The sequence below is a fragment of the Phyllobates terribilis genome, unplaced genomic scaffold, assembly GCF_046119375.1.
Source record: "Phyllobates terribilis strain yellow unplaced genomic scaffold, ASM4611937v1 Scaffold_10__3_contigs__length_209671492, whole genome shotgun sequence".
Taxonomy (NCBI): Eukaryota; Metazoa; Chordata; class Amphibia; order Anura; family Dendrobatidae; genus Phyllobates; species Phyllobates terribilis.
In genome coordinates this window covers 194,467,439-194,539,527 of record NW_027362770.1, presented here as the reverse complement: position 1 = coordinate 194,539,527, position 72,089 = coordinate 194,467,439, and the positions used below count along the sequence as shown (strand labels likewise).

Sequence of the window (72,089 nt, the reverse complement as noted above, 5' to 3'; positions counted from 1 at the left end):
CACAGTCTGCTCCACCTGTAATGTGGGATATAAGACACCACAATCTGCTCCTCCTGTAATGTGGGATATAAGACACCACAGTCTGCTCCACCTGTACAGTGGGGATATAAGACACCACAGTCTGCTCCTCCTGTAATGTGGGATATAAGACACTACAGTCTGCTCCTCCTGTAATGTGGGATATAAGACACCACAGTCTGCTCCTCCTGTAATGTGGGATATAAGACACCACAGTCTGCTCCTCCTGTAATGTGGAATATAAGACACCACAGTCTGCTCCTCCTGTAATGTGGGATATAAGACACCACAGTCTGCTCCACCTGTAATGTGGGATATAAGACACCACAGTCTGCTCCTCCTGTAATGTGGGATATAAGACACCACAGTCTGCTCCTCCTGTAATGTGGAATATAAGACACCACAGTCTGCTCCTCCTGTAATGTGGGATATAAGACACCACAGTCTGCTCCACCTGTAATGTGGGATATAAGACACCACAGTCTGCTCCTCCTGTAATGTGGGATATAAGACACCACAGTCTGCTCCTCCTGTAATGTGGGATATAAGACACCACAGTCTGCTCCTCCTGTAATGTGGGATATAAGACACCACAGTCTGCTCCTCCTGTAATGTGGGATATAAGACACCACAGTCTGCTCCTCCTGTAATGTGGGATATAAGACACCACAGTCTGCTCCTCCTGTAATGTGGGGATATAAGACTCCACAGTCTGCTCCTCCTGTAATGTGGGATATAAGACACCACAGTCTGCTCCTCCTGTAATGTGGGATATAAGACACCACAGTCTGCTCCACCTGTAATGTGGGATATAAGACACTACAGTCTGCTCCACCTGTAATGTGGGATATAAGACACCACAGTCTGCTCCACCTGTAATGTGGGATATAAGACACCACAGTCTGCTCCTCCTGTAATGTGGGATATAAGACACCACAGTCTGCTCCACCTGTAATGTGGGATATAAGACACCACAGTCTGCTCCACCTGTAATGTGGGATATAAGACACCACAGTCTGCTCCACCTGTAATGTGGGATATAAGACACCACAGTCTGCTCCACCTGTAATGTGGGATATAAGACACCACAGTCTGCTCCTCCTGTAATGTGGGATATAAGACACCACAGTCTGCTCCACCTGTACTGTGGGATATAAGACACCACAGTCTGCTCCACCTGTACTGTGGGATATAAGACACCACAGTCTGCTCCACCTGTAATGTGGGATATAAGACACCACAGTCTGCTCCTCCTGTAATGTGGGATATAAGACACCACAGTCTGCTCCTCCTGTAATGTGGGACACCACAGTCTGCTCCACCTGTACTGTGGGATATAAGACACCACAGTCTGCTCCACCTGTAATGTGGGATATAAGACACCACAGTCTGCTCCACCTGTACTGTGGGATATAAGACACCACAGTCTGCTCCACCTGTAATGTGGGATATAAGACACCACAGTCTTCTCCACCTGTAATGTGGGATATAAGACACCACAGTCTGCTCCACCTGTAATGTGGGATATAAGACACCACAGTCTGCTCCACCTGTAATGTGGGACACCACAGTCTGCTTCACCTGTAATGTGGGACACCACAGTCTGCTTCACCTGTAATGTGGGACACCACAGTCTGCTTCACCTGTAATGTGGGACACCACAGTCTGCTTCACCTGTAATGTGGGACACCACAGTCTGCTTCACCTGTAATGTGGGACACCACAGTCTGCTCCTCCTGTACTGTGGGGATATAAGACACCACAGTCTGCTCCACCTGTAATGTGGGGATAGAAGACACCACAGTCTGCTCCTCCTGTAATGTGGGGATAGAAGACACCACAGTCTGCTCCACCTGTAATGTGGGATAGAAGACACCACAGGCTGCTCCACCTGTAATGTGGGATATAAGACACCACAGTCTGCTCCTCCTGTACTGTGGGGATATAAGACACCACAGTCTGCTCCACCTGTAATGTGGAATATAAGACACCACAGTCTGCTCCACCTGTAATGTGGAATATAAGACACCACAGTCTGCTCCACCTGTAATGTGGGATATAAGACACCACAGTCTGCTCCTCCTGTAATGTGGGATATAAGACACCACATTCTGCTCCTCCTGTAATGTGGGATATAAGACACCACAGTCTGCTCCTCCTGTAATGTGGGATATAAGACACCACAGTCTGCTCCACCTGTAATGTGGGATATAAGACACCACAGTCTGCTCCTCCTGTAATGTGGGATATAAGACACCACAGTCTGCTCCACCTGTACTGTGGGATATAAGACACCACAGTCTGCTCCACCTGTACTGTGGGATATAAGACACCACAGTCTGCTCCACCTGTAATGTGGGATATAAGACACCACAGTCTGCTCCACCTGTAATGTGGGATATAAGACACCACAGTCTGCTCCACCTGTAATGTGGGATATAAGACACCACAGTCTGCTCCTCCTGTAATGTGGGATATAAGACACCACAGTCTTCTCCACCTGTAATGTGGGATATAAGACACCACAGTCTGCTCCACCTGTAATGTGGGATATAAGACACCACAGTCTGCTCCACCTGTAATGTGGGACACCACAGTCTGCTTCACCTGTAATGTGGGACACCACAGTCTGCTTCACCTGTAATGTGGGACACCACAGTCTGCTTCACCTGTAATGTGGGACACCACAGTCTGCTTCACCTGTAATGTGGGACACCACAGTCTGCTCCTCCTGTACTGTGGGGATATAAGACACCACAGTCTGCTCCACCTGTAATGTGGGATATAAGACACCACAGTCTGCTCCACCTGTAATGTGGGGATAGAAGACACCACAGTCTGCTCCTCCTGTAATGTGGGGATAGAAGACACCACAGTCTGCTCCACCTGTAATGTGGGATAGAAGACACCACAGGCTGCTCCACCTGTAATGTGGGATATAAGACACCACAGTCTGCTCCTCCTGTACTGTGGGGATATAAGACACCACAGTCTGCTCCACCTGTAATGTGGGATATAAGACACCACAGTCTGCTCCACCTGTAATGTGGGATATAAGACACCAGTCTGCTCCTCCTGTAATGTGGGATATAAGACACCACAGTCTGCTCCTCCTGTAATGTGGGATATAAGACACCACAGTCTGCTCCTCCTGTAATGTGGGATATAAGACACCACAGTCTGCTCCTCCTGTAATGTGGGATATAAGACACCACAGTCTGCTCCACCTGTAATGTGGGATATAAGACACCACAGTCTGCTCCTCCTGTAATGTGGGATATAAGACACCACAGTCTGCTCCTCCTGTAATGTGGAATATAATACACCACAGTCTGCTCCTCCTGTAATGTGGGATATAAGACACCACAGTCTGCTCCTCCTGTAATGTGGAATATAATACACCACAGTCTGCTCCACCTGTAATGTGGGATATAAAACACCACAGTCTGCTCCACCTGTAATGTGGGATATAAAACACCACAGTCTGCTCCTCCTGTAATGTGGGATATAAGACACCACAGTCTGCTCCCCCTGTAATGTGGAATATAAGACACCACAGTCTGCTCCCCCTGTAATGTGGGATATAAAACACCACAGTCTGCTCCTCCTGTAATGTGGGATATAAGACACCACAGTCTGCTCCTCCTGTAATGTGGGATATAAGACACCACAGTCTGCTCCCCCTATAATGTGGGATATAAGACACCACAGTCTGCTCCTCCTGTAATGTGGGATATAAGACACCACAGTCTGCTCCACCTGTACAGTGGGGATATAAGACACCACAGTCTGCTCCTCCTGTAATGTGGGATATAAGACACCACAGTCTGCTCCTCTTGTAATGTGGGATATAAGACACCACAGTCTGCTCCACCTGTACAGTGGGGATATAAGACACCACAGTCTGCTCCACCTGTACAGTGGGGATATAAGACACTACAGTCTGCTCCTCCTGTAATGTGGGATATAAGACACCACAGTCTGCTCCTCCTGTAATGTGGGATATAAGACACCACAGTCTGCTCCACCTGTAATGTGGGATATAAGACACCACAGTCTGCTCCTCCTGTAATGTGGGATATAAGACACCACAGTCTGCTCCACCTGTAATGTGAGATATAAGACACCACAGTCTGCTCCACCTGTAATGTGGGATATAATACACCACAGTCTGCTCCTCCTGTAATGTGGGATATAAGACACCACAGTCTGCTCCTCCTGTAATGTGGGATATAAGACACCACAGTCTGCTCCTCCTGTAATGTGGGATATAAGACACCACAGTCTGCTCCTCCTGTAATGTGGAATATAAGACACCACAGTCTGCTCCCCCTGTAATGTGGGATATAAGACACCACAGTCTGCTCCTCCTGTAATGTGGGATATAAGACACCACAGTCTGCTCCACCTGTAATGTGGGATATGACACCACAGTCTGCTCCTCCTGTAATGTGGGATATAAGACACCACAGTCTTCTCCTCCTGTAATGTGGGATATAAGACACCACAGTCTGCTCCTCCTGTAATGTGGGATATAAGACACCACAGTCTTCTCCTCCTGTAATGTGGGATATAAGACACCACAGTCTGCTCCTCCTGTAATGTGGGATATAAGACACCACAGTCTGCTCCTCCTGTAATGTGGGGATATAAGACACCACAGTCTGCTCCTCCTGTAATGTGGGATATAAGACACCACAGTCTGCTCCTCCTGTAATGTGGGGATATAAGACACCACAGTCTGCTCCTCCTGTAATGTGGGATATAAGACACCACAGTCTGCTCCTCCTGTAATGTGGGGATATAAGACACCACAGTCTGCTCCTCCTGTAATGTGGGATATAAGACACCACAGTCTGCTCCCCCTGTAATGTGGGATATAAGACACCACAGTCTGCTCCTCCTGTAATGTGGGGATATAAGACACCACAGTCTGCTCCCCCTGTAATGTGGGATATAAGACACCACAGTCTGCTCCTCCTGTAATATGGGATATAAGACACCACAGTCTGCTCCCCCTGTAATGTGGGATATAAGACACCACAGTCTGCTCCACCTGTACTGTGGGATATAAGACACCACAGTCTGCTCCACCTGTAATGTGGGATATAAGACACCACAGTCTGCTCCCCCTATAATGTGGGATATAAGACACCACAGTCTGCTCCTCCTGTAATGTGGGATATAAGACACTACAGTCTGCTCCACCTGTACTGTGGGATATAAGACTCCACAGTCTGCTCCTCCTGTAATGTGGGATATAAGACACCACAGTCTGCTCCACCTGTACTGTGGGATATAAGACTCCACAGTCTGCTCCCCCTGTAATGTGGGATATAAGACACCACAGTCTGCTCCTCCTGTAATGTGGGATATAAGACACCACAGTCTGCTCCTCCTGTAATGTGGGATATAAGACACCACAGTCTGCTCCTCCTGTAATGTGGGATATAAGACACCACAGTCTGCTCCACCTGTAATGTGGGATATAAGACACCACAGTCTGCTCCTCCTGTAATGTGGGATATAAGACACCACAGTCTGCTCCACCTGTACAGTGGGGATATAAGACACCACAGTCTGCTCCTCCTGTAATGTGGGATATAAGACACTACAGTCTGCTCCTCCTGTAATGTGGGATATAAGACACCACAGTCTGCTCCTCCTGTAATGTGGGATATAAGACACCACAGTCTGCTCCACCTGTAATGTGGGATATAAGACACCACAGTCTGCTCCTCCTGTAATGTGGGATATAAGACACCACAGTCTGCTCCTCCTGTAATGTGGGATATAAGACACCACAGTCTGCTCCTCCTGTAATGTGGAATATAAGACACCACAGTCTGCTCCACCTGTAATGTGGGATATAAGACACCACAGTCTGCTCCTCCTGTAATGTGGGATATAAGACACCACAGTCTGCTCCTCCTGTAATGTGGGATATAAGACACCACAGTCTGCTCCTCCTGTAATGTGGGATATAAGACACCACAGTCTGCTCCTCCTGTAATGTGGGATATAAGACACCACAGTCTGCTCCACCTGTAATGTGGGATATAAGACACCACAGTCTGCTCCTCCTGTAATGTGGGATATAAGACACCACAGTCTGCTCCACCTGTACAGTGGGGATATAAGACACCACAGTCTGCTCCTCCTGTAATGTGGGATATAAGACACTACAGTCTGCTCCTCCTGTAATGTGGGATATAAGACACCACAGTCTGCTCCTCCTGTAATGTGGGATATAAGACACCACAGTCTGCTCCACCTGTAATGTGGGATATAAGACACCACAGTCTGCTCCTCCTGTAATGTGGGATATAAGACACCACAGTCTGCTCCTCCTGTAATGTGGGATATAAGACACCACAGTCTGCTCCTCCTGTAATGTGGGATATAAGACACCACAGTCTGCTCCACCTGTAATGTGGGATATAAGACACCACAGTCTGCTCCTCCTGTAATGTGGGATATAAGACACCACAGTCTGCTCCTCCTGTAATGTGGAATATAAGACACCACAGTCTGCTCCTCCTGTAATGTGGGATATAAGACACCACAGTCTGCTCCACCTGTAATGTGGGATATAAGACACCACAGTCTGCTCCTCCTGTAATGTGGGATATAAGACACCACAGTCTGCTCCTCCTGTAATGTGGGATATAAGACACCACAGTCTGCTCCTCCTGTAATGTGGAATATAAGACACCACAGTCTGCTCCTCCTGTAATGTGGGATATAAGACACCACAGTCTGCTCCTCCTGTAATGTGGAATATAAGACACCACAGTCTGCTCCCCCTGTAATGTGGAATATAAGACACCACAGTCTGCTCCTCCTGTAATGTGGGGATATAAGACACCACAGTCTGCTCCTCCTGTAATGTGGAATATAAGACACCACAGTCTGCTCCTCCTGTAATGTGGGATATAAGACACCACAGTCTGCTCCCCCTGTAATGTGGGATATAAGACACCACAGTCTGCTCCCCCTGTAATGTGGAATATAAGACACCACAGTCTGCTCCTCCTGTAATGTGGGATATAAGACACCACAGTCTGCTCCCCCTGTAATGTGGAATATAAGACACCACAGTCTGCTCCTCCTGTAATGTGGGGATATAAGACACCACAGTCTGCTCCTCCTGTAATGTGGAATATAAGACACCACAGTCTGCTCCTCCTGTAATGTGGGATATAAGACACCACAGTCTGCTCCACCTGTAATGTGGGATATAAGACACTACAGTCTGCTCCTCCTGTAATGTGGGATATAAGACACTACAGTCTGCTCCTCCTGTAATGTGGGATATAAGACACCACAGTCTGCTCCTCCTGTAATGTGGGATATAAGACACCACAGTCTGCTCCTCCTGTAATGTGGGATATAAGACACCACAGTCTGCTCCACCTGTAATGTGGGATATAAGACACCACAGTCTGCTCCTCCTGTAATGTGGGATATAATACACCACAGTCTGCTCCTCCTGTAATGTGGGATATAAGACACCACAGTCTGCTCCTCCTGTAATGTGGGATATAAGACACCACAGTCTGCTCCTCCTGTAATGTGGGATATAAGACACCACAGTCTGCTCCTCCTGTAATGTGGGATATAAGACACCACAGTCTGCTCCTCCTGTAATGTGGGATATAAGACACCACAGTCTGCTCCTCCTGTAATGTGGGATATAAGACACCACAGTCTGCTCCACCTGTAATGTGGGATATAAGACACTACAGTCTGCTCCACCTGTAATGTGGGATATAAGACACCACAGTCTGCTCCACCTGTAATGTGGGATATAAGACACCACAGTCTGCTCCTCCTGTAATGTGGGATATAAGACACCACAGTCTGCTCCACCTGTAATGTGGGATATAAGACACCACAGTCTGCTCCACCTGTAATGTGGGATATAAGACACCACAGTCTGCTCCACCTGTAATGTGGGATATAAGACACCACAGTCTGCTCCACCTGTAATGTGGGATATAAGACACCACAGTCTGCTCCTCCTGTAATGTGGGATATAAGACACCACAGTCTGCTCCTCCTGTAATGTGGGATATAAGACACCACAGTCTGCTCCACCTGTAATGTGGGATATAAGACACCACAGTCTTCTCCACCTGTAATGTGGGATATAAGACACCACAGTCTGCTCCACCTGTAATGTGGGATATAAGACACCACAGTCTGCTCCACCTGTAATGTGGGACACCACAGTCTGCTTCACCTGTAATGTGGGACACCACAGTCTGCTTCACCTGTAATGTGGGACACCACAGTCTGCTTCACCTGTAATGTGGGACACCACAGTCTGCTTCACCTGTAATGTGGGACACCACAGTCTGCTTCACCTGTAATGTGGGACACCACAGTCTGCTCCTCCTGTACTGTGGGGATATAAGACACCACAGTCTGCTCCACCTGTAATGTGGGATATAAGACACCACAGTCTGCTCCACCTGTAATGTGGGGATAGAAGACACCACAGTCTGCTCCTCCTGTAATGTGGGGATAGAAGACACCACAGTCTGCTCCACCTGTAATGTGGGATATAAGACACCACAGGCTGCTCCACCTGTAATGTGGGATATAAGACACCACAGTCTGCTCCTCCTGTACTGTGGGGATATAAGACACCACAGTCTGCTCCACCTGTAATGTGGGATATAAGACACCACAGTCTGCTCCACCTGTAATGTGGGGATAGAAGACACCACAGTCAGCTCCTCCTGTAATGTGGGATATAAGACACCACAGTCTGCTCCTCCTGTAATGTGGGATATAAGACACCACAGTCTGCTCCTCCTGTAATGTGGGATATAATACACCACAGTCTGCTCCACCTGTAATGTGGGATATAAGACACTACAGTCTGCTCCTCCTGTAATGTGGGGATAGAAGACACCACAGTCAGCTCCTCCTGTAATGTGGGATATAAGACACCACAGTCTGCTCCTCCTGTAATGTGGGATATAAGACACCACAGTCTGCTCCTCCTGTAATGTGGGATATAAGACACCACAGTCTGCTCCTCCTGTAATGTGGGATATAATACACCACAGTCTGCTCCTCCTGTAATGTGAGATATAAGACACCACAGTCTGCTCCACCTGTAATGTGGGATATAAGACACCACAGTCTGCTCCTCCTGTAATGTGGGATATAAGACACCACAGTCTGCTCCTCCTGTAATGTGGGATATAAGACACCACAGTCTGCTCCTCCTGTAATGTGGGATATAATACACCACAGTCTGCTCCTCCTGTAATGTGGGATATAAGACACCACAGTCTGCTCCACCTGTAATGTGGGATATAAGACACCACAGTCTGCTCCACCTGTAATGTGGGATATAAGACACCACAGTCTGCTCCTCCTGTAATGTGGGATATAATACACCACAGTCTGCTCCTCCTGTAATGTGGGATATAAGACACCACAGTCTGCTCCACCTGTAATGTGGGATATAAGACACCACAGTCTGCTCCTCCTGTAATGTGGGATATAAGACACCACAGTCTGCTCCTCCTGTAATGTGGGATATAAGACACCACAGTCTGCTCCTCCTGTAATGTGGGATATAAGACACCACAGTCTGCTCCACCTGTAATGTGGGATATAAGACACCACAGTCTGCTCCACCTGTAATGTGGGATATAAGACACCACAGTCTGCTCCTCCTGTAATGTGGGATATAATACACCACAGTCTGCTCCTCCTGTAATGTGGGATATAAGACACCACAGTCTGCTCCCCCTGTAATGTGGGATATAAGACACCACAGTCTGCTCCACCTGTAATGTGGGATATAAGACACCACAGTCTGCTCCTCCTGTAATGTGGGATATAAGACACCACAGTCTGCTCCTCCTGTAATGTGGGATATAAGACACCACAGTCTGCTCCTCCTGTAATGTGGGATATAAGACACCACAGTCTGCTCCTCCTGTAATGTGGGATATAATACACCACAGTCTGCTCCTCCTGTAATGTGGGATATAAGACACCACAGTCTGCTCCTCCTGTAATGTGGGATATAATACACCACAGTCTGCTCCACCTGTAATGTGGGATATAAAACACCACAGTCTGCTCCACCTGTAATGTGGGATATAAAACACCACAGTCTACTCCACCTGTAATGTGGAATATAAGACACCACAGTCTGCTCCACCTGTAATGTGGAATATAAGACACCACAGTCTGCTCCACCTGTAATGTGGGATATAATACACCACAGTCTGCTCCTCCTGTAATGTGGGATATAAGACACCACAGTCTGCTCCACCTGTAATGTGGGATATAAGACACCACAGTCTGCTCCTCCTGTAATGTGGGATATAAGACACCACAGTCTGCTCCCCCTGTAATGTGGGATATAAGACACCACAGTCTGCTCCTCCTGTAATGTGGGATATAAGACACCACAGTCTGCTCCACCTGTACAGTGGGGATATAAGACACCACAGTCTGCTCCTCCTGTAATGTGGGATATAAGACACCACAGTCTGCTCCTCCTGTAATGTGGGATATAAGACACCACAGTCTGCTCCACCTGTACAGTGGGGATATAAGACACCACAGTCTGCTCCACCTGTACAGTGGGGATATAAGACACTACAGTCTGCTCCTCCTGTAATGTGGGATATAAGACACCACAGTCTGCTCCTCCTGTAATGTGGGATATAAGACACCACAGTCTGCTCCTCCTGTAATGTGGGATATAAGACACCACAGTCTGCTCCTCCTGTAATGTGGGATATAAGACACCACAGTCTGCTCCACCTGTACAGTGGGGATATAAGACACCACAGTCTGCTCCTCCTGTAATGTGGGATATAAGACACCACAGTCTGCTCCACCTGTAATGTGGGATATAAGACACCACAGTCTGCTCCTCCTGTAATGTGGGATATAAGACACCACAGTCTGCTCCACCTGTAATGTGAGATATAAGACACCACAGTCTGCTCCACCTGTAATGTGGGATATAAGACACCACAGTCTGCTCCTCCTGTAATGTGGGATATAATACACCACAGTCTGCTCCACCTGTAATGTGGGATATAAAACACCAGTCTACTCCACCTGTAATGTGGAATATAAGACACCACAGTCTGCTCCCCCTGTAATGTGGGATATAAGACACCACAGTCTGCTCCTCCTGTAATGTGGGATATAAGACACCACAGTCTGCTCCACCTGTAATGTGGGATATGACACCACAGTCTGCTCCTCCTGTAATGTGGGATATAAGACACCACAGTCTTCTCCTCCTGTAATGTGGGATATAAGACACCACAGTCTGCTCCTCCTGTAATGTGGGATATAAGACACCACAGTCTGCTCCTCCTGTAATGTGGGATATAAGACACCACAGTCTGCTCCACCTGTAATGTGGGATATAAGACACCACAGTCTGCTCCTCCTGTAATGTGGGGATATAAGACACCACAGTCTGCTCCTCCTGTAATGTGGAATATAAGACACCACAGTCTGCTCCTCCTGTAATGTGGGATATAAGACACCACAGTCTTCTCCTCCTGTAATGTGGGATATAAGACACCACAGTCTGCTCCTCCTGTAATGTGGGATATAAGACACCACAGTCTTCTCCTCCTGTAATGTGGGATATAAGACACCACCGTCTGCTCCTCCTGTAATGTGGGATATAAGACACCACAGTCTGCTCCTCCTGTAATGTGGGGATATAAGACACCACAGTCTGCTCCTCCTGTAATGTGGGGATATAAGACACCACAGTCTGCTCCTCCTGTAATGTGGGATATAAGACACACAGTCTGCTCCTCCTGTAATGTGGGGATATAAGACACCACAGTCTGCTCCTCCTGTAATGTGGGATATAAGACACCACAGTCTGCTCCCCCTGTAATGTGGGATATAAGACACCACAGTCTGCTCCTCCTGTAATGTGGGATATAAAACACCACAGTCTGCTCCTCCTGTAATGTGGGATATAAGACACCACAGTCTGCTCCCCCTGTAATGTGGGATATAAGACACCACAGTCTGCTCCTCCTGTAATGTGGGATATAAGACACCACAGTCTGCTCCACCTGTACTGTGGGATATAAGACTCCACAGTCTGCTCCCCCTGTAATGTGGGATATAAGACACCACAGTCTGCTCCTCCTGTAATGTGGGATATAAGACACCACAGTCTGCTCCTCCTGTAATGTGGGATATAAGACACCACAGTCTGCTCCTCCTGTAATGTGGGATATAAGACACCACAGTCTGCTCCACCTGTAATGTGGGATATAAGACACCACAGTCTGCTCCTCCTGTAATGTGGGATATAAGACACCACAGTCTGCTCCTCCTGTAATGTGGGATATAAGACACCACAGTCTGCTCCTCCTGTAATGTGGGATATAAGACACCACAGTCTGCTCCTCCTGTAATGTGGGACATAAGACACCACAGTCTGCTCCTCCTGTAATGTGGGATATAAGACACCACAGTCTGCTCCACCTGTAATGTGGGATATAAGACACCACAGTCTGCTCCACCTGTAATGTGGGATATAAGACACCACAGTCTGCTCCTCCTGTAATGTGGGATATAAGACACCACAGTCTGCTCCCCCTGTAATGTGGGATATAAGACACCACAGTCTGCTCCTCCTGTAATGTGGGATATAAGACACCACAGTCTGCTCCACCTGTACTGTGGGATATAAGACTCCACAGTCTGCTCCCCCTGTAATGTGGGATACAAGACACCACAGTCTGCTCCACCTGTAATGTGGGATATAAGACACCACAGTCTGCTCCTCCTGTAATGTGGGATATAATACACCACAGTCTGCTCCTCCTGTAATGTGGGATATAATACACCACAGTCTGCTCCTCCTGTAATGTGGGATATAAGACACCACAGTCTGCTCCACCTGTAATGTGGGATATAAGACACCACAGTCTGCTCCTCCTGTAATGTGGGATATAAGACACCACAGTCTGCTCCTCCTGTAATGTGGGATATAAGACACCACAGTCTGCTACACCTGTACAGTGGGGATATAAGACACCACAGTCTGCTCCACCTGTACAGTGGGGATATAAGACACTACAGTCTGCTCCTCCTGTAATGTGGGATATAAGACACCACAGTCTGCTCCTCCTGTAATGTGGGCTATAAGACACCACAGTCTGCTCCTCCTGTAATGTGGGATATAAGACACCACAGTCTTCTCCTCCTGTAATGTGGGATATAAGACACCACAGTCTGCTCCTCCTGTAATGTGGGATATAAGACACCACAGTCTGCTCCTCCTGTAATGTGGGATATAAGACACCACAGTCTGCTCCTCCTGTAATGTGGGGATATAAGACACCACAGTCTGCTCCTCCTGTAATGTGGGATATAAGACACCACAGTCTGCTCCTCCTGTAATGTGGGATATAAGACACCACAGTCTGCTCCTCCTGTAATGTGGGATATAAGACACCACAGTCTGCTCCTCCTGTAATGTGGGATATAAGACACCACAGTCTGCTCCTCCTGTAATGTGGGATATAATACACCACAGTCTGCTCCACCTGTACTGTGGGATATAAGACACTACAGTCTGCTCCTCCTGTAATGTGGGATATAAGACACCACAGTCTGCTCCTCCTGTAATGTGGGATATAAGACACCACAGTCTGCTCCTCCTGTAATGTGGGATATAAGACACCACAGTCTGCTCCACCTGTACTGTGGGATATAAGACACCACAGTCTGCTCCACCTGTAATGTGGGATATAAGACACCACAGTCTGCTCCTCCTGTAATGTGGGATATAAGACACCACAGTCTGCTCCACCTGTACTGTGGGATATAAGACACCACAGTCTGCTCCACCTGTAATGTGGGATATAAGACTCCACAGTCTGCTCCTCCTGTAATGTGGGATATAATACACCACAGTCTGCTCCACCTGTACTGTAGGATATAAGACACTACAGTCTGCTCCTCCTGTAATGTGGGATATAAGACACCACAGTCTGCTCCTCCTGTAATGTGGGATATAAGACACCACAGTCTGCTCCTCCTGTAATGTGGGATATAAGACACCACAGTCTGCTCCACCTGTACAGTGGGGATATAAGACTCCACAGTCTGCTCCACCTGTAATGTGGGATATAAGACACCACAGTCTGCTCCACCTGTAATGTGGGATATAAGACACCACAGTCTGCTCCTCCTGTAATGTGGGATATAAGACACCACAGTCTGCTCCACCTGTAATGTGGGATATAAGACACCACAGTCTGCTCCTCCTGTAATGTGGGATATAAGACTCCACAGTCTGCTCCTCCTGTAATGTGGGATATAAGACACCACAGTCTGCTCCACCTGTAATGTGGGATATAAGACACCACAGTCTGCTCCTCCTGTAATGTGGGGATATAAGACACCACAGTCTGCTCCTCCTGTAATGTGGGATATAAGACTCCACAGTCTGCTCCACCTGTAATGTGGGATATAAGACACCACAGTCTGCTCCTCCTGTAATGTGGGATATAAGACACCACAGTCTGCTCCACCTGTAATGTGGGATATAAGACACCACAGTCTGCTCCTCCTGTAATGTGGGATATAAGACACCACAGTCTGCTCCACCTGTAATGTGGGATATAAGACACCACAGTCTGCTCCTCCTGTAATGTGGGATATAAGACTCCACAGTCTGCTCCACCTGTAATGTGGGATATAAGACACCACAGTCTGCTCCACCTGTACTGTGGGATATAAGACACCACAGTCTGCTCCTCCTGTAATGTGGGATATAAGACACCACAGTCTGCTCCTCCTGTAATGTGGGGATATAAGACACCACAGTCTGCTCCACCTGGAATGTGGAATATAAGACACCACAGTCTGCTCCTCCTGTAATGTGGGATATAAGACACCACAGTCTGCTCCTCCTGTAATGTGGGGATATAAGACACCACAGTCTGCTCCACCTGGAATGTGGAATATAAGACACCACAGTCTGCTCCTCCTGTAATGTGGGATATAAGACACCACAGTCTGCTCCTCCTGTAATGTGGGATATAAGACACCACAGTCTGCTCCACCTGTAATGTGGGATATAAGACACCACAGTCTGCTCCACCTGTAATGTGGGATATAAGACACCACAGTCTGCTCCACCTGTACAGTGGGGATATAAGACACCACAGTCTGCTCCACCTGTACTGTGGGATATAAGACTCCACAGTCTGCTCCTCCTGTAATGTGGAATATAAGACACCACAGTCTGCTCCACCTGTAATGTGGAATATAAGACACCACAGTCTGCTCCACCTGTAATGTGGGATATAAGACACCACAGTCTGCTCCACCTGTAATGTGGGATATAAGACACCAGTCTGCTCCTCCTGTAATGTGGGATATAAGACACCACAGTCTGCTCCTCCTGTAATGTGGGATATAAGACACCACAGTCTGCTCCTCCTGTAATGTGGGATATAAGACACCACAGTCTGCTCCTCCTGTAATGTGGGATATAAGACACCACAGTCTGCTCCTCCTGTAATGTGGGATATAAGACACCACAGTCTGCTCCTCCTGTAATGTGGGATATAAGACACCACAGTCTGCTCCTCCTGTAATGTGGGATATAAGACACCACAGTCTGCTCCTCCTGTAATGTGGGATATAAGACACCACAGTCTGCTCCACCTGGAATGTGGAATATAAGACACCACAGTCTGCTCCTCCTGTAATGTGGGATATAAGACACCACAGTCTGCTCCACCTGGAATGTGGAATATAAGACACCACAGTCTGCTCCACCTGTAATGTGGGATATAAGACACCACAGTCGGCTCCACCTGTAATGTGGGATATAAGACACCACAGTCTCCTCCACCTGTAATGTGGGATATAAGACACCACAGTCTGCTCCACCTGTAATGTGGGATATAAGACACCACAGTCTGCTCCACCTGTAATGTGGGATATAAGACACCACAGTCTGCTCCACCTGTACTGTGGGATATAAGACACCACAGTCTGCTCCACCTGTAATGTGGGATATAAGACACCACAGTCTGCTCCACCTGTACTGTGGGATATAAGACACCACAGTCTGCTCCTCCTGTAATGTGGGGATAGAAGACACCACAGTCTGCTCCTCCTGTAATGTGGGGATATAAGACACCACAGTCTGCTCCTCCTGTAATGTGGGGATAGAAGACACCACAGTCTGCTCCTCCTGTAATGTGGGGATAGAAGACACCACAGTCTGCTCCTCCTGTAATGTGGGGATAGAAGACACCACAGTCTGCTCCACCTGTACTGTGGGATATAAGACTCCACAGTCTGCTCCTCCTGTAATGTGGAATATAAGACACCACAGTCTGCTCCACCTGTAATGTGGAATATAAGACACCACAGTCTGCTCCACCTGTAATGTGGGATATAAGACACCACAGTCTGCTCCACCTGTAATGTGGGATATAAGACACCAGTCTGCTCCTCCTGTAATGTGGGATATAAGACACCACAGTCTGCTCCTCCTGTAATGTGGGATATAAGACACCACAGTCTGCTCCTCCTGTAATGTGGGATATAAGACACCACAGTCTGCTCCTCCTGTAATGTGGGATATAAGACACCACAGTCTGCTCCTCCTGTAATGTGGGATATAAGACACCACAGTCTGCTCCTCCTGTAATGTGGGATATAAGACACCACAGTCTGCTCCTCCTGTAATGTGGGATATAAGACACCACAGTCTGCTCCTCCTGTAATGTGGGATATAAGACACCACAGTCTGCTCCACCTGGAATGTGGAATATAAGACACCACAGTCTGCTCCTCCTGTAATGTGGGATATAAGACACCACAGTCTGCTCCTCCTGTAATGTGGAATATAAGACACCACAGTCTGCTCCACCTGTAATGTGGGATATAAGACACCACAGTCGGCTCCACCTGTAATGTGGGATATAAGACACCACAGTCTCCTCCACCTGTAATGTGGGATATAAGACACCACAGTCTGCTCCACCTGTAATGTGGGATATAAGACACCACAGTCTCCTCCACCTGTAATGTGGGATATAAGACACCACAGTCTCCTCCACCTGTAATGTGGGATATAAGACACCACAGTCTGCTCCACCTGTAATGTGGGATATAAGACACCACAGTCTGCTCCACCTGTAATGTGGGATATAAGACACCACAGTCTGCTCCTCCTGTAATGTGGAATATAAGACACCACAGTCTGCTCCTCCTGTAATGTGGGATATAATACACCACAGTCTGCTCCTCCTGTAATGTGGGATATAAGACACCACAGTCTGCTCCTCCTGTAATGTGGGATATAATACACCACAGTCTGCTCCACCTGTAATGTGGGATATAATACACCACAGTCTGCTCCTCCTGTAATGTGGAATATAAGACACCACAGTCTGCTCCTCCTGTAATGTGGGATATAATACACCACAGTCTGCTCCTCCTGTAATGTGGGATATAAGACACCACAGTCTGCTCCACCTGTACTGTGGGATATAAGACACCACAGTCTGCTCCACCTGTAATGTGGGATATAAGACACCACAGTCTGCTCCTCCTGTAATGTGGGATATAAGACACCACAGTCTGCTCCACCTGTAATGTGGGATATAAGACACCACAGTCTGCTCCACCTGTACTGTGGGATATAAGACACCACAGTCTGCTCCTCCTGTAATGTGGGGATAGAAGACACCACAGTCTGCTCCTCCTGTAATGTGGGATATAAGACACCACAGTCTGCTCCTCCTGTAATGTGGGATATAAGACACCACAGTCTGCTCCTCCTGTAATGTGGGATATAAGACACCACAGTCTGCTCCTCCTGTAATGTGGGGATAGAAGACACCACAGTCTGCTCCACCTGTAATGTGGGATATAAGACACCACAGTCTGCTCCACCTGTAATGTGGGATATAAGACACCACAGTCTGCTCCACCTGTAATGTGGGATATAAGACACCACAGTCTGCTCCTCCTGTAATGTGGAATATAAGACACCACAGTCTGCTCCACCTGTAATGTGGGATATAAGACACCACAGTCGGCTCCTCCTGTAATGTGGGATATAAGACACCACAGTCGGCTCCACCTGTAATGTGGAACTGCAAGGCTTCTCCAAGATGGCCGCCTGTAGACTGGTCTCCATAATCATGGCCTCTCCCTTTCCGCAGAGCGCATGCGCACACTTTGTTGCCCGCCCTTTACTGGATACCTAAGTCTTCTGATCAGCGCATGCGCACGGGGATGTAGGACGCTGTGACGTGGGCGGCCGTTGCCGGTAGCGGCGCTTTCTTCCTTCTCTGAGGTAAGAGCCGCCGTGTCCGCCCCGGAGGGTGAGTGCGATAGTGGTGGCGGTTTCTGGCACATGCCCGTTATTACTGCCCTCCACACAGCGCTGTTCTGCCGTATAGCGGGGGGGGGGGGTCATTTCATGCTCCGGCAGTAATCCGGATTATACTGGAGTGACCTGATAACTGCGGCGCATTGTGGGCGGCTCCAGTCTGTGCCGTCGTCTGCTGACCCCGCCCTCGTCTTATAACTCCGCCCACAACGTGATGGCCGGAGCCAGTGAGGAGGTGATCGCTGCAGCATCGAGAGCTCAATGATTGGCTGCAGAGGTCACAAGAGGGAGCAAGAAGTTGTGTTCTGTGGGGTCTGGGTGACCCAGCGCCAGCTGCTACCAATCAGAACCTCTGCAGCCAATCGATCCTCACCAGTGCCAGTGCTGCAGCGATCACCTGTCCTCATTAATGGCTCCTCACTGTGGACGGGCGAGGACCTGGGATCGGGGATCAGCGCTTAGAAGTTTAATTTCCGGGACCCTCTGGCGATCGGTCACCATTTATTATGTTTAGTCCATTGTCTGAGATCTGTAACTTTTTTATTTTTCCTTCGATGACGTCTCGTCTGCTGCAGATTTCATTTATCCTCTTTTTTCACCTTATTATTTTTTAGTCTTTTAGAGGACGTGAACGTGCGATGGTTTCACCACGGTATTCTAGTGTATAGTGACATTGGACCCCATCAGGGCTTTCAGTAGACCCCCTACTGCTGTGGTCCCCCTTAATGCCTCCGTCCCCCTTAATGCCTCCGTCCCCCTTAATTCCTCCGTCCCCCTTAATTCCTCCGTCCCCTGTAATGCCTCCTTCCCCCGTAATGCCTCCGTCCCCCGTAATGCCTCCGTCCCTTGTAATGCCTCCGTCCCCCGTAATGCCTCCGTCCCTTGTAATGCCGCCGTCCCCCGTAATACCGCCGTCCCTTGTAATGCTTTTGTCCCCTGTAATGCCTCCGTCCCCCGTAATGCCGCCATCCCTTGTAATGCTTTTGTCCCCTGTAATGCCTCCGTCCCCCGTAATGCCGCCGTCACGGGGTCCTTCTCCAGTAACACACAATCAACAGAGCAAGAGAAGAGTGAACAATCCCAAGACCTTTATTATAGGCAAAAACTGAAAGGTCCATATACAATCCACCACACAGGATAATATAGTCCAGAACACGAATGCAGTTCAGTAAGAGGATAAATGTCCCGGGAGATGAGAGTCCAACAATCCAGCAGACAGAGAATAATATAGTCCAGATGCTTCTCCCTCTATATTCCTTCGAGAAGTATTGTATTTCCAAAGTCATCCAGGTTTCTCCCATTCTCTCTGATATGTCCTCACCTCATTGTCCCACACAGAATCTCACCAGTGTCTCCTCCCTGTGATATTTAAAAGTCCCTCTCCTCATTCACAGTCAGGGGGCGGGGGTCCCACTGTCCGTCCTTCCATTGCTTTACAAAATCAACAAGCTGGCCTGGTTCAATATGTCATTAGCGTATTAGCAAACAGCATTATTCACTGACCCTGTGCACAGATAACAGTACAATAAGCTGTGGGAGCTGATATCAGATGATAAATAACAGCTATTCATCAATTACCAAATACAAACTCATCCTACAAGAGAAGTCAACATTAGAGGGACACAGAGCAACAAGAGACACTATGAAAATCAGTAAAATATAAATATACTCAAAATGATACCCACATACCATATCACACCATCACAGCCTCAGTCCCCGTAATGCCTCCGTCCCCTGTAATGCCTCCGTCCCTTGTAATGCCTCCGTCCCCGTAATGCCTCCGTCCCCTGTAATGCCTCCGTCCCCTGTAATGCCTCCGTCCCTTGTAATGCCTCCGTCCCCTGTAATGCCTCCGTCCCCTGTAATGCCTCCGTCCCCTGTAATGCCTCCGTCCCCTGTAATGCCTCCGTCCCCTGTAATGCCTCCGTCCCCTGTAATGCCTCCGTCCCTTGTAATGCCTCCGTCCCCTGTAATGCCGCCGTCCCTTGTAATGCCGCCGTCCCTTGTAATGCCGCCGTCCCTTGTAATGCCGCCGTCCCTTGTAATGCCGCCGTCCCTTGTAATGCCTCCGTCCCCTGTAATGCCGCCGTCCCTTGTAATGCCTCCGTCCACGTAATGCCTCCGTCCACGTAATGCCTCCGTCCACTTAATGCCTCCGTCCCTTGTAACGCTTCCGTCCCCTTAATGCCTCCGTCCCTTGTAACGCCTCCGTCCCCTTAATGCCTCCGTCCCTTGTAATGCCTCCGTCCCCTTAATGCCTCCGTCCCTTGTAATGCCTCCGTCCACGTAATGCCTCCGTCCCTTGTAACGCCTCCGTCCCCTTAATGCCTCCGTCCCTTGTAATGCCTCCGTCCCTGTAATGCCACTGCCCCTTTAATGCCGGTGTTTACCCGTCATTTCCATGGATGTTGTCTGCAGCCTTTACCGACAATCCTGTCTTTGCCTTGCAGCCTGAAGAAGGGCGCTTTGTCGTCCGAAACGCCGCACCATCCCTGGCTACAGGAGCTGTATCGAGTGACGTCTGACTGAGACGCGGCGGCACCTTCATTCGTAGGAGCTGGCGGATAATGCAGAAATGAAGCCCCACCCTCTTGTACATTGAACATGTGATCTACCATGGCGCCTGTGTGACCAAGTTCCGCCATGAACCTTCTGCGGCTGTTGTGTCGCCATAAGACGGCGCTGGGTTTTGCCGCCTTGTCTTGTTTCGCCATCGTACTCCTGTACCTCGCTAAATGCACCTCCGAGACCCTGAGACCTCCCCAGGGTCTCCCACAGCAGCAGGGACCCCCTTTCCGCCGCCATGTACCCCAAGTTCCAGAGAAGAGCGTTTCCACGTTCCTGGCGGTCCTAATTGCCAGCGGGCCCAAGTACACGGAGCGACGCAGCATCATCCGCAGCACCTGGCTGTCCGCTGCGGCCTCTGCACACAGGGGGGCGCTGTGGTGCCGCTTCGTTATCGGGAGCGCGGGGCTGAGTGAGGAGGAGGCGGCTTCGGTGGAGATGGAGCAGCGGCGATACGGAGACCTTCTCCTCCTCCCCGAACTCCGGGACTCGTACGAGAACCTGACGGCCAAGCTGCTGCTCATGTACACGTGGCTGGACCGCCACGTTGACTACAAGTTTGTGATGAAGGCCGATGACGACACGTTCGCCCGTCTGGACGTCTTATTGGACGAGCTGAAGGCTCAGGAGCCCCAGCGGTATTACTGGGGCTTCTTCTCTGGCCGCGGCCGGGTGAAGTCTTTGGGGAAATGGAGGGAAAGCTCCTGGGTGCTGTGCGACTACTACCTGCCCTACGCCCTGGGCGGAGGCTACGTCCTCTCCTGGGACCTGGTCCGTTACCTGAGCCTCACCAAAGATTACCTAGCGCACTGGCAGAGCGAGGACGTGTCTCTGGGGGCCTGGTTGGCCCCTCTGGACGTCAGGAGGGTCCACGACCCCCGGTTTGATACCGAATACAAGTCCAGGGGCTGCAATAATAAGTACGTGGTGACCCATAAGCAGAGCATTGAGGACATGCTGGAGAAGCACCAGAGCCTGGCCAAGGACGGGAGGCTGTGCCGCGAGGAGGTCAAGCTGCGGCTGTCCTACATCTACGACTGGGGCGTGCCGCCATCGCAGTGCTGCCAGAGGAAGGACGGCATCCCCTGAACCCCCCAGGAATGGACGTCCCCCTTTACATAAGATCTTACCGGATCCTCTCAGGATTGGTTGAGGACCCCTCATCCCCCTATAATCTTTATGTAAAGAGGACAAGTGACAGCTGCTATTTCCCACACTGACGATCCTGTCTCTGCCGTCGTCGCCGTGCATGCTCAGAGCACAGGAGCGTGCACTCACTAAGCTGCTGTTTTGGGGTTGTTGGTTTTTTTAGCTCACATTCCCCCCCAAAAAAATAGAACGTCATGGACCTCAACAGTGTTACCCCTGAAAACGTCAACTCTTCCTGCAAAACAATAAAGGTTTTACCGGCGAGAAAGGGGTTAATCAGCATAACCCACGATCTCACCGTCCAGTCTCTTCTCCTCCCTCGTGTTTGGAAAACTTTACTGTGTAATGAAATAAAAAGTTCAGTGTAAATAGAAAAGTTCACTTTGTGCTGTGACGTTAATGTCCTCGTTCTCCGCCCGCCATGTCTAGAATCGGCCACGTCGCCCCCTTACACCTTTCCATGAAGCTACTATTTATGTGACTGTAGCTTTAAGAGGGAAAAATGGTGGGTGTGGCTATCTTATCCCCGCCCCCAAGGAAGCTGGAGCCAGGACAGAGTAGACCCTCTTCCCTGTGTATATAATCCGCCCCTCTATATACAGTATTCTCCTTACATGGAGGAGGGGGGCACAGAGACTGAGTGTCCCAAAACTCTGAGGGAAGAGACAAACAAGAAAGAACATAAAACCTTGTATGATGTCTCTGACCGGTCCCATCCCCCGCAGCGTCCTGTGCAGAGCGCCATCTGCACCTATTGCCAGACCAGGGGGCGGTGCCAGGAGCGCGGGGGGAGGGGAGGGGGCGATGTTCCGGGTCAGGAACGTGGGAGTGGGGGGCGATGTCCAGGGTCAGGAGCGCGGGGGGGCGATGTCCAGGGTCAGGAGCGCAGGGGGGCGATGTCCAGGGTCAGGAGCGCGTGGGGGCGATGTCCAGGGTCAGGAGCGCGGGGGGGCGATGTCCAGGGTCAGGAGCGCGGGGGGGCGATGTCCAGGGTCAGGAGCGCGGGGGGGCGATGTCCAGGGTCAGGAGCGCGGGGGGCGATGTCCAGGGTCAGGAGCGCGGGGGGGCGATGTCCAGGGTCAGGAACGTGGGAGTGGGGGGCGATGTCCAGGGTCAGGAGCGCAGGGGGGCGATGTCCAGGGTCAGGAGCGCAGGGGGGCGATGTCCAGGGTCAGGAGCGCGGGGGGGCGATGTCCAGGGTCAGGAGCGCGGGGGGGCGATGTCCAGGGTCAGGAGCGCGGGGGGGGGGGCGATGTCCAGGGTCAGGAATGTGTGGGTGGGGGGCGATGTCAGGAGCGCAGGGGGGCGATGTCCAGGATCAGGAGCGCGGGGGGGCGATGTCCAGGGTCAGGAGCGCAGGGGGGCGATGTCCAGGGTCAGGAGCGCGGGGGGGCGATGTCCAGGGTCAGGAGCGCGGGGGGGCGATGTCCAGGGTCAGGAGCGCGGGGGGGCGATGTCCAGGGTAAGGAGCGCGGGGGGGCGATGTCCAGGGTCAGGAGCGCGGGGGGGGGGCGATGTCCGGGGTCAGGAATGTGTGGGTGGGGGGCGATGTCAGGAGCGCAGGGGGGCGATGTCCAGGATCAGGAGCGCGGGGGGGCGATGTCCAGGGTCAGGAATGTGTGGGTGGGGGGCGATGTCAGGAGCGCAGGGGGGCGATGTCCAGGATCAGGAGCGCGGGGGGGGCGATGTCCAGGGTCAGGAGCGCGGGGGGGCGATGTCCAGGGTCAGGAATGTGTGGGTGGGGAGGCGATGTCAGGAGCGCGGGGGGGCGATGTCCAGGGTCAGGAGCGCGGGGGGGCGATGTCCAGGGTCAGGAGCGCGGGGGGGCGATGTCCAGGGTCAGGAGCGCGGGGGGGCGATGTCCAGGGTCAGGAGCGCGGGGGGGCGATGTCCAGGGTCAGGAGCGCGGGGGGGGGGCGATGTCCGGGGTCAGGAATGTGTGGGTGGGGGGCGATGTCAGGAGCGCAGGGGGGCGATGTCCAGGATCAGGAGCGCGGGGGGGCGATGTCCAAGGTCAGGAGCGCAGGGGGGCGATGTCCAGGGTCAGGAGCGCGGGGGGGCGATGTCCAGGGTCAGGAGCGCGGGGGGGCGATGTCCAGGGTCAGGAGCGCAGGGGGGCGATGTCCAGGGTAAGGAGCGCGGGGGGGCGATGTCCAGGGTCAGGAGCGCGGGGGGGCGATGTCCAGGGTCAGGAGCGCGGGGGGGGGGCGGTGTCCGGGGTCAGGAATGTGTGGGTGGGGGGCGATGTCAGGAGCGCAGGGGGGCGATGTCCAGGATCAGGAGCGCGGGGGGGCGATGTCCAGGGTCAGGAGCGCGGGGGGGCGATGTCCAGGGTCAGGAATGTGTGGGTGGGGGGCGATGTCAGGAGCGCAGGGGGGCGATGTCCAGGATCAGGAGCGCGGGGGGGCGATGTCCAGGGTCAGGAGCGCAGGGGGGCGATGTCCAGGGTCAGGAGCGCGGGGGGGCGATGTCCAGGGTCAGGAATGTGTGGGTGGGGGGGCGATGTCAGGAGCGCGGGGGGGCGATGTCCACGGTCGGAAGCGCGGGGGGGCGATGTCCAGGGTCAGGAGCGCGGGGGGGCGATGTCCAGGGTCAGGAGCGCGGGGGGGCGATGTCCAGGGTCAGGAGCGCGGGGGGGCGATGTATAGGGTCAGGAGCGCGGGGGGGCGATGTCCAGGGTCAGGAATGTGGGGGTGGGGGGCGATGTCAGGAGCGCAGGGGGGCGATGTCCAGGGTCAGGAGCGCGGGGGGGCGATGTCCGGGGTCAGGAATGTGGGGGTGGGGGGCGATGTCAGGAGCGCAGGGGGGCGATGTCCAGGGTCAGGACCGCGGGGGGGCGATGTCAGGAGCGCAGGGGGGCGATGTCCAGGGTCAGGACCGCGGGGGGGTGATGTCCGGGGTCAGGACCGCGGGGGGGGGATGTCCGGGGTCAGGAATGTGGGGGTGGGGGGCGATGTCAGGAGCGCAGGGGGGCGATGTCCAGGGTCAGGACCGCGGGGGGGCGATGTCAGGAGCGCAGGGGGGCGATGTCAGGAGCGCAGGGGGGCGATGTCCAGGGTCAGGACCGCGGGGGGGGCGATGTCCGGGGTCAGGAATGTGGGGGTGGGGAGGGCGATGTCGGGGGTCAGGAGCGCGGGGGGGGGGGGGGGCGATGTTGCCCTGAGCCTGCTCAAATTCTAGCATTTATAAAGACTTTGCCTAGAAGGTCAAAGTAACAAATTCTGGGGAGGGTGTCATAGTGTTATTATAGGGGGGTGGTGTCATTATAATGTTATTATAGGGGGGCGGTGTCATAGTGTTATTATAGGGGGGCGGTGTCATTATAGTGTTATTATAGGGGGCGGTGTCATTATAGTGTTATTATAGTGGGCAGTGTCATTATAGTGTTATTATAGGGGGCGGTGTCATTATAGTGTTATTAGAGGGGGCGGTGTCATTATAGTGTTATTATAGGGGAGGTGTCATAGTGTTGTTATAGGGGGGCAGTGTCATAGTGTTATTATAGGGGGGCAGTGTCATTATAGTGTTATTATAGGGGGGCGGTGTCATTATAATGTTATTATAGGGGGCGGTGTCATAGTGTTATTATAGGGGGGCAGTGTCATTATAGTGTTATTATAGGGGGGCGGTGTCATAGTGTTATTATAGGGGGGCAGTGTCATTATAGTGTTATTATAGGGGGCAGTGTCATTATAGTGTTATTATAGGAGGTCGGTGTCATAGTGTTATTATAGGGGGCAGTGTCATAGTGTTATTATAGGGGGGCAGTGTCATTATAGTGTTATTATAGGGGAGGTGTCATTATAGTGTTATTATAGGAGGGCGGTGTCATAGTGTTATTATAGGGGGGCAATGTCATAGTGTTGTTATAGGGGGGCAGTGTCATTATAGTGTTATTATAGGGGGCAGTGTCATTATAGTGTTATTATAGGAGGGCGGTGTCATTATAGTGTTATAGGGGGCGGTGTCATTATAGTGTTATAGGGGGGCGGTGTCATAGTGTTATAGGGGGGCGGTGTCATTATAGTGTTATTATAGGGGGTGGTGTCATTATAGTGTTATTATAGGGGGTGGTGTCATTATAGTGTTATTATAGGGGAGGTGTCATTATAGTGTTATAGGGAGGCGGTGTCATTATAGTGTTATTATAGGGGGCGGTGTCATAGTGTTATAGGGGGGCGGTGTCATAGTGTTATAGGGGGGCGGTGTCATTATAGTGTTATTATAGGGGGGCAGTGTCATTATAGTGTTATTATAGGGGGGCGGTGTCATTATAGTGTTATAGGGGGAGGTATCATTATAGTGTTATTATAGGGGGGCGGTGTCATTATAGTGTTCTAGGGGGGCGGTGTCATAGTGTTATTATAGGGGGCGGTGTCATTATAGTGTTATTATAGGGCGGCGGTGTCATTATAGTGTTATTATAGGGGGAGGTGTCATTATAGTGTTATTATAGGGGGGCGGTGTCATAGTGTTATTATAGGGGGGCGGTGTCATTATAGTGTTATTATAGGGGGCAGTGTCATTATAGTGTTATAGGGGGGCAGTGTCATTATAGTGCTATTATAGGGGGGCGGTGTCATTATAGTGCTATTATAGGGGGGCGGTGTCATAGTGTTATAGGGGGGCGGTGTCATTATAGTGTTATTATAGGGGGTGGTGTCATAGTGTTATTATAGGGGGGCAGTGTCATTATAGTGTTATTATAGGGGGGCGGTGTCATTATAGTGCTATTATAGGGGGGCGGTGTCATAGTGTTATAGGGGGGCGGTGTCATTATAGTGTTATTATAGGGGGCAGTGTCATTATAGTGTTATTATAGGGGGTGGTGTCATAGTGTTATTATAGGGGGGCAGTGTCATTATAGTGTTATTATAGGGGGGCAGTGTCATTATAGTGCTATTATAGGGGGGCGGTGTCATAGTGTTATAGGGGGGCGGTGTCATTATAGTGTTATTATAGGGGGCAGTGTCATTATAGTGTTATTATAGGGGGAGGTGTCATTATAGTGTTATTATAGGGGGGCGGTGTCATAGTGTTATTATAGGGGGCGGTGTCATTATAGTGTTATTATAGGGGGGCGGTGTCATTATAGTGTTATTATAGGGGGGCGGTGTCATTATAGTGTTATTATAGGGGGCAGTGTCATTATAGTGTTATAGGGGGGCAGTGTCATTATAGTGCTATTATAGGGGGGCGGTGTCATTATAGTGCTATTATAGGGGGGCGGTGTCATTATAGTGTTATTATAGGGGGGCGGTGTCATTATAGTGTTATTATAGGGGGGCAGTGTCATTATAGTGTTATTATAGGGGGTGGTGTCATAGTGTTATTATAGGGGGTCAGTGTCATAGTGTTATTATAGGGGGGCAGTGTCATAGTGTTATTATAGGGGGGCAGTGTCATTATAGTGCTATTATAGGGGGGCGGTGTCATAGTGTTATAGGGGGGCGGTGTCATTATAGTGTTATTATAGGGGGGCGGTGTCATTATAGTGTTATTATAGGGGGGCAGTGTCATTATAGTGTTATTATAGGGGGTGGTGTCATTATAGTGTTATTATAGGGGGGCAGTGTCATTATAGTGTTATTATAGGGGGTGGTGTCATAGTGTTATTATAGGGGGTCAGTGTCATAGTGTTATTATAGGGGGGCAGTGTCATAGTGTTATTATAGGGGGGCAGTGTCATTATAGTGCTATTATAGGGGGGCGGTGTCATAGTGTTATAGGGGGGCGGTGTCATTATAGTGTTATTATAGGGGGGCGGTGTCATTATAGTGTTATTATAGGGGGGCAGTGTCATTATAGTGTTATTATAGGGGGAGGTGTCATTATAGTGTTATTATAGGGGGGCAGTGTCATAGTGTTATTATAGGGGGCGGTGTCATTATAGTGTTATTATAGGGGGGCGGTGTCATTATAGTGTTATTATAGGGGGTGGTGTCATTATAGTGTTATTATAGGGGGGCAGTGTCATTATAGTGTTATTATAGGGGGTGGTGTCATAGTGTTATTATAGGGGGGCAGTGTCATAGTGTTATTATAGGGGGGCAGTGTCATTATAGTGCTATTATAGGGGGGCGGTGTCATAGTGTTAGGGGGGCGGTGTCATTATAGTGTTATTATAGGGGGCAGTGTCATTATAGTGTTATTATAGGGGGAGGTGTCATTATAGTGTTATTATAGGGGGGCGGTGTCATTATAGTGTTATTATAGGGGGAGGTGTCATAGTGTTATTATAGGGGGCGGTGTCATTATAGTGTTATTATAGGGGGAGGTGTCATTATAGTGTTATTATAGGGGGGCGGTGTCATTATAGTGTTATTATAGGGGGGCGGTGTCATTATAGTGTTATAGGGGGGCAGTGTCATTATAGTGCTATTATAGGGGGGCGGTGTCATTATAGTGCTATTATAGGGGGGGGCGGTGTCATTATAGTGTTATTATAGGGGGGCGGTGTCATTATAGTGCTATTATAGGGGGGCGGTGTCATTATAGTGCTATTATAGGGGGGCGGTGTCATTATAGTGCTATTATAGGGGGGCGGTGTCATTATAGTGTTATTATAGTGGGCAGTGTCATTATAGTGGGGCAGTGTCATTATAGTGTCATTATAGTGGGGCAGTGTCATTATAGTGTTATTATAGGGGGCGGTGTCATTATAGTGTTATAGGGGGGCAGTGTCATTATAGTGTTATAGGGGGCGGTGTCATTATAGTGTTATTATAGGGGGGCGGTGTCATTATAGTGTTATTATAGGGGGGCGGTGTCATAGTATTATAGGGGGGCGGTGTCATTATAGTATTATAGGGGGGCGGTGTCATTATAGTGTTATTATAGGGGGCGGTGTCATTATAGTGTTATTATAGGGGGCGGTGTCATTATAGTGTTATTATAGGGGGAGGTGTCATTATAGTGTTATTATAGGGGGGCGGTGTCATTATAGTGTTATTATAGGGGGCGGTGTCATTATAGTGTTATTATAGGGGGAGGTGTCATTATAGTGTTATTATAGGGGGGCGGTGTCATTATAGTGTTATTATAGGGGGGCGGTGTCATAGTGTTATTATAGGGGGCGGTGTCATTATAGTGTTATTATAGGGGGAGGTGTCATTATAGTGTTATTATAGGGGGGCAGTGTCATTATAGTGTCATTATAGTGGGGCAGTGTCATTATAGTGTTATTATAGGGGGGCAGTGTCATTATAGTGTCATTATAGTGGGGCAGTGTCATTATAGTGTTATTATAGGGGGGCGGTGTCATTATAGTGTTATTATAGGGGGCGGTGTCATTATAGTGTTATTATAGGGGGAGGTGTCATTATAGTGTTATTATAGTGGGGCAGTGTCATTATAGTGTTATTATAGGGGGAGGTGTCATTATAGTGTTGTTATAGGGGGGCAGTGTCATTATAGTGCTATTATAGGGGGGCGGTGTCATTATAGTGTTATTATAGGGGGGCGGTGTCATTATAGTGCTATTATAGGGGGGCGGTGTCATTATAGTGCTATTATAGGGGGGCGGTGTCATTATAGTGCTATTATAGGGGGGCGGTGTCATAGTGTTATTATAGGGGGGCAGTGTCATTATAGTGTTATTATAGTGGGGCAGTGTCATTATAGTGTTATAGGGGGGCAGTGTCATTATAGTGTCATTATAGTGGGGCAGTGTCATTATAGTGTTATTATAGGGGGGCGGTGTCATTATAGTGCTATTATAGGGGGGCGGTGTCATAGTGTTATTATAGTGTTATTATAGGGGGGCGGTGTCATTATAGTGCTATTATAGGGGGGCGGTGTCATTATAGTGCTATTATAGGGGGGCGGTGTCATTATAGTGCTATTATAGGGGGGCGGTGTCATAGTGTTATTATAGTGGGGCAGTGTCATTATAGTGTTATTATAGTGGGGCAGTGTCATTATAGTGTTATAGGGGGGCAGTGTCATTATAGTGTCATTATAGTGGGGCAGTGTCATTATAGTGTTATTATAGGGGGGCGGTGTCATTATAGTGTTATTATAGGGGGGCAGTGTCATTATAGTGTTATAGGGGGCGGTGTCATTATAGTGTTATTATAGGGGGGCGGTGTCATTATAGTGTTATTATAGGGGGCGGTGTCATTATAGTGTTATTATAGGGGGCGGTGTCATTATAGTGCTATTATAGGGGGGCGGTGTCATTATAGTGCTATTATAGGGGGGCGGTGTCATTATAGTGTTATTATAGGGGGGCGGTGTCATTATAGTGTTATTATAGTGGGCAGTGTCATTATAGTGTTATAGGGGGGCAGTGTCATTATAGTGTCATTATAGTGGGGCAGTGTCATTATAGTGTTATTATAGGGGGGCGGTGTCATTATAGTGTTATTATAGGGGGGCAGTGTCATTATAGTGTTATAGGGGGCGGTGTCATTATAGTGTTATTATAGGGGGGCAGTGTCATTATAGTGTTATTATAGGGGGGCAGTGTCATTATAGTGTCATTATAGTGGGGCAGTGTCATTATAGTGTTATTATAGGGGGCGGTGTCATTATAGTGTTATTATAGGGGGGCAGTGTCATTATAGTGTTATTATAGGGGGAGGTGTCATTATAGTGTTATTATAGTGGGGCAGTGTCATTATAGTGTTATTATAGGGGGCGGTGTCATTATAGTGTTATTATAGGGGGGCAGTGTCATTATAGTGTTATTATAGGGGGCGGTGTCATTATAGTGTTATTATAGGGGGGCAGTGTCATTATAGTGTTATTATAGGGGGAGGTGTCATTATAGTGTCATTATAGTGGGGCAGTGTCATTATAGTGTTATTATAGGGGCGGTGTCATTATAGTGTTATTATAGGGGGGCAGTGTCATTATAGTGTCATTATAGTGGGGCAGTGTCATTATAGTGTTATTATAGGGGGGCGGTGTCATTATAGTGTTATTATAGGGGGCGGTGTCATTATAGTGTTATTATAGGGGGGCAGTGTCATTATAGTGTTATTATAGGGGGAGGTGTCATTATAGTGTCATTATAGTGGGGCAGTGTCATTATAGTGTTATTATAGGGGGCGGTGTCATTATAGTGTTATTATAGGGGGGCAGTGTCATTATAGTGTCATTATAGTGGGGCAGTGTCATTATAGTGTTATTATAGGGGGGCAGTGTCATTATAGTGTTATTATAGGGGGGCAGTGTCATTATAGTGTTATTATAGTGGGAGGTGTCATTATAGTGTCATTATAGTGGGGCAGTGTCATTATAGTGTTATTATAGGGGGCGGTGTCATTATAGTGTTATTATAGGGGGGCAGTGTCATTATAGTGTCATTATAGGGGGCGGTGTCATTATAGTGTTATTATAGGGGGCGGTGTCATTATAGTGTTATTATAGGGGGCGGTGTCATTATAGTGTTATTATAGGGGGGCGGTGTCATTATAGTGTTATTATAGGGGGCGGTGTCATTATAGTGTTATTATAGGGGGGCAGTGTCATTATAGTGTTATTATAGGGGGGCGGTGTCATTATAGTGTTATTATAGGGGGGCAGTGTCATTATAGTGTTATTATAGGGGGCGGTGTCATTATAGTGTTATTATAGGGGGGCAGTGTCATTATAGTGTTATTATAGTGGGGCAGTGTCATTATAGTGTTATTATAGGGGGCGGTGTCATTATAGTGTTATTATAGTGGGGCAGTGTCATTATAGTGTTATTATAGGGGGCGGTGTCATTATAGTGTTATTATAGGGGGGCAGTGTCATTATAGTGTTATTATAGGGGGCGGTGTCATTATAGTGTTATTATAGGGGGCGGTGTCATTATAGTGTTATTATAGGGGGGCAGTGTCATTATAGTGTTATTATAGGGGGAGGTGTCATTATAGTGTTATAGGGGGACAGTGTTATTATAGGGGGGCGGTGTCATTATAGTGTTATTATAGGGGGGCGGTGTCATTATAGTGTTATTATAGGGGGGCAGTGTCATTATAGTGTTATTATAAGGGGGCAGTGTCATTATAGTGTTATTATAGGGGGGCGGTGTCATTATAGTGTTATTATAGGGGGAGGTGTCATTATAGTGCTATTATAGGGGGGCGGTGTCATTATAGTGTTATTATAGGGGGGCGGTGTCATTATAGTGTTATTATAAGGGGGCAGTGTCATTATAGTGTTATTAAAGGGGGCGGTGTCATTATAGTGTTATTATAGGGGGGCGGTGTCATTATAGTGTTATTATAGGGGGAGGTGTCATTATAGTGTTATTATAGGGGGGCGGTGTCATTATAGTGTTATAGGGGGGCAGTGTCATTATAGTGTTATTATAGGGGGGCGGTGTCATTATAGTGTTATAGGGGGGCAGTGTCATTATAGTGTTATTATAGGGGGGCGGTGTCATTATAGTGTTATTATAGGGGGGCGGTGTCATTATAGTGTTATTATAGGGGGGCGGTGTCATTATAGTGTTATTATAGGGGGCGGTGTCATTATAGTGTTATTATAGGGGGGCGGTGTCATTATAGTGTTATTATAGGGGGGCAGTGTCATTATAGTGTTATAGGGGGGCAGTGTCATTATAGTGTTATTATAGGGGGGCGGTGTCATTATAGTGTTATTATAGGGGGGCAGTGTCATAGTGTTATTATAGGGGGGCGGTGTCATTATAGTGTTATTATAGGGGGGCGGTGTCATTATAGTGTTATTATAGGGGAGCAGTGTCATAGTGTTATTATAGGGGGGCAGTGTCATTATAGTGTTATTATAGGGGGGCAGTGTCATAGTGTTATTATAGGGGGGCAGTGTCATTATAGTGTTATTATAGGGGAGCAGTGTCATAGTGTTATTATAGGGGGGCACAGTTCTTTCTCTCCAGCACACACAGGGTTACTGCAGCGTCACTAGTGGGCGGAGTTTACTTCGGAAAGAGAAGTTGTTTCCGCCCAGAAGCCGGAAGTGCTGGTTGTTACCGGGCAACAAGTCCGGTTATTATGGGATGTCTGGCTGATGTCGGTGAGCGGGAATAGAAACGGAGGAGGAAGAGACCGGAAACCTGTGAGTGTGAAGAACCGGAGAGTAACGAGCGGGAAGGGCGACATCTCTGCAGTCACTGTATCCGGGGTGCGACTCTATGTCCCTGCTGGAGGCTGGAAAGCAATAGACGCTGTGTGACCCCATAACAGCGTCATCCCCAGATCCCCCATAACAGCGTCATCCCCAGATCCCCCATAACAGCGTCATCCCCAGATCCCCCATAACAGCGTCATCCCCAGATCCCCCATAACAGCGTCATGCCCAGATCCCCCATAACAGCGCGTCATGCCCAGATCCCCCATAACAGCGCGTCATGCCCAGATCCCCCATAACAGCGTCATCCCCAGATCCCCCATAACAGCGTCATCCCCAGATCCCCCATAACAGCGTCATGCCCAGATCCCCCATAACAGCGTCATCCCCAGATCCCCCATAACAGCGTCATCCCCAGATCCCCCATAACAGCGTCATGCCCAGATCCCCCATAACAGCGCGTCATGCCCAGATCCCCCATAACAGCGCGTCATGCCCAGATCCCCCATAACAGCGTCATCCCCAGATCCCCCATAACAGCGTCATCCCCAGATCCCCCATAACAGCGTCATGCCCAGATCCCCCATAACAGCGCGTCATGCCCAGATCCCCCATAACAGCGCGTCATGCCCAGATCCCCCATAACAGCGCGTCATGCCCAGATCCCCCATAACAGCGCGTCATCCCCAGATCCCCCATAACAGCGTCATCCCCAGATCCCCCATAACAGCGTCATCCCCAGATCCCCCATAACAGCGTCATCCCCAGATCCCCCATAACAGCGTCATCCCCAGATCCCCCATAACAGCGTCATCCCCAGATCCCCCATAACAGCGTCATCCCCAGATCCCCCATAACAGCGTCATCCCCAGATCCCCCATAACAGCGTCATCCCCAGATCCCCCATAACAGCGCGTCATGCCCAGATCCCCCATAACAGCGCGTCATGCCCAGATCCCCCATAGCAGCGCGTCATGCCCAGATCCCCCATAACAGCGCGTCATGCCCAGATCCCCCATAACAGCGCGTCATCCCCAGATCCCCCATAACAGCGTCATCCCCAGATTCCCCATAACAGCGCGTCATCCCCAGATCCCCCATAACAGCGTCATCCCCAGATCCCCCATAACAGCGTCATCCCCAGATCCCCCATAACAGCGTCATCCCCAGATCCCCCATAACAGCGTCATCCCCAGATCCCCCATAACAGCGTCATCCCCAGATCCCCCATAACAGCGTCATCCCCAGATCCCCCATAACAGCGTCATCCCCAGATCCCCCATAACAGCGTCATCCCCAGATCCCCCATAACAGCGTCATCCCCAGATCCCCCATAACAGCGTCATCCCCAGATCCCCCATAACAGCGTCATCCCCAGATCCCCCATAACAGCGTCATCCCCAGATCCCCCATAACAGCGTCATCCCCAGATCCCCCATAACAGCGCGTCATCCCCAGATCCCCCATAACAGCGCGTCATCCCCAGATCCCCCATAACAGCGCGTCATCCCCAGATCCCCCATAACAGCGCGTCATCCCCAGATCCCCCATAACAGCGCGTCATCCCCAGATCCCCCATAACAGCGTCACCCCCAGATCCCCCATAACAGTGCGTCACCCCCAGATCCCCCATAACAGCGTCATCCCCAGATCCCCCATAACAGCGTCATCCCCAGATCCCCCATAACAGCGTCATCCCCAGATCCCCCATAACAGCGTCATCCCCAGATCCCCCATAACAGCGTCATCCCCAGATCCCCCATAATAGCGTCATCCCCAGATCCCCCATAACAGCGCATCATCCCCAGATCCCCCATAACAGCGTCATCCCCAGATCCCCCATAACAGTGAACAGTGTCATCCCCAGATTCCCCATAAGTGTCATCCCCAGATCCCCCATAACAGCTTCATCCGCAGATCCCCCATAACAGCGTCATCCCCAGATCCCCCATAACAGGTCATCATCAACAATAACAGCGCGTCATCCGCAGATCCCCCATAACAGCGTCATCCGCAGATCCCCCATAACAGCGTCATCCGCAGATCCCCCATAACAGCGTCATCCCCAGATCCCCCATAACAGGTCATCATCAACAATAACCGCGCGTCACCCCCAGATCCCCCATAACAGCGTCACCCCCAGATCCCCCATAACAGCGTCACCCCCAGATCCCCCATAACAGCGTCACCCCCAGATCCCCCATAACAGCGTCACCCTCAGATCCCCCATAACAGCGTCATCATCAACAATAACAGCGCGTCATCCCCAGATCCCCCATAACAGCGTCATCCCCAGATCCCCCATAACAGCGTCATCCCCAGATCCCCCATAACAGCGTCATCCCCAGATCCCCCATAACAGCGTCACACCCCAGATCCCCCATAACAGCGTCACCCCCCAGATCCCCCATAACAGCGTCATCCCCAGATCCCCCATAACAGGTCATCATCAACAATAACAGCGCGTCAACCCCAGATCCCCCATAACAGTGTCATCCCCAGATCCCCCATAACAGCGTCATCCCCAGATCCCCCATAACAGCGTCATCCCCAGATCCCCCATAACAGCGTCATCCCCAGATCCCCCATAACAGCATCATCCGCAGATCCCCCATAACAGCGTCATCCGCAGATCCCCCATAACAGCGTCATCCCCAGATCCCCCATAACAGCGCGTCATCCCCAGATCCCCTATAACAGGTCATCATCAACAATAACAGCGCGTCACCCCCAGATCCCCCATAACAGCGTCACCCCCAGATCCCCCATAACAGCGTCACCCCCAGATCCCCCATAACAGCGTCACCCCCAGATCCCCCATAACAGGTCATCATCAACAATAACAGCGCGTCATCCCCAGATCCCCCATAACAGCGTCATCCCCAGATCCCCCATAACAGCGTCATCCCCAGATCCCCCATAACAGCGTCATCCCCAGATCCCCCATAACAGCGTCATCCCCAGATCCCCCATAACAGCGTCATCCCCAGATCCCCCATAACAGCGTCATCCCCAGATCCCCCATAACAGCGTCATCCCCAGATCCCCCATAACAGCGTCATCCCCAGATCCCCCATAACAGCGTCATCCCCAGATCCCCCATAACAGCGTCATCCCCAGATCCCCCATAACAGCGTCATCCCCAGATCCCCCATAACAGCGTCATCCCCAGATCCCCCATAACAGCGTCATCCCCAGATCCCCCATAACAGCGTCATCCCCAGATCCCCCATAACAGCGTCATCCCCAGATCCCCCATAACAGCGTCATCCCCAGATCCCCCATAACAGCGTCATCCCCAGATCCCCCATAACAGCGTCATCCCCAGATCCCCCATAACAGCGCGTCATGCCCAGATCCCCCATAACAGCGCGTCATGCCCAGATCCCCCATAACAGCGCGTCATGCCCAGATCCCCCATAACAGCGCGTCATGCCCAGATCCCCCATAACAGCGCGTCATGCCCAGATCCCCCATAACAGCGCGTCATGCCCAGATCCCCCATAACAGCGCGTCATGCCCAGATCCCCCATAACAGCGCGTCATGCCCAGATCCCCCATAACAGCGCGTCATGCCCAGATCCCCCATAACAGCGCGTCATGCCCAGATCCCCCATAACAGCGCGTCATGCCCAGATCCCCCATAACAGCGCGTCATGCCCAGATCCCCCATAACAGCGCGTCATGCCCAGATCCCCCATAACAGCGCGTCATGCCCAGATCCCCCATAACAGCGCGTCATGCCCAGATCCCCCATAACAGCGCGTCATGCCCAGATCCCCCATAACAGCGCGTCATGCCCAGATCCCCCATAACAGCGCGTCATGCCCAGATCCCCCATAACAGCGCGTCATGCCCAGATCCCCCATAACAGCGCGTCATGCCCAGATCCCCCATAACAGCGCGTCATGCCCAGATCCCCCATAACAGCGCGTCATGCCCAGATCCCCCATAACAGCGCGTCATGCCCAGATCCCCCATAACAGCGCGTCATGCCCAGATCCCCCATAACAGCGCGTCATGCCCAGATCCCCCATAACAGCGCGTCATGCCCAGATCCCCCATAACAGCGCGTCATGCCCAGATCCCCCATAACAGCGCGTCATGCCCAGATCCCCCATAACAGCGCGTCATGCCCAGATCCCCCATAACAGCGCGTCATGCCCAGATCCCCCATAACAGCGCGTCATGCCCAGATCCCCCATAACAGCGCGTCATGCCCAGATCCCCCATAACAGCGCGTCATCCCCAGATTCCCCATAACAGAGCGTCATCCCCAGATCCCCCATAACAGTGCGTCACCCCCAGATCCCCCATAACAGCGTCACCCCAGATCCTCCATAACCGCGTCATCCGCAGATCCCCCCCATAACGGCGCGTCCTCTGCAGATCCCCCCCATAACGGCGCGTCCTCTGCAGATCCCCCCCATAACGGCGCGTCCTCTGCAGATCCCCCCCATAACGGCGCGTCCTCTGCAGATCCCCCCCATAACGGCGCGTCCTCTGCAGATCCCCCCCATAACGGCGCGTCCTCTGCAGATCCCCCCCATAACGGCGCGTCCTCTGCAGATCCCCCCCATAACGGCGCGTCCTCTGCAGATCCCCCCCATAACGGCGCGTCCTCTGCAGATCCCCCCCCATAACGGCGCGTCCTCTGCAGATCCCCCCCATAACGGCGCGTCCTCTGCAGATCCCCCCCCATAACGGCGCGTCCTCTGCAGATCCCCCCCATAACGGCGCGTCCTCTGCAGATCCCCCCCATAACGGCGCGTCCTCTGCAGATCCCCCCCATAACGGCGCGTCCTCCGCAGATCCCCCCATAACGGCGCGTCCTCCGCAGATCCCCCGTATCAGCGCGATTCTGATCTAGTTGATCCCTCTGTCTCTATGTTGCAGGCACAGTCTGAGGTCTCTCACCGTCAGGAGTCATGGGGGCGGAGCAGAGCTCTGAGCCGGACGTTCGGCATGGAGACGTCAGCTCCTCTGGTGAGTGGGGGTGTAATACTGACCGTCACTGTTAATACATCCTTGTGTTGAGAGCTTTAGCTTCTGGAAACCATCAGCAGGCAGGCCAGCTGCTGATGAGCTCCGGGTGTCAGGAGATTCATGTCTCTTACTCTTCTCCTTACAGCAAATCCTTCCCCAGCCAAACAGAGAGCCAAAATGGACGACATAGTGGTGGTGGCCTCAGGCACCCAGACCCACCGCAACGTGACCAAAGACCCCGAGGTCATCAAGCTGCAGGAGATCCCCACGTTCCAGCCGCTCCTGAAAGGTCAGTGCTGTGCCGCCATATACTGCCACCGTCAGAGCACGCAGGAAGCCGCCATGCTGAAGGATGAAAGAGGGCACTCCTCTGGCCCTCTCCTCCGCCGCGGCCCTTTCTCTTTGGCTCCTTCTCTTTTACTCCTCTACGGTCGCCCTTCTCTCGCCCCTCTTCCATCCTGTCTCTGCTGCCCCCGCAGTGATGGGTCTTTTCTCTTCGGCTGCAATGATTCGGAGAAGCCATCCCAGGAAGGTTCCCGTCTCCCCGGGCGTCGTACCTGTATGGCGGATGTGGCCCCTGATCTGCGTCTCTCCAGGACGGGGCCCGGTCTCTCGCCTGTGGGCCGGACACTGCAGCAGATCAGTCGTGACCGGTGTCTGCACATCACAACCTCCACTGGTCCAGGATTCCCCGTCCTCTGCTGCCGGATTATCAGCGTGTTTCTATACTGGACCCGCGGCCGCCTGATAAATATTTTAGAGATCGTTGTCATTTTACCTTTTGTGTAATGTTCAGGCGTCACTGTGTCATGGAGAATCCCTTTAAATTCCCCATTAAAGGTTCAGCGAGGAGGTCAGAATGAATTATTCCTGCCGGGGTCCAGTGTCAGCTCCTATACTGAGGGGTCTGGCGCGCTGGTGTTCCATTGTTGTAATGCCTGCGCGTGAACACCAGGGGGCAGCAGAGCTCTAGGAGCGACCACCATCTATAAAGTCTGCAGTTTATAATACTCCTGGAGCGTAATAAGAGCAGCGCTGGTGTCGGCCAGCATAGAAGGGTTTTTGGGCAGAAGATGGGAGACCACGGGGAGCAGAGACATCTCTGTTCTTCCTGTCCCTCATTCTATTGAAGAGCGCAACGGTCATCCTCACTGCATCCTGAAATGGCTGATAACAGAGAGCAGTAGCACATATTAACCTACACAGCTGATGATGTCCCTGAATTGCCCTTGAAGGCTCAGTTCATGCTTTACACTGCAGCTCTTCTCTATTGATCACAGCTGCGGTGACTGTATTGTTATTGGAGTCAGGATGTACAAGTCTCCCCCATGCTTTACACTGCAGTTCTGCTCTATCTGGACACAACGTGGTGACTGGGGGATGATGGGGGTTATGTGCAGGGAAGTTTATATTTACGATGTCAGGATTCGGGGGGAGGTGGGGGTTCATTTTTTTTTTTTTGCTTGTTATTGGGCACCTCCCCAACTACTCTTAAAGGGGTAGTACACGTCCTGGGGACCATCTCCAGTGTCTAGGTGACATCCGCAGATAATGGATGAGATCAGTGATGTCTGTGGGGTCCGTTCCCTCCGTCGTCAGTGCCGCCCCGGAGCAGCGCAGCCTCCGGGATCTCTGGTATTTCTATGAGGATGAGTCTCTGGGGGTCTCTGCCTGACCATATCTGAAGTGGCTGATAACAGTGAGCAGTAGTTTGCTGTGATCTCATGTTTTCTCTGTTCCCCCCCCCCCCCAGGGCTCCTTAGCGGTCAGACCTCCCCCACCAATGTCCGCCTGGAAAGACTGGACTCCCCCCAGGTCCTCCAGCTGTGCGTGCGGTACCAGGACCACTTGCACCAGTGCGCCGAGGCCGTGGCTTTTGACCAGAACGCGCTGGTGAAGCGCATCAAGGAGGTAAGAGGTGCGCAGCGGCCGGCACCATGCGTGCCCCCTGTGTGGCGCCCACCACCCCCTCACTGTCTCCCGGCAGATGGACGCCTCAGTGGACACGCTGTACAGCTACATGCAGGAGCGGCAGAAACGCTTCGCCAAGTACGCCGAGCAGATCCAGAAGGTGAACGAGATGTCGGCCATCTTACGGCGCATCCAGATGGGCATCGACCAGACCGTGCCGCTGATGGAGAAGCTGAACGCCATGCTGCCGGAGGGCGAGAGGCTGGAGCCCTTCTGTATGACGCAGGAGCACTGACGTCCCCCGACCCTGCACAGCAGATTATACCTACACCGCCATCCCCCGCTCAGAGACCACCGCCATCAAACTCTGCCCCGTGTACATTATATACAGCAGAGAGTGTGACAAGACTGCAGAGCATCGCATCATGTGACTGCAGAGCACCACAAATACAATATTTATTATATAACATCCATGTATCGTATCTCATCACTGTCCAGTGCACAAGGTGGCGGCATTATAGGAACAGTACATAGGGGCAGTATTATAGTAGTTATATTCTTGTACATAGGGGCAGTATTATAGTAGTTATATTCTTGTACATAGGGGGCAGTATTATAGTAGTTATATTCTTGTACATAGGGGGCAGTATTATAGTAGTTATATTCTTGTACATAGGGGCAGTATTATAGTAGTTATATTCTTGTACATAGGGGCAGTATTATAGTAGTTATATTCTTGTACATAGGGGGCAGTATTATAGTAGTTATATTCTTGTACATAGGGGCAGTATTATAGTAGTTATATTCTTGTACATAGGGGGCAGTATTATAGTAGTTATATTCTTGTACATAGGGGGCAGTATTATAGTAGTTATATTCTTGTACATAGGGGGCACTATTATAGTAGTTATATTCTTATACATAGGAGCAGTATTATAGTAGTTATATTCTTGTACATAGGAGCAGTATTATAGAAGTTATATTCTTGTACATAGGGGCAGTATTATAGTAGTTATATTCTTGTATATAGGGGGCAGTATTATAGTAGTTATATTCTTGTACATAGGGGCTGTATTATAGTAGTTATATTCTTGTACATAGGGGGCAGTATTATAGTAGTTATATTCTTGTATATAGGGGGCAGTATTATAGTAGTTATATTCTTGTACATAGGAGCAGTATTATAGTAGTTATATTCTTGTACATAGGGGGCAGTATTATAGTAGTTATATTCTTGTACATAGGAGCAGTATTATAGTAGTTATATTCTTGTACATAGGGGCAGTATTATAGTAGTTATATTCTTGTACATAGGGGCAGTATTATAGTAGTTATATTCTTGTACATAGGGGCAGTATTATAGTAGTTATATTCTTGTACATAGGGGCAGTATTATAGTAGTTATATTCTTGTACATAGTGGCAGTATTATAGTAGTTATATTCTTGTACATAGGAGCAGTATTATAGTAGTTATATTCTTGTACATAGGGGCAGTATTATAGTAGTTATATTCTTGTATATAGGGGGCAGTATTATAGTAGTTATATTCTTGTACATAGGAGCAGTATTATAGTAGTTATATTCTTGTACATAGGGGCAGTATTATAGTAGTTATATTCTTGTACATAGGGGGCAGTATTATAGTAGTTATATTCTTGTACATAGGGGCAGTATTATAGTAGTTATATTCTTGTACATAGGGAGCAGTATTATAGTAGTTATATTCTTGTATATAGGGGGCAGTATTATAGTAGTTGTATTCTTGTACATAGGGGCAGTATTATAGTAGTTATATTCTTGTACATAGGGGGCAGTATTATAGTAGTTATATTCTTGTACATAGGGGCAGTATTATAGTAGTTATATTCTTGTACATAGGGAGCAGTATTATAGTAGTTATATTCTTGTACATAGGAGCAGTATTATAGTAGTTATATTCTTGTACATAGGAGCAGTATTATAGTAGTTATATTCTTGTACATAGGGGGCAGTATTATAGTAGTTATATTCTTGTACATAGGGGGCAGTATTATAGTAGTTATATTCTTGTACATAGGAGCAGTATTATAGTAGTTATATTCTTGTACATAGGGGGCAGTATTATAGTAGTTATATTCTTGTACATAGGAGCAGTATTATAGTAGTTATATTCTTGTACATAGGGGGCAGTATTATAGTAGTTATATTCTTGTACATAGGGGCAGTATTATAGTAGTTATATTCTTGTACATAGGAGCAGTATTATAGTAGTTATATTCTTGTACATAGGAGCAGTATTATAGTAGTTATATTCTTGTACATAGGGGGCAGTATTATAGTAGTTATATTCTTGTACATAGGAGCAGTATTATAGTAGTTATATTCTTGTACATAGGGGGCAGTATTATAGTAGTTATATTCTTGTACATAGGGGCAGTATTATAGTAGTTATATTCTTGTACATAGGAGCAGTATTATAGTAGTTATATTCTTGTACATAGGAGCAGTATTATAGTAGTTATATTCTTGCACATAGGGGCAGTATTATAGTAGTTATATTCTTGTACATAGGGGACAGTATTATAGTAGTTATATTCTTGTACATAGGAGCAGTATTATAGTAGTTATATTCTTGTACATAGGAGCAGTATTATAGTAGTTATATTCTTGTACATAGGGGCAGTATTATAGTAGTTATATTCTTGTACATAGGGGGCAGTATTATAGCAGTTATATTCTTGTACATAGGAGGCAGTATTATAGTAGTTATATTCTTGTACATAGGGAGCAGTATTATAGTAGTTATATTCTTGTACATAGGAGCAGTATTATAGTAGTTTATATTCTTGTATATAGGGGGCAGTATTATAGTAGTTATATTCTTGTACATAGGAGCAGTATTATAGTAGTTATATTCTTGTACATAGGGGGCAGTATTATAGTAGTTATATTCTTGTACATAGGGGACAGTATTATAGTAGTTATATTCTTGTACATAGGGGACAGTATTATAGTAGTTATATTCTTGTACATAGGGGGCAGTATTATAGTAGTTATATTCTTGTACATAGGGGCAGTATTATAGCAGTTATATTCTTGTACATAGGGGGCAGTATTATAGCAGTTTTATTCTTGTACATAGGAGGCAGTATTATAGTAGTTATATTCTTGTACATAGGAGCAGTATTATAGTAGTTATATTCTTGTACATAGGGGGCAGTATTATAGTAGTTATATTCTTGTACATAGGGAGCAGTATTATAGTAGTTATATTCTTGTACATAGGAGCAGTATTATAATAGTTATATTCTTGTACATAGGGGGCAGTATTATAGTAGTTATATTCTTGTACATAGGAGCAGTATTATAATAGTTATAGTCTTGTACATAGGAGCAGTATTATAGTAGTTATATTCTTGTAAATAGGAGCAGTATTATAGTAGTTATATTCTTGTACATAGGAGCAGTATTATAATAGTTATAGTCTTGTACATAGGAGCAGTATTATAGTAGTTATATTCTTGTAAATAGGAGCAGTATTATAGTAGTTATATTCTTGTACATAGGGGCAGTATTATAGTAGTTATATTCTTGTACATAGGGAGCAGTATTATAGTAGTTATATTCTTGTACATAGGAGCAGTATTATAGTAGTTATATTCTTGTATATAGGGGGCAGTATTATAGTAGTTATATTCTTGTATATAGGGGGCAGTATTATAGTAGTTATATTCTTGTACATAGGAGCAGTATTATAGTAGTTATATTCTTGTACATAGGGGGCAGTATTATAGTAGTTATATTCTTGTACATAGGGGACAGTATTATAGTAGTTATATTCTTGTACATAGGGGGCACTATTATAGTAGTTATATTCTTGTACATAGGGAGCAGTATTATAGTAGTTATATTCTTGTACATAGGAGCAGTATTATAGTAGTTATATTCTTGTATATAGGGGGCAGTATTATAGTAGTTATATTCTTGTATATAGGGGGCAGTATTATAGTAGTTATATTCTTGTACATAGGAGCAGTATTATAGTAGTTATATTCTTGTACATAGGGGGCAGTATTATAGTAGTTATATTCTTGTACATAGGGGACAGTATTATAGTAGTTATATTCTTGTACATAGGGGCAGTATTATAGTAGTTATATTCTTGTACATAGGGGCAGTATTATAGCAGTTATATTCTTGTACATAGGAGGCAGTATTATAGTAGTTATATTCTTGTACATAGGAGCAGTATTATAGTAGTTATATTCTTGTACATAGGAGCAGTATTATAGTAGTTATATTCTTGTACATAGGGGCAGTATTATAGTAGTTATATTCTTGTACATAGGGGCAGTATTATAGTAGTTATATTCTTGTATATAGGGGGCAGTATTATAGTAGTTATATTCTTGTACATAGGAGCAGTATTATAGTAGTTATATTCTTGTACATAGGGGCAGTATTATAGTAGTTATATTCTTGTACATAGGGGCAGTATTATAGTAGTTATATTCTTGTACATAGGGGGCAGTATTATAGTAGTTATATTCTTGTACATAGGGGGCAGTATTATAGTAGTTATATTCTTGTACATAGGAGCAGTATTATAGTAGTTATATTCTTGTACATAGGAGCAGTATTATAGTAGTTATATTCTTGTACATAGGAGCAGTATTATAGTAGTTATATTCTTGCACATAGGGGCAGTATTATAGTAGTTATATTCTTGTGCATAGGAGCAGTATTATAGTAGTTATATTCTTGTGCATAGGAGCAGTATTATAGTAGTTATATTCTTGTGCATAGGGGCAGTATTATAGTAGTTATATTCTTGTACATAGGAGCAGTATTATAGTAGTTATATTCTTGTACATAGGGGCAGTATTATAGTAGTTATATTCTTGTACATAGGAGCAGTATTATAGTAGTTATATTCTTGCACATAGGGGCAGTATTATAGTAGTTATATTCTTGCACATAGGAGCAGTATTATAGTAGTTATATTCTTGTACATAGGGGCAGTATTATAGTAGTTATATTCTTGTACATAGGGGGCAGTATTATATTAGTTATATTCTTGTACATAGGGGCAGTATTATAGTAGTTATATTCTTGTATATAGGGGGCAGTATTATAGTAGTTATATTCTTGTACATAGGGGGCAGTATTATAGTAGTTATATTCTTGTACATAGGAGCAGTATTATAGTAGTTATATTCTTGTACATAGGGGCAGTATTATAGTAGTTATATTCTTGTACATAGGGAGCAGTATTATAGTAGTTATATTCTTGTACATAGGGGGCAGTATTATAGTAGTTATATTCTTGTACATAGGGGGCAGTAGTATAGTAGTTATATTCTTGTACATAGGGGGCAGTATTATAGTAGTTATATTCTTGTACATAGGAGCAGTATTATAGTAGTTATATTCTTGCACATAGGGGCAGTATTATAGTAGTTATATTCTTGTACATAGGAGCAGTATTATAGTAGTTATATTCTTGTACATAGGGGGCAGTATTATAGCAGTTATATTCTTGTACATAGAGGGCAGTATTATAGCAGTTATATTCTTGTACATAGGAGGCAGTATTATAGTAGTTATATTCTTGTACATAGGAGCAGTATTATAGTAGTTATATTCTTGTACATATAGGCAGTATTATAGTAGTTATATTCTTGTACATAGGGGCAGTATTATAGCAGTTATATTCTTGTACATAGGAGCAGTATTATAGTAGTTATATTCTTGTACATAGGAGCAGTATTATAGCAGTTATATTCTTGTACATAGGGGCAGTATTATAGTAGTTATATTCTTGTACATAGGAGCAGTATTATAGTAGTTATATTCTTGTACATAGGGGGCAGTATTATAGTAGTTATATTCTTGTACATAGGGGGCAGTATTATAGTAGTTATATTCTTTTATATAGGAGCAGTATTATAGTAGTTATATTCTTGTACATAGGGGCAGTATTATAGTAGTTATATTCTTGTATATAGGGGGCAGTATTATAGTAGTTATATTCTTGTACATAGGGGCAGTATTATAGTAGTTATATTCTTGTACATAGGAGCAGTATTATAGTAGTTATATTCTTGTACATAGGGGCAGTATTATAGTAGTTCTATTCTTGTACATAGGGGCAGTATTATAGTAGTTCTATTCTTGTACATAGGGGGCAGTTTTATAGTAGTTATATTCTTGTACATAGCAGCAGTATTATAGTAGTTGTATTCTTGTACATAGGAGCAGTATTATAGTAGTTATATTCTTGTATATAGGGGGCAGTATTATAGTAGTTATATTCTTGTATATAGGGGCAGTATTATAGTAGTTATATTCTTGTACATAGGAGCAGTATTATAGTAGTTATATTCTTGTACATAGGGGCAGTATTATAGTAGTTATATTCTTGTACATAGGAGCAGTATTATAGTAGTTATATAATTGTACATAGGGGGCAGTATTATAGTAGTTATATTCTTGTACATAGGGGGCAGTATTATAGTAGTTATATTCTTTTATATAGGAGCAGTATTATAGTAGTTATATTCTTGTACATAGGGGCAGTATTATAGTAGTTATATTCTTGTATATAGGGGGCAGTATTATAGTAGTTATATTCTTGTACATAGGGGCAGTATTATAGTAGTTATATTCTTGTACATAGGAGCAGTATTATAGTAGTTATATTCTTGTACATAGGGGCAGTATTATAGTAGTTCTATTCTTGTACATAGGGGCAGTATTATAGTAGTTATATTCTTGTACATAGGGGCAGTATTATAGTAGTTATATTCTTGTACATAGGGGGCAGTATTATAGTAGTTATATTCTTGTACATAGGGGGCAGTATTATAGTAGTTATATTCTTGTACATAGGGGGCAGTATTATAGCAGTTATATTCTTGTACATAGGAGCAGTATTATAGTAGTTATATTCTTGTACATAGGAGCAGTATTAAAGTAGTTATATTCTTGTACATAGGGGGCAGTATTATAGTAGTTATATTCTTGTACATAGGGGGCAGTATTATAGTAGTTATATTCTTGTACATAGGGGGCAGTATTATAGTAGTTATATTCTTGTACATAGGAGCAGTATTATAGTAGTTATATTCTTGTACATAGGAGCAGTATTATAGTAGTTATATTCTTGCACATAGGGGCAGTATTATAGTAGTTATATTCTTGTACATAGGAGCAGTATTATAGTAGTTATATTCTTGTACATAGGGTCAGTATTATAGTAGTTATATTCTTGTACATAGGGGCAGTATTATAGTAGTTATATTCTTGTACATAGGGGCAGTATTATAGTAGTTATATTCTTGTACATAGGAGACAGTATAATAGTAGTTATATTCTTGTACATAGGAGACAGTATAATAGTAGTTATATTCTTGTACATAGGAGACAGTATAATAGTAGTTATATTCTTGTACATAGGGGCAGTATTATAGTAGTTATATTCTTGCACATAGGGGCAGTATTATAGTAGTTATATTCTTGTACATAGGAGCAGTATTATAGTAGTTATATTCTTGTACATAGGAGCAGTATTAAAGTAGTTATATTCTTGTACATAGGGGGCAGTATTATAGTAGTTATATTCTTGTACATAGGGGGCAGTATTATAGTAGTTATATTCTTGTACATAGGGGGCAGTATTATAGTAGTTATATTCTTGTACATAGGGGGCAGTATTATAGTAGTTATATTCTTGTACATAGGAGACAGTATAATAGTAGTTATATTCTTGTACATAGGAGCAGTATTATAGTAGTTATATTCTTGTACATAGGGGGCAGTATTATAGTAGTTATATTCTTGCACATAGGGGCAGTATTATAGTAGTTATATTCTTGTATATAGGGGGCAGTATTATAGTAGTTATATTCTTGTACATAGGAGCAGTATTATAGTAGTTATATTCTTGTACATAGGGGCAGTATTATAGTAGTTATATTCTTGTACATAGGGAGCAGTATTATAGTAGTTATATTCTTGTACATAGGAGCAGTATTATAGTAGTTATATTCTTGTACATAGGGGGCAGTATTATAGTAGTTATATTCTTGTACATAGGAGCAGTATTATAGTAGTTATATTCTTGCACATAGGGGCAGTATTATAGTAGTTATATTCTTGTACATAGGAGACAGTATAATAGTAGTTATATTCTTGTACATAGGAGCAGTATTATAGTAGTTATATTCTTGCACATAGGGGCAGTATTATAGTAGTTATATTCTTGTACATAGGAGCAGTATTATAGTAGTTATATTCTTGTACATAGGAGCAGTATTATAGTAGTTATATTCTTGTACATAGGAGCAGTATTATAGTAGTTATATTCTTGTACATAGAGGGCAGTATTATAGCCGTTATATTCTTGTACATAGGGGGCAGTATTATAGCAGTTATATTCTTGTACATAGGAGGCAGTATTATAGTAGTTATATTCTTGTACATAGGGGCAGTATTATAGTAGTTATATTCTTGTACATAGGGGCAGTATTATAGTAGTTATATTCTTGTACATAGGGGCAGTATTATAGCAGTTATATTCTTGTACATAGGAGCAGTATTATAGCAGTTATATTCTTGTACATAGGAGGCAGTATTATAGTAGTTATATTCTTGTACATAGGGGCAGTATTATAGTAGTTATATTCTTGTACATAGGAGCAGTATTATAGTAGTTATATTCTTGTACATAGGGGCAGTATTATAGTAGTTATATTCTTGTACATAGGGGGCAGTATTATAGTAGTTATATTCTTGTACATAGGAGCAGTATTATAGTAGTTATATTCTTGTACATAGGAGCAGTATTATAGTAGTTATATTCTTGTACATAGGAGCAGTATTATAGTAGTTATATTCTTGCACATAGGGGCAGTATTATAGTAGTTATATTCTTGTACATAGGAGCAGTATTATAGTAGTTATATTCTTGTACATAGGGTCAGTATTATAGTAGTTATATTCTTGTACATAGGAGCAGTATTATAGTAGTTATATTCTTGTACATAGGGGCAGTATTATAGTAGTTATATTCTTGTACATAGGAGACAGTATAATAGTAGTTATATTCTTGTACATAGGAGCAGTATTATAGTAGTTATATTCTTGTACATAGGGGGCAGTATTATAGTAGTTATATTCTTGCACATAGGGGCAGTATTATAGTAGTTATATTCTTGTACATAGGAGACAGTATAATAGTAGTTATAGTCTTGTACATAGGAGCAGTATTATAGTAGTTATATTCTTGCACATAGGGGCAGTATTATAGTAGTTATATTCTTGTACATAGGGGGCAGTATTATAGTAGTTATATTCTTGTACATAGGGGGCAGTATTATAGTAGTTATATTCTTGTACATAGGGGGCAGTATTATAGTAGTTATATTCTTGTACATAGGGGGCAGTATTATAGTAGTTATATTCTTGTATATAGGAGCAGTATTATAGTAGTTATATTCTTGTACATAGGGGCAGTATTATAGTAGTTATATTCTTGTACATAGGGGGCAGTATTATAGTAGTTATATTCTTGTACATAGGAGCAGTATTATAGTAGTTATATTCTTGTACATAGGGGCAGTATTATAGTAGTTATATTCTTGTACATAGGAGACAGTATAATAGTAGTTATATTCTTGTACATAGGAGACAGTATAATAGTAGTTATATTCTTGTACATAGGAGACAGTATAATAGTAGTTATATTCTTGTACATAGGGGCAGTATTATAGTAGTTATATTCTTGCACATAGGGGCAGTATTATAGTAGTTATATTCTTGTACATAGGAGCAGTATTATAGTAGTTATATTCTTGTACATAGGAGCAGTATTAAAGTAGTTATATTCTTGTACATAGGGGGCAGTATTATAGTAGTTATATTCTTGTACATAGGGGGCAGTATTATAGTAGTTATATTCTTGTACATAGGGGGCAGTATTATAGTAGTTATATTCTTGTACATAGGAGCAGTATTATAGTAGTTATATTCTTGTACATAGGAGACAGTATAATAGTAGTTATATTCTTGTACATAGGAGCAGTATTATAGTAGTTATATTCTTGTACATAGGGGGCAGTATTATAGTAGTTATATTCTTGCACATAGGGGCAGTATTATAGTAGTTATATTCTTGTACATAGGAGACAGTATAATAGTAGTTATAGTCTTGTACATAGGAGCAGTATTATAGTAGTTATATTCTTGCACATAGGGGCAGTATTATAGTAGTTATATTCTTGCACATAGGGGGCAGTATTATAGTAGTTATATTCTTGTACATAGGGGGCAGTATTATAGTAGTTATATTCTTGTATATAGGGGGCAGTATTATAGTAGTTATATTCTTGTACATAGGAGCAGTATTATAGTAGTTATATTCTTGTATATAGGGGGCAGTATTATAGTAGTTATATTCTTGTACATAGTGGGCAGTATTATAGTAGTTATATTCTTGTACATTGGGAGCAGTATTATAGTAGTTATATTCTTGTACATAGGGGGCAGTTTTATAGTAGTAATATTCTTGTACATAGGAGCAGTATTATAGTAGTTATATTCTTGTATATAGGAGCAGTATTATAGTAGTTATATTCTTGTACATAGGGGGCAGTATTATAGTAGTTATATTCTTGTACATAGGGGGCAGTATTATAGTAGTTATATTCTTGTACATAGGGTGTAGTATTATAGTAGTTATATTCTTGTACATTGGGGACAGTATTATAGCAGTTATATTCTTGTGCATAGTGAGCAGTATTATAGTAGTTATATTCTTGTACATAGGGAGCAGTATTATAGTAGTTATATTCTTGTACATAGGAGCAGTATTATAGTAGTTATATTCTTGTACATAGGAGAAGTATTATAGTAGTTATATTCTTGTACATAGGGGCAGTATTATAGTAGTTATATTCTTGTAAATAGGAGCAGTATTATAGTAGTTATATTCTTGTACATAGGGGCAGTATTATAGTAGTTATATTCTTGTACATAGGGGGCAGTATTATAGCAGTTATATTCTTGTACATAGGGGGCAGTATTATAGCAGTTATATTCTTGTACATAGGAGGCAGTATTATAGTAGTTATATTCTTGTACATAGGGGCAGTATTATAGTAGTTATATTCTTGTACATAGGAGCAGTATTATAGTAGTTATATTCTTGTACATAGGGGCAGTATTATAGTAGTTATATTCTTGTATATAGGGGGCAGTATTATAGTAGTTATATTCTTGTACATAGGAGCAGTATTATAGTAGTTATATTCTTGTACATAGGGGGCAGTATTATAGTAGTTATATTCTTGTACATAGGGGCAGTATTATAGTAGTTATATTCTTGTATATAGGGGGCAGTATTATAGTAGTTATATTCTTGTACATAGGAGCAGTATTATAGTAGTTATATTCTTGTACATAGGGGCAGTATTATAGTAGTTATATTCTTGTACATAGGGGCAGTATTATAGTAGTTATATTCTTGTACATAGGGGGCAGTATTATAGTAGTTATATTCTTGTACATAGGGGGCAGTATTATAGTAGTTATATTCTTGTACATAGGGGGCAGTATTATAGCAGTTATATTCTTGTACATAGGAGCAGTATTATAGTAGTTATATTCTTGTACATAGGAGCAGTATTAAAGTAGTTATATTCTTGTACATAGGGGGCAGTATTATAGTAGTTATATTCTTGTACATAGGGGGCAGTATTATAGTAGTTATATTCTTGTACATAGGGGGCAGTATTATAGTAGTTATATTCTTGTACATAGGAGCAGTATTATAGTAGTTATATTCTTGTACATAGGAGCAGTATTATAGTAGTTATATTCTTGCACATAGGGGCAGTATTATAGTAGTTATATTCTTGTACATAGGAGCAGTATTATAGTAGTTATATTCTTGTACATAGGGTCAGTATTATAGTAGTTATATTCTTGTACATAGGAGCAGTATTATAGTAGTTATATTCTTGTACATAGGGTCAGTATTATAGTAGTTATATTCTTGTACATAGGAGCAGTATTATAGTAGTTATATTCTTGTACATAGGGGCAGTATTATAGTAGTTATATTCTTGTACATAGGAGACAGTATAATAGTAGTTATATTCTTGTACATAGGAGACAGTATAATAGTAGTTATATTCTTGTACATAGGAGACAGTATAATAGTAGTTATATTCTTGTACATAGGGGCAGTATTATAGTAGTTATATTCTTGCACATAGGGGCAGTATTATAGTAGTTATATTCTTGTACATAGGAGCAGTATTATAGTAGTTATATTCTTGTACATAGGAGCAGTATTAAAGTAGTTATATTCTTGTACATAGGGGGCAGTATTATAGTAGTTATATTCTTGTACATAGGGGGCAGTATTATAGTAGTTATATTCTTGTACATAGGGGCAGTATTATAGTAGTTATATTCTTGTACATAGGAGCAGTATTATAGTAGTTATATTCTTGTACATAGGAGACAGTATAATAGTAGTTATATTCTTGTACATAGGAGCAGTATTATAGTAGTTATATTGTACATAGGGGGCAGTATTATAGTAGTTATATTCTTGCACATAGGGGCAGTATTATAGTAGTTATATTCTTGTACATAGGAGACAGTATAATAGTAGTTATAGTCTTGTACATAGGAGCAGTATTATAGTAGTTATATTCTTGCACATAGGGGCAGTATTATAGTAGTTATATTCTTGTACATAGGGGGCAGTATTATAGTAGTTATATTCTTGTACATAGGGGGCAGTATTATAGTAGTTATATTCTTGTACATAGGGGGCAGTATTATAGTAGTTATATTCTTGTATATAGGAGCAGTATTATAGTAGTTATATTCTTGTACATAGGGGCAGTATTATAGTAGTTATATTCTTGTACATAGGGGGCAGTATTCTAGTAGTTATATTCTTGTACATAGGAGCAGTATTATAGTAGTTATATTCTTGTACATAGGGGCAGTATTATAGTAGTTATATTCTTGTACATAGGAGACAGTATAATAGTAGTTATATTCTTGTACATAGGAGACAGTATAATAGTAGTTATATTCTTGTACATAGGAGACAGTATAATAGTAGTTATATTCTTGTACATAGGGGCAGTATTATAGTAGTTATATTCTTGCACATAGGGGCAGTATTATAGTAGTTATATTCTTGTACATAGGGGCAGTATTATAGTAGTTATATTCTTGTACATAGGAGCAGTATTATAGTAGTTATATTCTTGTACATAGGAGCAGTATTAAAGTAGTTATATTCTTGTACATAGGGGGCAGTATTATAGTAGTTATATTCTTGTACATAGGGGGCAGTATTATAGTAGTTATATTCTTGTACATAGGGGGCAGTATTATAGTAGTTATATTCTTGTACATAGGAGCAGTATTATAGTAGTTATATTCTTGTACATAGGAGACAGTATAATAGTAGTTATATTCTTGTACATAGGAGCAGTATTATAGTAGTTATATTCTTGTACATAGGGGGCAGTATTATAGTAGTTATATTCTTGCACATAGGGGCAGTATTATAGTAGTTATATTCTTGTACATAGGAGACAGTATAATAGTAGTTATAGTCTTGTACATAGGGGCAGGATTATAGTAGTTATATTCTTGCACATAGGGGCAGTATTATAGTAGTTATATTCTTGTACATAGGGGGCAGTATTATAGTAGTTATATTCTTGTACATAGGGGGCAGTATTATAGTAGTTATATTCTTGTATATAGGGGGCAGTATTATAGTAGTTATATTCTTGTACATAGGAGCAGTATTATAGTAGTTATATTCTTGTATATAGGGGGCAGTATTATAGTAGTTATATTCTTGTACATAGTGGGCAGTATTATAGTAGTTATATTCTTGTACATAGGGAGCAGTATTATAGTAGTTATATTCTTGTACATAGGGGGCAGTTTTATAGTAGTAATATTCTTGTACATAGGAGCAGTATTATAGTAGTTATATTCTTGTATATAGGAGCAGTATTATAGTAGTTATATTCTTGTACATAGGGGGCAGTATTATAGTAGTTATATTCTTGTACATAGGGGGCAGTATTATAGTAGTTATATTCTTGTACATTGGGGACAGTATTATAGCAGTTATATTCTTGTACATAGGAGCAGTATTAAAGTAGTTATATTCTTGTACATAGGGGGCAGTATTATAGTAGTTATATTCTTGTACATAGGGGGCAGTATTATAGTAGTTATATTCTTGTACATAGGGGGCAGTATTATAGTAGTTATATTCTTGTACATAGGAGCAGTATTATAGTAGTTATATTCTTGTACATAGGAGACAGTATAATAGTAGTTATATTCTTGTACATAGGAGCAGTATTATAGTAGTTATATTCTTGTACATAGGGGGCAGTATTATAGTAGTTATATTCTTGCACATAGGGGCAGTATTATAGTAGTTATATTCTTGTACATAGGAGACAGTATAATAGTAGTTATAGTCTTGTACATAGGAGCAGTATTATAGTAGTTATATTCTTGCACATAGGGGCAGTATTATAGTAGTTATATTCTTGTACATAGGGGGCAGTATTATAGTAGTTATATTCTTGTACATAGGGGGCAGTATTATAGTAGTTATATTCTTGTATATAGGGGGCAGTATTATAGTAGTTATATTCTTGTACATAGGAGCAGTATTATAGTAGTTATATTCTTGTATATAGGGGGCAGTATTATAGTAGTTATATTCTTGTACATAGTGGGCAGTATTATAGTAGTTATATTCTTGTACATAGGGAGCAGTATTATAGTAGTTATATTCTTGTACATAGGGGGCAGTTTTATAGTAGTAATATTCTTGTACATAGGAGCAGTATTATAGTAGTTATATTCTTGTATATAGGAGCAGTATTATAGTAGTTATATTCTTGTACATAGGGGGCAGTATTATAGTAGTTATATTCTTGTACATAGGGGGCAGTATTATAGTAGTTATATTCTTGTACATAGGGTGTAGTATTATAGTAGTTATATTCTTGTACATTGGGGACAGTATTATAGCAGTTATATTCTTGTGCATAGTGAGCAGTATTATAGTAGTTATATTCTTGTACATAGGGAGCAGTATTATAGTAGTTATATACTTGTACATAGGAGCAGTATTATAGTAGTTATATTCTTGTACATAGGAGAAGTATTATAGTAGTTATATTCTTGTACACAGGGGCAGTATTATAGTAGTTATATTCTTGTAAATAGGAGCAGTATTATAGTAGTTATATTCTTGTACATAGGGGCAGTATTATAGTAGTTATATTCTTGTACATAGGGAGCAGTAATATAGTAGTTATATTCTTGTACATAGGAGCAGTATTATAGTAGTTATATTCTTGTACATAGGAGCAGTATTATAGTAGTTATATTCTTGTATATAGGGGGCAGTATTATAGTAGTTATATTCTTGTATATAGGGGGCATTATTATAGTAGTTATATTCTTGTACATAGGAGCAGTATTATAGTAGTTATATTCTTGTATATAGGGGGCAGTATTATAGTAGTTATATTCTTGTACATAGTGAGCAGTATTATAGTAGTTATATTCTTGTACATAGGGAGCAGTATTATAGTAGTTATATTCTTGTACATAGGGGGCAGTTTTATAGTAGTAATATTCTTGTACATAGGAGCAGTATTATAGTAGTTATATTCTTGTATATAGGAGCAGTATTATAGTAGTAATATTCTTGTACATAGGAGCAGTATTATAGTAGTTATATTCTTGTATATAGGAGCAGTATTATAGTAGTTATATTCTTGTACATAGGGGGCAGTATTATAGTAGTTATATTCTTGTACATAGGGTGTAGTATTATAGTAGTTATATTCTTGTACATTGGGGACAGTATTATAGCAGTTATATTCTTGTGCATAGTGAGCAGTATTATAGTAGTTATATTCTTGTACATAGGGAGCAGTATTATAGTAGTTATATTCTTGTACATAGGAGCAGTATTATAGTAGTTATATTCTTGTACATAGGAGAAGTATTATAGTAGTTATATTCTTGTACAGAGGAGCAGTATTATAGTAGTTATATTCTTGTACATAGGAGCAGTATTATAGTAGTTCTATTCTTGTACATAGGAGCAGTATTATAGTAGTTATATTCTTGTACAGAGGAGCAGTATTATAGTAGTTATATTCTTGTACAGAGGAGCAGTATTATAGTAATTATATTCCTGTACATAGAGAGCAGTATTATAGCAGTTATATTCTTGTACATAGGGGCAGTATTATAGCAGTTATATTCTTGTACATAGGGGCAGTATTATAGTAGTTATATTCTTGTACATAGGAGCAGTATTATAGTAGTTATATTCTTGTACATAGGGGCAGTATTATAGTAGTTATATTCTTGTACATAGGGGCAGTATTATAGTAGTTATATTCTTGTACATAGGAGCAGTATTATAGTAGTTATATTCTTGTACAGAGGAGCAGTATTATAGTAGTTATATTCCTGTACATAGAGAGCAGTATTATAGTAGTTATATTCTTGTACATAGGGGCAGTATTATAGTAGTTATATTCTTGTACATAGGGGGCAGTATTATAGTAGTTCTATTCTTGTACATAGGGGCAGTATTATAGTAGTTATATTCTTGCACATAGGAGCAGTATTATAGTAGTTATATTCTTGCACATAGGAGCAGTATTATAGTAGTTATATTCTTTTACATAGGGGGCAGTATTATAGTAGTTATATTCTTGTACATAGGAGCAGTATTATAGTAGTTCTATTCTTGTACAGAGGAGCAGTATTATAGTAGTTATATTCCTGTACATAGAGAGCAGTATTATAGTAGTTATATTCTTGTACATAGGAGCAGTATTATAGTAGTTCTATTCTTGTACATAGGGGGCAGTATTATAGTAGTTCTATTCTTGTACATAGGGGCAGTATTATAGTAGTTATATTCTTGCACATAGGAGCAGTATTATAGTAGTTATATTCTTTTACATAGGGGGCAGTATTATAGTAGTTATATTCTTGTACATAGGAGCAGTATTATAGCAGTTATATTCTTGTACATAGGGGGCAGTATTATAGTAGTTATGTTCTTGTACATAGGAGCAGTATTATAGTAGTTATATTCTTGTACATAGGGAGCAGCATTATAGTAGTTATATTCTTGTACATAGGGAGCAGCATTATAGTAGTTATATTCTTGTATATAGGAGCAGTATTATAGTAGTTATATTCTTGTACATAGGGGCAGTATTATAGTAGTTATATTCTTGTACATAGGGAGCAGTATTATAGTAGTTATATTCTTGTACATAGGAGCAGTATTATAGTAGTTATATTCTTGTAAATAGGAGCAGTATTATAGTAGTTATATTCTTGTACATAGGGGCAGTATTATAGTAGTTATATTCTTGTACATAGGGAGCAGTATTATAGTAGTTATATTCTTGTACATAGGAGCAGTATTATAATAGTTATATTCTTGTACATAGGGGGCAGTATTATAGTAGTTATATTCTTGTAAATAGGAGCAGTATTATAGTAGTTATATTCTTGTACATAGGGGCAGTATTATAGTAGTTATATTCTTGTACATAGGAGCAGTATTATAGTAGTTATATTCTTGTACATAGGAGCAGTATTATAATAGTTATAGTCTTGTACATAGGAGCAGTATTATAATAGTTATATTCTTGTAAATAGGAGCAGTATTATAGTAGTTATATTCTTGTACATAGGGGGCAGTATTATAGTAGTTATATTCTTGTACATAGGAGCAGTATTATAATAGTTATAGTCTTGTACATAGGAGCAGTATTATAGTAGTTATATTCTTGTAAATAGGAGCAGTATTATAGTAGATATATTCTTGTACATAGGGGCAGTATTATAGTAGTTATATTCTTGTACATAGGGAGCAGTATTATAGTAGTTATATTCTTGTACATAGGGGCAGTATTATAGTAGTTATATTCTTGTACATAGGGGCAGTATTATAGTAGTTCTATTCTTGTACATAGGGAGCAGTATTATAGTAGTTATATTCTTGTAAATAGGAGCAGTATTATAGTAGTTATATTCTTGTACATAGGGGCAGTATTATAGTAGTTATATTCTTGTACATAGGGAGCAGTATTATAGTAGTTATATTCTTGTACATAGGGGCAGTATTATAGTAGTTCTATTCTTGTACATAGGGGGCAGTTTTATAGTAGTTATATTCTTGTACATAGCAGCAGTATTATAGTAGTTGTATTCTTGTACATAGGAGCAGTATTATAGTAGTTCTATTCTTGTACATAGGGGGCTGTATTATAGTAGTTATATTCTTGTATATAGGGGGCAGTATTATAGTAGTTATATTCTTGTATATAGGGGGCAGTATTATAGTAGTTATATTCTTGTACATAGGAGCAGTATTATAGTAGTTATATTCTTGTACATAGGAGCAGTATTATAGTAGTTCTATTCTTGTACATAGGGGGCTGTATTATAGTAGTTATATTCTTGTGCATAGTGAGCAGTATTATAGTAGTTATATTCTTGTACATAGGAGCAGTATTATAGTAGTTATATTCCTGTACATAGGAGCAGTATTATAGTAGTTATATTCTTGTACATAGGAGCAGTATTATAGTAGTTATATTCTTGTGCATAGTGAGCAGTATTATAGTAGTTATATTCTTGTACATAGGGAGCAGTATTATAGTAGTTATATTCTTGTACATAGGAGCAGTATTATAGTAGTTATATTCTTGTACATAGGGAGCAGTATTATAGTAGTTATATTCTTGTACATAGGGGCAGTATTATAGTAGTTATATTCTTGTACATAGGGGCAGTATTATAGTAGTTATATTCTTGTACATAGGAGCAGTATTATAGTAGTTATATTCTTGTACATAGGGGCAGTATTATAGCAGTTATATTCTTGTACATAGGAGCAGTATTATAGTAGTTCTATTCTTGTACATAGGGGGCAGTATTATAGTAGTTATATTCTTGTGCATAGTGAGCAGTATTATAGTAGTTATATTCTTGTACATAGGGAGCAGTATTATAGTAGTTATATTCTTGTACATAGGAGCAGTATTATAGTAGTTATATTCTTGTACATAGGAGCAGTATTATAGTAGTTATATTCTTGTATATAGGGGACAGTATTATAGTAGTTATATTCTTGTATATAGGGGGCAGTATTATAGTAGTTATATTCTTGTACATAGGAGCAGTATTATAGTAGTTATATTCTTGTATATAGGGGGCAGTATTATAGTAGTTATATTCTTGTACATAGTGAGCAGTATTATAGTAGTTATATTCTTGTACATAGGGAGCAGTATTATAGTAGTTATATTCTTGTACATAGGGGGCAGTTTTATAGTAGTAATATTCTTGTACATAGGAGCAGTATTATAGTAGTTATATTCTTGTATATAGGAGCAGTATTATAGTAGTTATATTCTTGTACATAGGGGGCAGTATTATAGTAGTTATATTCTTGTACATAGGGGGCAGTATTATAGTAGTTATATTCTTGTACATAGGGTGTAGTATTATAGTAGTTATATTCTTGTACATTGGGGACAGTATTATAGCAGTTATATTCTTGTACATAGGGAGCAGTATTATAGTAGTTATATTCTTGTACATAGGAGCAGTATTATAGTAGTTATATTCTTGTACATAGGAGAAGTATTATAGTAGTTATATTCATGTACATAGGGGCAGTATTATAGTAGTTATATTCTTGTACATAGGGAGCAGTATTATAGTAGTTATATTCTTGTACATAGGGGGCAGTATTATAGTAGTTATATTCTTGTACATAGGGAGCAGTATTATAGTAGTTCTATTCTTGTACATAGGGGGCAGTATTATAGTAGTTCTATTCTTGTACATAGGGGGCAGTATTATAGTAGTTCTATTCTTGTACATAGGGAGCAGTATTATAGTAGTTCTATTCTTATACATAGGGGGCAGTATTATAGTAGTTCTATTCTTGTACATAGGGGGCAGTATTATAGTAGTTCTATTCTTGTACATAGGGGGCAGTATTATAGTAGTTCTATTCTTGTACATAGGAGGCAGTATTATAGTAGTTATATTCTTGTACATAGGGGGCAGTATTATAGTAGTTCTATTCTTGTACATAGGAGGCAGTATTATAGTAGTTATATTCTTGTACATAGGGGGCAGTATTATAGTAGTTATATTCTTGTACATAGGGGGCAGTATTATAGTAGTTCTATTCTTGTACATAGGGAGCAGTATTATAGTAGTTCTATTCTTGTACATAGGGGGCAGTATTATAGTAGTTCTATTCTTGTACATAGGGAGCAGTATTATAGTAGTTCTATTCTTGTACATAGGAGGCAGTATTATAGTAGTTATATTCTTGTACATAGGGGGCAGTATTATAGTAATTATATTCTTGTACATAGGGGGCAGTATTATAGTAGTTATATTCTTGTACATAGGAGCAGTATTATAGTAGTTATATTCTTGTACATAGGAGCAGTATTATAGTAGTTATATTCTTGTACATAGGGAGCAGTATTATAGTAGTTATATTCTTGTACATAGGGGGCAGTTTTATAGTAGTAATATTCTTGTACATAGGAGCAGTATTATAGTAGTTATATTCTTGTATATAGGAGCAGTATTATAGTAGTTATATTCTTGTACATAGGGGGCAGTATTATAGTAGTTATATTCTTGTACATAGGGGGCAGTATTATAGTAGTTATATTCTTGTACATAGGGTGTAGTATTATAGTAGTTATATTCTTGTACATTGGGGACAGTATTATAGCAGTTATATTCTTGTGCATAGTGAGCAGTATTATAGTAGTTATATTCTTGTACATAGGGAGCAGTATTATAGTAGTTATATTCTTGTACATAGGAGCAGTATTATAGTAGTTATATTCTTGTACATAGGAGAAGTATTATAGTAGTTATATTCTTGTACATAGGGGCAGTATTATAGTAGTTATATTCTTGTACATAGGAGCAGTATTATAGTAGTTATATTCTTGTACATAGGGGCAGTATTATAGTAGTTCTATTCTTGTACATAGGAGCAGTATTATAGTAGTTCTATTCTTGTACATAGGAGCAGTATTATAGTAGTTATATTCTTGTACAGAGGAGCAGTATTATAGTAGTTATATTCCTGTACATAGAGAGCAGTATTATAGTAGTTATATTCTTGTACATAGGGGCAGTATTATAGCAGTTATATTCTTGTACATAGGGGCAGTATTATAGTAGTTATATTCTTGTACATAGGAGCAGTATTATAGTAGTTATATTCTTGTACATAGGGGCAGTATTATAGTAGTTATATTCTTGTACATAGGGGCAGTATTATAGTAGTTATATTCTTGTACATAGGAGCAGTATTATAGTAGTTATATTCTTGTACAGAGGAGCAGTATTATAGTAGTTATATTCCTGTACATAGAGAGCAGTATTATAGTAGTTATATTCTTGTACATAGGGGCAGTATTATAGTAGTTCTATTCTTGTACATAGGAGCAGTATTATAGTAGTTCTATTCTTGTACATAGGGGGCAGTATTATAGTAGTTCTATTCTTGTACATAGGGGCAGTATTATAGTAGTTATATTCTTGCACATAGGAGCAGTATTATAGTAGTTATATTCTTTTACATAGGGGGCAGTATTATAGTAGTTATATTCTTGTACATAGGAGCAGTATTATAGCAGTTATATTCTTGTACATAGGGGGCAGTATTATAGTAGTTATGTTCTTGTACATAGGAGCAGTATTATAGTAGTTATATTCTTGTACATAGGGAGCAGCATTATAGTAGTTATATTCTTGTACATAGGGAGCAGCATTATAGTAGTTATATTCTTGTATATAGGAGCAGTATTATAGTAGTTATATTCTTGTACATAGGGGCAGTATTATAGTAGTTATATTCTTGTACATAGGGAGCAGTATTATAGTAGTTATATTCTTGTACATAGGAGCAGTATTATAGTAGTTATATTCTTGTAAATAGGAGCAGTATTATAGTAGTTATATTCTTGTACATAGGGGCAGTATTATAGTAGTTATATTCTTGTACATAGGGAGCAGTATTATAGTAGTTATATTCTTGTACATAGGAGCAGTATTATAATAGTTATATTCTTGTACATAGGGGGCAGTATTATAGTAGTTATATTCTTGTAAATAGGAGCAGTATTATAGTAGTTATATTCTTGTACATAGGGGCAGTATTATAGTAGTTATATTCTTGTACATAGGGAGCAGTATTATAGTAGTTATATTCTTGTACATAGGAGCAGTATTATAGTAGTTATATTCTTGTACATAGGAGCAGTATTATAGTAGTTATATTCTTGTATATAGGGGGCAGTATTATAGTAGTTATATTCTTGTACATAGGAGCAGTATTATAGCAGTTATATTCTTGTACATAGGGGGCAGTATTATAGTAGTTATGTTCTTGTACATAGGAGCAGTATTATAGTAGTTATATTCTTGTACATAGGGAGCAGCATTATAGTAGTTATATTCTTGTACATAGGGAGCAGCATTATAGTAGTTATATTCTTGTATATAGGAGCAGTATTATAGTAGTTATATTCTTGTACATAGGGGCAGTATTATAGTAGTTATATTCTTGTACATAGGGAGCAGCATTATAGTAGTTATATTCTTGTATATAGGAGCAGTATTATAGTAGTTATATTCTTGTACATAGGGGCAGTATTATAGTAGTTATATTCTTGTACATAGGGAGCAGTATTATAGTAGTTATATTCTTGTACATAGGAGCAGTATTATAGTAGTTATATTCTTGTAAATAGGAGCAGTATTATAGTAGTTATATTCTTGTACATAGGGGCAGTATTATAGTAGTTATATTCTTGTACATAGGGAGCAGTATTATAGTAGTTATATTCTTGTACATAGGAGCAGTATTATAATAGTTATATTCTTGTACATAGGGGGCAGTATTATAGTAGTTATATTCTTGTAAATAGGAGCAGTATTATAGTAGTTATATTCTTGTACATAGGGGCAGTATTATAGTAGTTATATTCTTGTACATAGGGAGCAGTATTATAGTAGTTATATTCTTGTACATAGGAGCAGTATTATAGTAGTTATATTCTTGTACATAGGAGCAGTATTATAGTAGTTATATTCTTGTATATAGGGGGCAGTATTATAGTAGTTATATTCTTGTATATAGGGGGCAGTATTATAGTAGTTATATTCTTGTACATAGGAGCAGTATTATAGTAGTTATATTCTTGTATATAGGGGGCAGTATTATAGTAGTTATATTCTTGTACATAGTGAGCAGTATTATAGTAGTTATATTCTTGTACATAGGGGGCAGTTTTATAGTAGTAATATTCTTGTACATAGGAGCAGTATTATAGTAGTTATATTCTTGTATATAGGAGCAGTATTATAGTAGTTATATTCTTGTACATAGGGGGCAGTATTATAGTGGTTATATTCTTGTACATAGGGGGCAGTATTATAGTAGTTATATTCTTGTACATAGGGTGTAGTATTATAGTAGTTATATTCTTGTACATTGGGGACAGTATTATAGCAGTTATATTCTTGTGCATAGTGAGCAGTATTATAGTAGTTATATTCTTGTACATAGGGAGCAGTATTATAGTAGTTATATTCTTGTACATAGGAGCAGTATTATAGTAGTTATATTCTTGTACATAGGAGAAGTATTATAGTAGTTATATTCTTGTACATAGGGGCAGTATTATAGTAGTTATATTCTTGTACATAGGAGCAGTATTATAGTAGTTATATTCTTGTACATAGGGGCAGTATTATAGTAGTTATATTCTTGTACATAGGAGCAGTATTATAGTAGTTCTATTCTTGTACATAGGAGCAGTATTATAGTAGTTATATTCTTGTACAGAGGAGCAGTATTATAGTAGTTATATTCCTGTACATAGAGAGCAGTATTATAGTAGTTATATTCTTGTACATAGGGGCAGTATTATAGCAGTTATATTCTTGTACATAGGGGCAGTATTATAGTAGTTATATTCTTGTACATAGGAGCAGTATTATAGTAGTTATATTCTTGTACATAGGGGCAGTATTATAGTAGTTATATTCTTGTACATAGGGGCAGTATTATAGTAGTTATATTCTTGTACATAGGAGCAGTATTATAGTAGTTATATTCTTGTACAGAGGAGCAGTATTATAGTAGTTATATTCCTGTACATAGAGAGCAGTATTATAGTAGTTATATTCTTGTACATAGGGGCAGTATTATAGTAGTTCTATTCTTGTACATAGGGGGCAGTATTATAGTAGTTCTATTCTTGTACATAGGGGCAGTATTATAGTAGTTATATTCTTGCACATAGGAGCAGTATTATAGTAGTTATATTCTTTTACATAGGGGGCAGTATTATAGTAGTTATATTCTTGTACAGAGGAGCAGTATTATAGTAGTTATATTCCTGTACATAGAGAGCAGTATTATAGTAGTTATATTCTTGTACATAGGAGCAGTATTATAGTAGTTCTATTCTTGTACATAGGGGGCAGTATTATAGTAGTTCTATTCTTGTACATAGGGGCAGTATTATAGTAGTTATATTCTTGCACATAGGAGCAGTATTATAGTAGTTATATTCTTTTACATAGGGGGCAGTATTATAGTAGTTATATTCTTGTACATAGGAGCAGTATTATAGCAGTTATATTCTTGTACATAGGGGGCAGTATTATAGTAGTTATGTTCTTGTACATAGGAGCAGTATTATAGTAGTTATATTCTTGTACATAGGGAGCAGCATTATAGTAGTTATATTCTTGTACATAGGGAGCAGCATTATAGTAGTTATATTCTTGTATATAGGAGCAGTATTATAGTAGTTATATTCTTGTACATAGGGGCAGTATTATAGTAGTTATATTCTTGTACATAGGGAGCAGTATTATAGTAGTTATATTCTTGTACATAGGAGCAGTATTATAGTAGTTATATTCTTGTAAATAGGAGCAGTATTATAGTAGTTATATTCTTGTACATAGGGGCAGTATTATAGTAGTTATATTCTTGTACATAGGGAGCAGTATTATAGTAGTTATATTCTTGTACATAGGAGCAGTATTATAATAGTTATATTCTTGTACATAGGGGGCAGTATTATAGTAGTTATATTCTTGTAAATAGGAGCAGTATTATAGTAGTTATATTCTTGTACATAGGGGCAGTATTATAGTAGTTATATTCTTGTACATAGGAGCAGTATTATAGTAGTTATATTCTTGTACATAGGAGCAGTATTATAGTAGTTATATTCTTGTACATAGGAGCAGTATTATAATAGTTATAGTCTTGCACATAGGAGCAGTATTATAATAGTTATATTCTTGTAAATAGGAGCAGTATTATAGTAGTTATATTCTTGTACATAGGGGGCAGTATTATAGTAGTTATATTCTTGTACATAGGAGCAGTATTATAGTAGTTATAGTCTTGTACATAGGAGCAGTATTATAGTAGTTATATTCTTGTAAATAGGAGCAGTATTATAGTAGTTATATTCTTGTACATAGGGGCAGTATTATAGTAGTTATATTCTTGTACATAGGGAGCAGTATTATAGTAGTTATATTCTTGTACATAGGGGCAGTATTATAGTAGTTATATTCTTGTACATAGGGAGCAGTATTATAGTAGTTATATTCTTGTAAATAGGAGCAGTATTATAGTAGTTATATTCTTGTACATAGGGGCAGTATTATAGTAGTTCTATTCTTGTACATAGGGGGCAGTTTTATAGTAGTTATATTCTTGTACATAGCAGCAGTATTATAGTAGTTGTATTCTTGTACATAGGAGCAGTATTATAGTAGTTATATTCTTGTATATAGGGGGCAGTATTATAGTAGTTATATTCTTGTATATAGGGGGCAGTATTATAGTAGTTATATTCTTGTACATAGGAGCAGTATTATAGTAGCTATATTCTTGTACATAGGAGCAGTATTATAGTAGTTCTATTCTTGTACATAGGGGGCAGTATTATAGTAGTTATATTCTTGTGCATAGTGAGCAGTATTATAGTAGTTATATTCTTGTACATAGGAGCAGTATTATAGTAGTTATATTCCTGTACATAGGAGCAGTATTATAGTAGTTATATTCTTGTACATAGGAGCAGTATTATAGTAGTTATATTCTTGTGCATAGTGAGCAGTATTATAGTAGTTATATTCTTGTACATAGGGAGCAGTATTATAGTAGTTATATTCTTGTACATAGGAGCAGTATTATAGTAGTTATATTCTTGTACATAGGGGCAGTATTATAGTAGTTATATTCTTGTACATAGGAGCAGTATTATAGTAGTTCTATTCTTGTACATAGGAGCAGTATTATAGTAGTTCTATTCTTGTACATAGGGAGCAGTATTATAGTAGTTATATTCTTGTACATAGGGGCAGTATTATAGTAGTTATATTCTTGTACATAGGAGCAGTATTATAGTAGTTATATTCTTGTACATAGGGAGCAGTATTATAGTAGTTATATTCTTGTACATAGGGGCAGTATTATAGTAGTTATATTCTTGTACATAGGGGCAGTATTATAGTAGTTATATTCTTGTACATAGGGAGCAGTATTATAGTAGTTATATTCTTGTACATAGGGGCAGTATTATAGTAGTTCTATTCTTGTACATAGGGGGCAGTTTTATAGTAGTTATATTCTTGTACATAGCAGCAGTATTATAGTAGTTGTATTCTTGTACATAGGAGCAGTATTATAGTAGTTATATTCTTGTATATAGGGGGCAGTATTATAGTAGTTATATTCTTGTATATAGGGGGCAGTATTATAGTAGTTATATTCTTGTACATAGGAGCAGTATTATAGTAGTTATATTCTTGTACATAGGAGCAGTATTATAGTAGTTCTATTCTTGTACATAGGGGGCAGTATTATAGTAGTTATATTCTTGTGCATAGTGAGCAGTATTATAGTAGTTATATTCTTGTACATAGGAGCAGTATTATAGTAGTTATATTCCTGTACATAGGAGCAGTATTATAGTAGTTATATTCTTGTACATAGGAGCAGTATTATAGTAGTTATATTCTTGTGCATAGTGAGCAGTATTATAGTAGTTATATTCTTGTACATAGGGAGCAGTATTATAGTAGTTATATTCTTGTACATAGGAGCAGTATTATAGTAGTTATATTCTTGTACATAGGGGCAGTATTATAGTAGTTATATTCTTGTACATAGGAGCAGTATTATAGTAGTTCTATTCTTGTACATAGGAGCAGTATTATAGTAGTTATATTCTTGTACATAGGGAGCAGTATTATAGTTGTTATATTCTTGTACATAGGGGCAGTATTATAGTAGTTATATTCTTGTACATAGGAGCAGTATTATAGTAGTTCTATTCTTGTACATAGGGGGCAGTATTATAGTAGTTATATTCTTGTGCATAGTGAGCAGTATTATAGTAGTTATATTCTTGTACATAGGGAGCAGTATTATAGTAGTTATATTCTTGTACATAGGAGCAGTATTATAGTAGTTATATTCTTGTACATAGCAGTATTATAGTAGTTATATTCTTGTATATAGGGGGCAGTATTATAGTAGTTATATTCTTGTATATAGGGGGCAGTATTATAGTAGTTATATTCTTGTACATAGGAGCAGTATTATAGTAGTTATATTCTTGTATATAGGGGGCAGTATTATAGTAGTTATATTCTTGTACATAGTGAGCAGTATTATAGTAGTTATATTCTTGTACATAGGGAGCAGTATTATAGTAGTTATATTCTTGTACATAGGGGGCAGTTTTATAGTAGTAATATTCTTGTACATAGGAGCAGTATTATAGTAGTTATATTCTTGTATATAGGAGCAGTATTATAGTAGTTATATTCTTGTACATAGGGGGCAGTATTATAGTAGTTATATTCTTGTACATAGGGGGCAGTATTATAGTAGTTATATTCTTGTACATAGGGTGTAGTATTATAGTAGTTATATTCTTGTACATTGGGGACAGTATTATAGCAGTTATATTCTTGTGCATAGTGAGCAGTATTATAGTAGTTATATTCTTGTACATAGGGAGCAGTATTATAGTAGTTATATTCTTGTACATAGGAGCAGTATTATAGTAGTTATATTCTTGTACATAGGAGAAGTATTATAGTAGTTATATTCTTGTACATAGGGGCAGTATTATAGTAGTTATATTCTTGTACATAGGAGCAGTATTATAGTAGTTATATTCTTGTACATAGGGGCAGTATTATAGTAGTTATATTCTTGTACATAGGAGCAGTATTATAGTAGTTCTATTCTTGTACATAGGAGCAGTATTATAGTAGTTATATTCTTGTACAGAGGAGCAGTATTATAGTAGTTATATTCCTGTACATAGAGAGCAGTATTATAGTAGTTATATTCTTGTACATAGGGGCAGTATTATAGCAGTTATATTCTTGTACATAGGGGCAGTATTATAGTAGTTATATTCTTGTACATAGGGGCAGTATTATAGTAGTTATATTCTTGTACATAGGGGCAGTATTATAGTAGTTATATTCTTGTACATAGGAGCAGTATTATAGTAGTTATATTCTTGTACAGAGGAGCAGTATTATAGTAGTTATATTCCTGTACATAGAGAGCAGTATTATAGTAGTTATATTCTTGTACATAGGGGCAGTATTATAGTAGTTCTATTCTTGTACATAGGGGGCAGTATTATAGTAGTTCTATTCTTGTACATAGGGGCAGTATTATAGTAGTTATATTCTTGCACATAGGAGCAGTATTATAGTAGTTATATTCTTTTACATAGGGGGCAGTATTATAGTAGTTATATTCTTGTACAGAGGAGCAGTATTATAGTAGTTATATTCCTGTACATAGAGAGCAGTATTATAGTAGTTATATTCTTGTACATAGGAGCAGTATTATAGTAGTTCTATTCTTGTACATAGGGGGCAGTATTATAGTAGTTCTATTCTTGTACATAGGGGCAGTATTATAGTAGTTATATTCTTGCACATAGGGGGCAGTATTATAGTAGTTATATTCTTTTACATAGGGGGCAGTATTATAGTAGTTATGTTCTTGTACATAGGAGCAGCATTATAGTAGTTATATTCTTGTACATAGGGAGCAGCATTATAGTAGTTATATTCTTGTACATAGGGAGCAGCATTATAGTAGTTATATTCTTGTATATAGGAGCAGTATTATAGTAGTTATATTCTTGTACATAGGGGCAGTATTATAGTAGTTATATTCTTGTACATAGGGAGCAGTATTATAGTAGTTATATTCTTGTACATAGGAGCAGTATTATAGTAGTTATATTCTTGTAAATAGGAGCAGTATTATAGTAGTTATATTCTTGTACATAGGGGCAGTATTATAGTAGTTATATTCTTGTACATAGGGAGCAGTATTATAGTAGTTATATTCTTGTACATAGGAGCAGTATTATAATAGTTATATTCTTGTACATAGGGGGCAGTATTATAGTAGTTATATTCTTGTAAATAGGAGCAGTATTATAGTAGTTATATTCTTGTACATAGGGGCAGTATTATAGTAGTTATATTCTTGTACATAGGAGCAGTATTATAGTAGTTATATTCTTGTACATAGGAGCAGTATTATAGTAGTTATATTCTTGTACATAGGAGCAGTATTATAATAGTTATAGTCTTGTACATAGGAGCAGTATTATAATAGTTATATTCTTGTAAATAGGAGCAGTATTATAGTAGTTATATTCTTGTACATAGGGGGCAGTATTATAGTAGTTATAGTCTTGTACATAGGAGCAGTATTATAGTAGTTATAGTCTTGTACATAGGAGCAGTATTATAGTAGTTATATTCTTGTAAATAGGAGCAGTATTATAGTAGTTATATTCTTGTACATAGGGGCAGTATTATAGTAGTTATATTCTTGTACATAGGGAGCAGTATTATAGTAGTTATATTCTTGTACATAGGGGCAGTATTATAGTAGTTATATTCTTGTACATAGGGAGCAGTATTATAGTAGTTATATTCTTGTACATAGGGGCAGTATTATAGTAGTTATATTCTTGTACATAGGGAGCAGTATTATAGTAGTTATATTCTTGTAAATAGGAGCAGTATTATAGTAGTTATATTCTTGTACATAGGGGCAGTATTATAGTAGTTCTATTCTTGTACATAGGGGGCAGTTTTATAGTAGTTATATTCTTGTACATAGCAGCAGTATTATAGTAGTTGTATTCTTGTACATAGGAGCAGTATTATAGTAGTTATATTCTTGTATATAGGGGGCAGTATTATAGTAGTTATATTCTTGTATATAGGGGGCAGTATTATAGTAGTTATATTCTTGTACATAGGAGCAGTATTATAGTAGTTATATTCTTGTACATAGGAGCAGTATTATAGTAGTTCTATTCTTGTACATAGGGGGCAGTATTATAGTAGTTATATTCTTGTGCATAGTGAGCAGTATTATAGTAGTTATATTCTTGTACATAGGAGCAGTATTATAGTAGTTATATTCTTGTACATAGGAGCAGTATTATAGTAGTTATATTCTTGTGCATAGTGAGCAGTATTATAGTAGTTATATTCTTGTACATAGGGAGCAGTATTATAGTAGTTATATTCTTGTACATAGGAGCAGTATTATAGTAGTTATATTCTTGTACATAGGGGCAGTATTATAGTAGTTATATTCTTGTACATAGGAGCAGTATTATAGTAGTTCTATTCTTGTACATAGGAGCAGTATTATAGTAGTTCTATTCTTGTACATAGGGAGCAGTATTATAGTAGTTATATTCTTGTACATAGGGGCAGTATTATAGTAGTTATATTCTTGTACATAGGAGCAGTATTATAGTAGTTATATTCTTGTACATAGGGAGCAGTATTATAGTAGTTATATTCTTGTACATAGGGGCAGTATTATAGTAGTTATATTCTTGTACATAGGGGCAGTATTATAGTAGTTGTATTCTTGTACATAGGGGCAGTATTATAGTAGTTCTATTCTTGTACATAGGGGGCAGTTTTATAGTAGTTATATTCTTGTACATAGGGAGCAGTATTATAGTAGTTATATTCTTGTACATAGGGGCAGTATTATAGTAGTTCTATTCTTGTACATAGGGGCAGTATTATAGTAGTTCTATTCTTGTACATAGGGGGCAGTTTTATAGTAGTTATATTCTTGTACATAGCAGCAGTATTATAGTAGTTGTATTCTTGTACATAGGAGCAGTATTATAGTAGTTATATTCTTGTATATAGGGGGCAGTATTATAGTAGTTATATTCTTGTATATAGGGGGCAGTATTATAGTAGTTATATTCTTGTACATAGGAGCAGTATTATAGTAGTTATATTCTTGTACATAGGAGCAGTATTATAGTAGTTCTATTCTTGTACATAGGGGGCAGTATTATAGTAGTTATATTCTTGTGCATAGTGAGCAGTATTATAGTAGTTATATTCTTGTACATAGGAGCAGTATTATAGTAGTTATATTCCTGTACATAGGAGCAGTATTATAGTAGTTATATTCTTGTACATAGGAGCAGTATTATAGTAGTTATATTCTTGTGCATAGTGAGCAGTATTATAGTAGTTATATTCTTGTACATAGGAGCAGTATTATAGTAGTTATATTCTTGTACATAGGGGCAGTATTATAGTAGTTATATTCTTGTACATAGGAGCAGTATTATAGTAGTTCTATTCTTGTACATAGGAGCAGTATTATAGTAGTTATATTCTTGTACATAGGGAGCAGTATTATAGTAGTTATATTCTTGTACATAGGGGCAGTATTATAGTAGTTATATTCTTGTACATAGGAGCAGTATTATAGTAGTTCTATTCTTG

The 72,089-nt window shown here is 42.1% G+C and overlaps 2 protein-coding genes across 2 annotated transcripts; both read left to right on the top strand.

Moving 5' to 3' along the window:
• Positions 1–18,259: 18,259 nt before the first annotated feature.
• On the top strand, positions 18,260–22,508 carry B3GALT6 (beta-1,3-galactosyltransferase 6). The gene is made up of 2 exons (XM_073649473.1): positions 18,260–18,382; positions 20,869–22,508. Exon 2 carries the CDS (start codon positions 21,062–21,064, stop codon positions 22,070–22,072), a length of 1,011 nt encoding a protein of 336 aa, XP_073505574.1. The 5' UTR covers positions 18,260–18,382; positions 20,869–21,061; the 3' UTR covers positions 22,073–22,508.
• A 10,493-nt stretch (positions 22,509–33,001) lies between these two features.
• Positions 33,002–40,541, top strand: BORCS5 (BLOC-1 related complex subunit 5). The gene is made up of 5 exons (XM_073649472.1): positions 33,002–33,163; positions 38,072–38,161; positions 38,307–38,450; positions 39,915–40,072; positions 40,149–40,541. Exons 2-5 carry the CDS (start codon positions 38,104–38,106, stop codon positions 40,365–40,367), a joined length of 579 nt encoding a protein of 192 aa, XP_073505573.1. The 5' UTR covers positions 33,002–33,163; positions 38,072–38,103; the 3' UTR covers positions 40,368–40,541.
• Positions 40,542–72,089: the final 31,548 nt, after the last annotated feature.

What these genes read in the sequence shown, in the direction of transcription:
- B3GALT6 (XM_073649473.1), top strand. Translation starts at nt 21,062, where the DNA reads ATGAACCTTCTGCGGCTGTTGTGTCGCCATAAGACGGCGCTGGGTTTT.
- BORCS5 (XM_073649472.1), top strand. Translation starts at nt 38,104, where the DNA reads ATGGGGGCGGAGCAGAGCTCTGAGCCGGACGTTCGGCATGGAGACGTC. An exon ending in GTTCCAGCCGCTCCTGAAAG is followed by an intron (nt 38,451 to 39,914) that starts GTCAGTGCTGTG and finishes CCCCCCCCCCAG; the next exon opens with GGCTCCTTAGCGGTCAGACC. An exon ending in TGGTGAAGCGCATCAAGGAG is followed by an intron (nt 40,073 to 40,148) that starts GTAAGAGGTGCG and finishes GTCTCCCGGCAG; the next exon opens with ATGGACGCCTCAGTGGACAC.